General features: G+C 49.6%; 2 protein-coding genes across 2 annotated transcripts; both read right to left on the bottom strand.

Annotated features, from left to right (window-relative positions):
* Positions 1 to 55,466: 55,466 nt before the first annotated feature.
* On the bottom strand, positions 55,467 to 56,524 carry LOC147973553 (uncharacterized). Its single transcript, XM_087524719.1, has 2 exons — positions 56,218 to 56,524; positions 55,467 to 56,176 (listed from the first exon to the last, which is right to left on the bottom strand). Exons 1-2 carry the CDS (start codon positions 56,522 to 56,524, stop codon positions 55,467 to 55,469), a joined length of 1,017 nt encoding a protein of 338 aa, XP_087380845.1.
* A 39-nt stretch (positions 56,525 to 56,563) lies between these two features.
* LOC147973552 (uncharacterized) lies at positions 56,564 to 56,959 on the bottom strand. Its single transcript, XM_087524718.1, has one exon. It carries the CDS (start codon positions 56,957 to 56,959, stop codon positions 56,564 to 56,566), a length of 396 nt encoding a protein of 131 aa, XP_087380844.1.
* Between the last annotated feature and the right edge of the window lie 15,130 nt (positions 56,960 to 72,089).

The raw sequence follows: 72,089 nt of genomic DNA, 5'->3' as shown, positions 1-72,089 counted from the left end.
AATCCCCCTCTCCGGAGCCCCGAACGGACTCCAGATCAGCCCTCCCAAGAGGTTTTAGGGCTTGGCGGCGGCTCTGTATCGTAAAACGCGATGATTTCTTCTCTCCCATTTTTTCTCCCCGAAAACAGTTATATAGAGTTGGAGTTGGAGTCGGGAGGTCTCCAGGGGGGCCACGAGGTTAGGGGGCATGCCCTAGGGGGGGGCGCCCCCCACCCTCGTGGCAAGGGTCACTACTAGGAAAAACATTACCAGTAGCGTGGGTTTTTTGCATACCAGTAGCGTGGGTTCCCGCGCTACTGCTACGGCGCTACAACTATTTTTTAGCAGTAGCGCGTATTTTACCCCACGCTACTGATAACCAGACATACCAGTAGCATTGGTGCCCTACGCTACTACTAGTTCACACAAGCGCTACTACTAATGGAATAGTGGTAGCACATATGAAACAACCACGCTACTAGTAACTAATTAGGATTTAAAAAAATAAAAATCTACCTATTCTAGTTTAGACATACATTTCATAGTACTCACATACATGCATTTAATAATGCATACGTTTTATGTGTACAGTCAATCATACATATCTGATATAGATAATTAATACACATACACACACACAATATACACATGCGTATAGGTCGTCGCCGCCGCCGCCGCAACATGATGATGTCGTCATAGTCGCCTCCGCAGCCCCATGTCGATTTCTTCTGCATTGCTTTGATCATCATCTTCTTCTTCATTAGAGTCTGAGGCTTCTGACTTAGTGAAGTGGACATGTTCACCATCAGTCTTGTGATTAAAACTGATAACCAAATACAGTGAAGGGCACATATCCATGTTAATATTCAAACCACTATACTCACCAGTCACCACAACGTAATTGATGCAGCATTTGCAACATAAGAAGATAAAATGAATCGAATTACATAGGCAGATTGTAGCTTACAGGTCAGCCAGGGAAACCATTCCAGAACCATGATATTTATCTATACAGAAGGACCTTGATGAATGAAGACTTTTGGCAGCAAAATATTTCTCTAGGCTAAGATCATCTGGCTTGACACCCAATTCTCCAGAAGAAATGACTGGCTCGATACATTCTTTCCAATCCTCATGGAGGAATTCCCTGTCTTGCTTCACTGTCTGCTTAGAAATTTGCCATTTTTAGAGAAGCTTGGACAAGCTCAATATGAAACATGGTAGGATAAATTTGGCTGATACGATTTCACGGTATGATGTTCCAAAGCAGCCTTAGCATAATGTGACATGAAGTTTACCTAATTATGGTAATAGGAGAAATCAGACCAACTGATAGGTGGCATTGAGTGGAACATACCAAGTTCAACTCTTCGCTTTACCCTTGGAGGCAGCTCTCTCAGTATGCGAACTTCGTCTCGTAAGGACGTTATAAAGTGTTTGACGTCAAATATATCTTGGGACTCACTGCAATGCAGAATGGATCAACGTTAAAGGCAAAGCCTGCGAATAGTTCAAGAAAAAAACAGGCAAATGAAATTAACATCAAGGTGTCAAACTGTACCTTGGGTCATTCCAAAAAGAAGTCTTGTCCAACTCGGGCACCACCAAAGTGACATTCAAATATCCTGCTATTACAACCATGTCACATATCCGATAGAACAAAACATAAAGAACAGAAACCAATATAAAGAGTCAATGGTTGCTGAGGGAGTCCTGGATTAGGGGGTCTCCGGATAGTCGGACTATATCCATTGGCCGGACTGTTAGACTATGGAGATGCAAGATTGAAGACTTCGTCTCGTGTCTGGATGGGACTCTACTTGGCGTGGAAGGCAAGCTAGGCAATACGGATATGGATATCTCCTCCTTTGTAACCGACCTTGTGTAACCCTAACCCTCTCCGGTGTCTATATAAACCGAAGGGTTTTAGTCCGTAGGACAACAATCACAACATACAATCATACCACAGGCTAGCTTTTAGGGTTTAGCCTCTCTGATCTCGTGGTAGATCTACTCTTGTACTACCCATATCATCAATATTAATCAAGCAGGATGTAGGGTTTTACCTCCATCAAGAGGGCCCGAACCTGGGTAAAACATCGTGTCCCCTGCCTCCTATTACCATCCGGCCTAGACGCACAGTTCGGGACCCCCTACCTGAGATCCGCTGGTTTTGACACCGACATTGGTGCTTTCATTGAGAGTTCCGATGTGCCGTCACCATCATGAAGGATGTCTCATCCCGTCTTTAAAGACGGCACTGTTGCTGAGGGAGCTGTGGCTATCGGCTAAACTCTCTGGCTAGGTGCTTTTATTATGACCGCATGTTCGGCCCCTGCGCCGACGATGACTTCTCGGGTCATCGAAAGCAATCTTCACGTCAACTCGGAACTCGCCGAGCAGTTAGATCCAATGGATCTCTCTTCCCTGAATGAGCTCTTGGATCGCATCGCCGCCCTGGGAGTCGCTACAGACTACGATCAGATTGGGCCTAAACCCGATCTGAGAGAGATCAACTCTCCCCAGGTCACCCATCACGTTGCAGTGGTGGAGGAACAATGCGGCAACCCTTCATCTATCTTAAGGACTAACTATGTCTGGGTTCCCGATCCCTCCAAGCCGGATACCCGCGGAGGGGAGGACGTCACTCAAGGCCTGAACCTAGAATCAGGCAGCGGGCTAGATTTATCGGAGAACATCCAAGAATCCAATCTTCCGATTTCGGAAACTCCTTGGCCCCTGAGTCTCAGATTGGGTGAGGATTCGGATTCAATTCCACCCACCCACCCAAACATACGCGATCTATCCCAAATTAGGCAAGAGCCCGAATAAACAGTACACCATTACTGGGCCAGATTCCTCCTGGTCATGAATAGGATAAAGGACTGCCGCGAGGAAGACGCAATTTCATTCTTCTACAATAATTGCACGGACAAGGGAATCCTCAACGCCATAAGTCGCCGCGAAATTACACGCTTTGCCAACTTGGCGTCCATAGTACGGAAGTACTGTGCGATGGAAAGCGCCTGGAAAACCGAAATAAAATTTTGGGATAATCCGTCCCTGAACACAAACCCAGTCCGAAATAAAAGGGTGCATTATCACAATACACCTGGGTTAACTACCTAAAAGCAAAAGCCCTCTACGGGGCAAGGAACCGTACTAGAGGGATGGCTCAACGGACCCTGCAAAATTCATAGTACAGCGGATGCAATACCAACGCACAGCCTTAGAGCATGTTGGATACTCCGGCAGGTGGCCAAAAGTGGTGAGGATCTACTCCTCCCAAATACCACAGAGCACCATCCCGTGGACAACAATACGGTGTTAACAGTCTTTGAGACCTTCGCGTCAAATAATAGATGCAAGCGAACACTCCGCAACATGGCCGAAATCTGCCACATAGCAGAAATAAATCCTTGGAGTGACATGGCTATTATCTTCAATGCCAGTGACGAACCTAAATTCCGAGCAGCCCGAGCACCAGCCGCACTGGTCCTCAGTCCAATCGTGGATGGCTTTCGACTCACCAAGGTACTCATGGACGGCGGTAGCGGATTAAACCTCATCTATGAGGAAACTCTTCAAAAGATGGAAATAGACTGAAGCTGCATTGAGCAAAGTAGCACAACCTTTAGAGGAATCATCCCCAGTCGGGAGGCATGCTATGCTGGGAATATCATACTAGACGTGGTATTCGGCACGCCGTATAATTAGAGGTCCGAAGAAATTACATTCCAAGTGGCCCCGTTCAGCAGCGGATACCACGCTCTATTAGGGCGGGAGGCGTTTACAATCTTCCAAGCCATACCCCATTACGGGTACATGAATCTCAAAACGCCCGGGCCCCGGAATCATCACTCTTGCTAGTGATCCGGACATAGCACTCCGCGCCGAAAATAAGACAGCTGCACTGGCCCTTGAGGCACTATCCGAAGCCCTAGCGGCCAAGGAACTAACTGCACTGCGCTCCACGGTAAACAGGGACGACGTGATACTCGATAAAAGATCCAAGTCCACCTCCTTTATAAACCGGCGGACGAAATAGTCAAATTCCAAGTCCATCCAACGGACCATACAAAAACAGCTTCCATCGGGGCACAATTAAACCCTGATGTCGACGCCGCACTGCGAGAGTTCCGGTGCGAGAACTGGGACATTTTTGCCTGGCACCCTTCAAACATGCCAGGAATCCCACGCAGGCTGGCTGAGCACAGCCTAAATATCCTAAAAGGATTCAACCCAGTCAAGCAGGCTCTTCGACGTTTCTACGAACCTAAGAGACAAGCCATGGGAGAGGAACTAGCCAAGCTATTGGAGGCCGGATTCATTAGAGACATAAAACATCTGGACTGGCTAGCAAACCTGGTGATGGTACCAAAGAAGGACAAATCCTGGCGCTTGTGCATCGATTTTAAGGACCTTAATAAGGCCTGCCCAAAGGATCCCTTCCCCCTCCCCTGCATCGATCAAATCATCGATGCTACCGCAGGACACGATTCATTGTGTTTCCTCGACGCATACTCCGGCTACCATCAAACTAAAATGGCGGAGCCAGACCAAGCCGCAACGGCATTCATCACACCATACGGCCCATTCTGCTTCAACACAATGCCCTTCGGGCTTAAAAACGCCGGCGCAACATATCAGCGCATGATTCAGACATGTCTGGCAAACCAGATCAGCAAAACAGTGGAGGCATATGTGGATGACGTGGTCGTTAAAACCAAGCATGTCGAAACTCTAGTAGACGACTTGAGGCTCACATTTGACAACCTCCGAACATATGACATCAAGCTCAATCCGGAAAAATGCGTTTTCGGCGTACCAGCCGGAAAGCTCCTGGGATTCATTGTCTCCAGTAGAGGTATTGAAGCTAATCCGGCCAAAATCCGAGCGTTGTCACAGTTGGCTACCCCAACAGACCTCAAACAAATACAAAAATTGACTGGATGCGTGACGGCTCTAAGCCGCTTTATCTCCAGCTTGGGAGAAAAGGCATTACCCCTTTATCGCCTCCTCCGGTGCACCGAACACTTCGAGTGGACGGATGCCGCCACGGCCGGACTCAACGAAATAAAAGCCATATCGGCAACAAACCCAGTCTTGGCCGCGTAAAACATTGGCGAACAAATGCTATTATACATTGCGGCAACTCATCAAGTAGTAAGCGCAGTGCTTCTTCGTCGAGCGAGAAGTGGATGGACACAAATTCCCCCTTCAAAAGCCAGTTTACTATGTGTCCACTGTCCTTACTCCATGCAAATCACAGTACCCGCATTATCAAAAGATAGAGTACGCGGTATTTATGGCATCCCGGAAGCTGCGACACTACTTTCAAGAGTGTTCGATAATGGTAGCCTCGGAAGAACCACTTAACGATATTATAAACAACCGCGACGCAACGGGCCGGATTTCCAAATGGGCCATTGAGCTCCTCCCGTTCGACATAACTTACAAGACACGGCGAGCTATTAAGTCGCAAGTTTTGGCTAACTTCGTCGCTGAGTGGACGGAAGCCGAACTCCCTAAAGAGTACGGCACATATTCAAACTGGATCATGCACTTCAACGGCTCCAAAATGTTGGCTGGTCTAGGGGCTGGCGTCGTTTTGACGTCCCCAACAAGAGATACCGTTCAATACGTACTACAGATAATGTATAGGACTCCAACAACGTAGCCGAACATGAGGCCCTTCTACATGGTCTCCGGATGGCAGTATCCATGGGCATTCAACACCTAGAGGTGCGCGGGGATTCGAACCTCGTGATATCCCAAATAAATGGGGACTTTGATGCCAAGGATCCACAAATGGCAGCTTATCGCAATGTCGTCTTAAAAATGTCAGCTCGGTTCGAGGGGCTCGAATTTCACCATGTGGCTCGGGAAAACAATCAGGCGGCAGATATCCTTGCCCGCATCGGCGCAAAACGCGACGCGGTCCCTCCCAACATATTTCTGGAAAGGCTCTTCAAGCCATCCGTAGCATGGGAAGGGGACACCGGTAACAACAGTCCGGACCCGGCCAAAATACCCGATACCGAACTCTCTGACACAATCGGAGGCTCCGCCACCGAAATAACACATTCAGCCCACGAAAAAATGGCCATTATTGCCCCGTGGACAGAACCATTCCTGGCCTACCTAACTAGGCAGGAACTTCCGGAGGACCAAAATGAGGCACGCTGCATAGTGCGGTGATCCAAGGCCTACAGGGTCCATGAGGGAGAATTGTACAAAAAAAGCGCTACCGGAGTCCTTCAAAGGTGCATCTCCGAAGAGGAAGGGCGGAACCTTTTGGAAGAAATTCATGCCGGACTCGGCGGTCATGACGCCGCAGCCCGCGCTCTTGTAAGCAAGGCCTTCCGTACAAGATTCTATTGGCCAATGGCCCGGGCAGATGCACAGGACTTGGTCCAACATTGCGCCGGTTGCGAGCTCTTTGCAAATCAAAGCCACATGCCACCCACTGCCCTCCAAACAATCCCCATTACATGGCCCTTCGCGGTCTGGGGGCTTGACATGGTTGGACCCCTTAAAGGGGGAACCCACAAGAAAAAATACTTATTGGTCATGGTGGATAAATTCATCAAATGGATAGAGGCTAAACCGGTTAAAACAGCCGAATCCGGACCGGTGATAGATTCCATATCCGGGGTTGTACACTGTTACGGCGTCCCCCACAGCATCATCACTGATAATGGCACGAACTTCATGGCCAACGAGGTAAAACTCTGGTGCAGCAAAATGGGCAGCAAGCTCGATTATGCTTTAGTCTATCACCCACAAACCAACGGTCAAGTCGAACGAGCAAATGGTCTTATAATGAGCGGCATTAAACCCAGATTAGTGCGCTCCTTAACGGAGTCTGACACGCACTAGGTAGAGGAGCTCGAATCCGTACTCTGGGGGCTGCGGACCACGCCGAATCGTAGTACCGGTTATACACCGTTTTTATGGTGTACGGCGCAGAGGCAGTCCTGCCCTGTGCCATAATTCATGACTCACCTCGAGTGCGCCTGCACTAAGAAAGAGAAGCCGAGCTCGATCGGCAGGACATTCTGGACACCTTGGAGGAAGAGCGCGACGTAGCCAAAGCCTGTTCCGCATTTTACCAGCAATAGGCTCGCAGATACCAAAGCAAAGAAGTACGGGCCAAAACTTATAATGTTGGCGAACTAGTTCTACGACTGCCGGATAATAAAAAGAACAAGCTCGAGCCCAAATGGGAAGGCCCCTTCATTATCGACCAAGTTCTGACCGGTGGAGCGTACCGACTGCGGGATGCATCGACTAGTCGACTCGAGCCGAACCCATGGAACGTAGCCAGGCTTTGAAGATTCTACGCCTAGCACCGGACTCTATGTTAGTCCCCTCCCTTTGTCCATTTTCTGCATATGCATCATCTGTCTTATTTCCCTTTCTTTCTTTTATTTCTTTAGGCCTTCAAGGGTCACCTTGTGCCTGACTCATACATTACAGATGCGCTAGCCACACTCTTCATACCTGGGGGCTTCTTTCACAGAAGCTTAAATTATTTACCTGGGCCTCACGCCCAACACATGTGTTATACTTCCGCATGTACCTTTTTTCACCATTATATGCATCGATATGACTTAAGTTTTGGCCAAGCTGGGTTGCCTGGCTCTTGTATTTATGCCCTACGTTCTCGTTAATTCGGCTAGGGCATAAGGGGAGCACCTCTGCGATTGTTACCGCTGGGTCAGCCGGACATGTACCTCAGACTGGGTGAAGCCGAAAGCTAGCGTTCTTAAGGGAATATTCGGTCGGTGAACAAAAGATGACTTTTATTTATTATCCATATCTGCCCCCAGATGCTTTTTCTGTGCTTCTTGTCGCAGTACGGACATGCACTTTAGGGCATGCTTACCCAGGGAAAGGAACCCTTAACGGAACTATTCTCCCTGGAAGATGTTTCTTACTACCCATGTAATATAACATAACTAGTTGGGCACTTGTCTGATAAAGCACTAATGACCCCTCCGCCTGGTCTCCACGCATGCCCCGGTTCTTACATAACCGAGAGGGTATTTGGATACACTCCGGACCGTCGGGTCCCAAGGTCGAAGCGAAAAGGTCCGCCATGACAAACGATCTACAATCCGGCTAGAAGGCATTATACATGTCACTTTAAAATTGCATAGTCAATTTGACTGGTTGAATTCCTCTTTAATACCATCCAAAAGGTTGTCTAGTCTACAGTCCTGTTGGGAATACTTTGCGGCCAATTCTACTTGACCGTACACTAATCTCACAGGGATCTCCTTCCCATCGGGCCCCACAGGTCCGACTTTGGCCATGTGGTTTGGGTCAGCCTTCGTGTACCGTGTCTTCACCATTGCCCAGGCTTCCCTGGCGCCCTGACGGTAGGCCGATATCTTCCATAATCGGAAGCGCCGCCGCGCTCCCTTTAGCTTTTCTGCAAGCTCTCCAAGGCCTTCGGGTATGGAGACGGATGGCCACAAGGCCTGGGCGACGCCTTGCATCACCTGCCAAACTCGTTCGTGCAGCTGTGAGAGCTCGGGAAGAAGGTCACCCGTTGAACCGGGCATTTCCTCGGCAGGACGACCTGTTAGCATACCTACAGACATAACTCTATCAGCCAGCTTCCTCGCCGAACTCTTTTTCAAAGTTCGTTCAAGCACTTACTAAATATGCCACGTCGAAGCCGCTGATTTTCCTTAACAGAGTCTGACAGTTGGGCACGAACATCTTGTAGTTCCACGCCCAGCTTGGTGTTGGCATCTTGGAGATCATTTTTTCTCCTGCCTCACCCTCGTAAGCACGTTCTCACTAGCCTTCAGCTGGCGTTGGAGCTGTTGCTTATCCGGATTTACTCCAGCGTCATCTGCAATTTTATCGGTAGATCTGCATACACACCGCATTCTATATGATACTTATCATTTGAAGAATATGTTACCAGAGGGGGGTCTCTTTGGGCTCCCCTGCTGCGGCCAGTGCGGCATGAAGTTGGGCTTTGCACTCTTCCAGCTCCTGGGACAGTTGAGTATTCTTTTCTGTAAGAACCTGCATAACAAATGATCCTTAAATCAGTTATCCTAACTGTTTCAAGTCTCAGGGGCTACTGATATATATAATCACCAAATTTTCTCACCCGTCTGTCTTTTACATACTGCTCCGTGGCTCTGGCTAGACCATTTTGAGCGGCACGGAGGTGCGCGTCTCCCGAGTTGAAGGCATCCAATGCCTCTTGGGAGAAACAAGCGTCACGAAAAATAGTCCGGCGACGCCTGTGGTTCATGGCACTTTCCACCTCGGAATGGTTGGCGGACAATTTATCCGCATCCTCTATCGGAGGAGCACCTGGCGCACGCCTCGTATTCGTTCCCGCCTCCGAATCCGGCCTTGGAGCCTGGCTTGTGGAGGCGCGATTGGTAGCCTCTCCGCGTATAGTCCGACGAGCGCTCTTTTTCCTGAAAGGAAGGCATGGGCGTTAATATGCCTCTGAGAATAATGTCTTGCAATAAAGACGGTGTGCAGTACCGCTACGCCGGTGTCTCAATACGGACTGCAGGTCTTTTCAGCCTGCTTGGCCTCGCGGCCCCTTGTTGGCCAGTCGCCGCAGGCTCGGCCTTCTGCCTCGAGGACCTCCCCTGCAAAACACGGCTGTTATATGGCGATCAAAAACACGCAAGGACAGATCCCTTTTTGAAGTGCTGGGACTTCGGTCTCAGTCACCTGTGAGGCTGGAACTAGCCCAGGGTAATCGGCCGTAATGGCCACCAAAGCATTATCATTGCTCGATTGGTAAAACACCCCATCGATCAGCTCCACAGATATGTCCGGATCCTGTTGGGAGGCCGGGTCGAGGGACCGTCCACAGTCGTCGGGTTGTGGAGGGGGGTTGTTTATCTCCCTTACAGCCTGGCGCAGTTCTTGCGTAGAAATCGCTAGACTAAGTACTTAACTACGGAAATATGAAACGGATGGGCGAGAAAAAGTCTCCGCTTACCCAGCTTGGAGGATTGTACATAGAAAATCCGCCCTGCGGGTTGACACGAAGGAATTCCTCCTCTTCTCCCTTGTACAAAGTGGATAAGATCTTTATTAGATCAGCAACCGATCCCGGCCCTTTACGGCCGTAGCGGGTGGCGTCATCCTCCCCGTTGAAATCCCACATGGGGTGGCCTCTATACTAAAGCGGCTGCACCCCCCGCATGATACATATGTCCATGACCTCGATCATGGTCAATCCGGATCGAGCTAAAAAACTTATCCGGCTCATCAGGTAAAGAACGTCCCTGTCGTCTTCCTCCAGGGAGCTCCGTTGACGCCAGCTCTGCGCTTCTTCAAAGGGGCGTTGTTGAACTCAGGAAGGCCGATCCGAATAGGATCCGGGAGGGGGACGTATTCTATATAAAACAATTTTGAAGGCCAGTCTTCGGACGTCTTCTTTGGGGTTCCGGACAGGTATCCGGTCCCGGCAATATGCCACACTTCGGCTCCGCCCACTTGATATATTGACCCCTTCTGAGAGCGGGGCACAAGGCAGAACAACTTCTTCCACAGAGCGAAATGAGCCTCACGGCCCAAAAACAACTCACAAAGGGCTACGAATCCCGTGATATGCAGCATGGAGGCAGGCGTAAGGTTGTGCAACTAGAGGCCGTAGAACTCCAGGATCCCCCGGAGAAACAGATGAATTGGGAATCCGAGCCCTCTTACCAAATAAGGGACAAGGCATACCCGCTCTCCCTTGGAGGGATTGGGAAGGCTCTCCGCTTGCTCTCCGCCATTATAGGTGGCGAGCCCGGCTCGAACCAGGACCAAGTACGCTGGGGGAAGAAATCCCTTGGTCTGAAGCATCACTAATTTGCTGTGCGGGACGGAACATCTCTCCCAATCTCCGGGCTTGGAGCTAGGGGAGCGAGAGGAGGAGCTGCGTCGACCGGCCATGATGGAATGGATCTCTGTCGGGCGCGCTCCGATGAAGGCTCGCCAAGGGAGGATGGTGTGATTTGGATCTGAATCCTCGTCTTTTTAAATAGGCGGCTCATTCACACAGCTAGGGGGGGTAAATGTGAAAACACCCTGGCTCTTCACATTCGCTCGACACGTGGAAAGTGGCCATTATTGGGCGTGGAAGCCAAGGAGTGCAACATTCACAAGAAACCGGACATTATTTCGATAGGTACACAGGATTTGGAGAGGAACCCGCCTTGCAATGCCGAAGACAATACTGCGCGCTGGACTCATCGTCATTGAAGCCTGGTTCGGGGGCTACTGAGGGAGTCCTGGATTAGGGGGTCTCCAGATAGCCGGACTATATCCATTGGCCGGACTGTTAGAGTATGGAGATGCAAGATTGAAGACTTCGTCTCGTGTCCGGATGGGACTCTACTTGGCGTGGAAGGCAAGCTAGGCAATACGGATATGGATATCTCCTCCTTTGTAACCGACCTTGTGTAACCCTAACCCTCTTCGATGTCTATATAAACCGAAGGGTTTTAGTCCGTAGGACAACAATCACAACATACAAGCATACCATAGGCTAGCTTCTAGGGTTTAGCCTCTCTGATCTCGTGGTAGATCTACTCTTGTACTACCCATAACATCAATATTAATCAAGCGGGACGTAGGGTTTTACCTCCATCAAGAGGGCCCGAACCTGGGTAAAACATCGTGTCCCCTACCTCCTGTTACCATCCGGCCTAGACGCACAGTTCGAGACCCCCTACCCGAGATCCGCCGGTTTTGACACCGACAGTTGCCAAGCACATTAATTCCAAAAATTATGAACAGAGATTTCCAATATCTTACGCAGCTCGCATTTGGTTAAGACCACCATTGCATGAGACCATCAACTAACCATTGTTCCTGTAAATTCCTGCAAGATGGTGACAGCAATAAAACATTAGCACAACTATAGTAGATGCTTAAATATTGGAGGCAAGGTTTAACTAATAACAAACAAAGCAATAGTAATGCAGTGATGTACACAGAGTATTAGCAGTCCCTAAGTCATATAAATGTAAGTTTCCATGCTGGAAAAGGCTCATAATTATGAATGAGGATACAGTGTGCAGACACGTTGAAGCGTCACGATCTAACGGAACATACCAACAGTTAGCCTACAGAACATGAATGCTACGCACAAAAGTTCCAATACAGTTAGCTCACAAAACATTGCTTCGGTTACTCAAAAGCAGCTGGGCATTCCTTTTCTATCGATGTGAAAATGATGGGCATAATTATGAGAGGGACCAAAACATCGGTTGGAGTCATGAATGATTGCCACCAGTAAAAGCATATTCAAGTATTCAAGTTGAACCAACCTAAAAAGTGTGATCCTAACATGGAAAGAACCCAAAACATGAATCTTGCAAGCTGCGAGCGACCAGAATTGTGAAGACTCCTGACCTACCGATGCACCAATCGAAAGCAGATCCTACATTGCCCAATTTCTACAATCGACATCACCACATGTCTAGCTTACTAAACAAGAGAATTAATTTACCGATTTCGATGCAGCAAAGATGAAGAAACATTCCTACATTAACAGCATTACCACAGAATGAAATCTGCATCGCCCGAGCTAAATTACGCGAATTTGCAACCAACTCACTCAGGCACAGGAAAAATTGAGCGTAATCTACGCCAACCACCAATGTTTATCATCCCATTCCCAGGTTCATGAAATCTACGCTGGGGATTTTGGAAGGATCTACCAGACCAAAATGTTGGCGGCATGTCGCTACAGACGACGTTCTTCCGCATCCAGCTCTCGAAGGCGCAGAGGCGGCTGCGTGGACAAAGTGGGGAACGGCATGAGGGTGGTCCAGGTCGTAGGCTGGAATATGAGGAGTAACGCAAAGGATTTCTTACCTTGAGGTGGCGACATCCATGGCGGCGGCGATGCGGGTCAGAGGTAGGGGATGGGGCCTGAGAAGAAGTCACCGGAGAAGGAGGGAGGCTCCATGGGGCCTCTGCCTCGTGGGGAGAAGTAGCTCCATCTCCATGGCGGCGTCCTGCCCCACGGATGTGCGCCCCTCCTACCATCATAGCCGTTTGCGCCATGGCAACCTGCAGAAAAAGGAAGACAAGATGAGGTGAGGAGGAGAGGGTGGGCGAAGAAGGAGGGGAGAGACCAACCTGTGCCGGATCCGGCCACCTCTCACCTCACCGTGGCTAGTTGCAGCAGATCCCGGTGATGTTTTGGGCGCAGCAGACAGAGAGAGAGGAGGGGGGATTTTCTTCGGGAGGTGCGAGATAGACGGATGGGTGTGCCCGTGAGTGGTAGCGTGGCTTAGCAAACACCCCCTACTACTAAATGGACCCACTAGTTTACACGCAGAGGAAATAGCAGTAGCGTGTTTTGCACACCAGGCGCGACAACTATGTCTTTAGCAGTAGCGCTGGGTTGATCACCCACGCTGCTACTATGTATTAACCTGGGGGTGTGGTGTGGCACACTTGCTAGTAGCGCTGCTCAAAAAAACCCACGCTGCTGCTAAGTAATACCAGCAGCGCGTTTTGTACCAAGCTCTACTGGTATTTACCAGTAGCGTGGGGTCCTAAACAGGCGCTACTAGTAAAGTTCTACGTATAAGCATTTTCCTAGTAGTGGGTGTGGGCCCCCTGGTCTTCATCTTTGGCGAGGACTTTTTATTATTTATTGTAAGATATTCCGTGGAGTTTCAGGTCATTCCGAGAACTTTTGTTTTCTGCACATAAAACAACATCATGGCAATTCTGCTGAAAACAGCGTCCGTCCGGGTTAGTTCCATTCAAATCATACAAGTTAGATTCCAAAAACAAGGGCAAAAGTGTTTGGAAAAGTAGATACGACAGAGACGTATCATCCATCCTCATATTCCGCTACATGGACGACACCTACAAAAACATGCCTTGGTGGGGGCTGAACCGGGGTAGGGCTTGCACGCTGAGCCGTCTTGATGATGTCGGTGCAGGTGTCCGGCTCAGGGCCCGGTTTGCCGATCTTGTCGATGAAGACATGAATTCTGCCAAAGGGGAGCCGGTATCCGTATTCAGTTGAACCGGCCTCGGGACCCCATCCCGCGTCGTCGATGTAGAGCTTGCCGCGATGACTCTTCGTCATCCAGCCCACAGCGTACCCCTTGAGTCCTTCGAAGCTGCCCTTCAAGAACTCGAAACCGTCGTGCGATAGCCCCATGGTGGGCGCCAACTATCGTGGGTTTGTCACGGCAGATGTCCTCGTGAAAGGACTTAGTTGTGGATCCATCGCTACGGGTTAGCTTAAAGGGGTTAAATCGGACAAGGGACACGAGGGGTTTTTATACTAGTTCGGCCCCTTCGATGAAGGTAAAGGCCTACGTCTAGTTGTGTTGGTGTTGCTAGGGTCTCGATGACCAGGGAGCGAATCCGCTTTGCCTGGCTCTCGAGTTGTTGTCTGTTGTCCTTAAACTGCTGTCGGGTCGTCCCTTTATATACATAGGTTGACGCCCGCTAGTTTACAGAGTCCCGAGGCCGGATCATAAACGTGCCCGGCTCGGTCTCAATCTGTCACACCCTAGCTAGTCCATGCATTAGAGTGTGCATCATGTTTATTTTTCATCAGAAACTTGAAATGGGGAAGGCAGAACCCCCAGCACCCCTCTTGAAATCAACTAGGGTTTACTAAAAATAATTTCAATGAACCTGAAATGCCCTTCTAAAATTTTCACCCTCTTTGCCTTGGGTTAGAACCTCTGGCAAAATAGGTGCACAATTTTCTAGGTCAACAAAAGGTCACTGGATTAAATCATATGTATGTTGCCTTTGGACATTTAAATGCTAATAAATATTTTAAATGTTCAAATAATTCTGGAATTAAGTCAGGGCTGTTAGGAATAATCCCAATAGAGCCCACAATTATTTTCAGGATTTTAGAAAGTGCCTAGGTATTTTAAATAAAGCCCTAAAGCTACAGAAAAAAATAGAAAAGAAAACAAAAAAGCAAAAAAACTTACCTGGCGCCACCTACCAGGCCCACCTGCCGGCCCAGCCCAGCCACCCCGCCAGCGAGCAGCTTGGCTTGGCCAAGCAGGCAGGTGCTCGACGGCGAGCACCGCATGCGCGCCACGCAGCTACCGCCGCCTCGCCGCTTCCCTCGTCGACCTGTCGACGTGGGACGAACTCCCTTGCATCCCCCGACCCCGCAGACACCGCACTTTCCCCCTGGTCCCTCTCCATCGCTCTTCCTCCGCCATGGCGACGCTGCCGTGCTCGCGCCACCGTGAAACCGCGTCCACCGTCGTCCCCGTGTTGCACCACCGTGTCCATCCTCTCTGCCATCGTCGACTCCGTTGAGCAGCTGAGCCCCGAGCGCTCACACGCTTTGCAACGTCTTCTTCGACCTCATCTTCACCGAGCATCGCCGTAGATCCCTTTCGACGTCGCCGCCGCATCGACTCGTCCCCGACCGCGCCGTCTGCCTCTACGTGATCGCAGTGAGCTGCTGCACCTCCCCATCCTCCCCGTTCTTCTTCTCGTGCACCACAACGAGCACACGAAGCTCACCCGCACGCGCCACCGTGGAGCTCGTCGCCGACGTGTCTCCGGCCAAACACCGGCCACGCCACCTAGTCTAACTACTTCACTGCATCCCTAGGGGTACAACGCACCTCACCACACGCCTCGCCGTGCCCCGTAGCCTCGGGCTCACTTTCGCCCGACTCCGGCGACCGCAAGGCTCCTCGCCGGCGACGTTTCCGGCCACCCCGAGCCCAACCACCACCACCAAATGCCGCGTTTCGTTCCCAGCTACCCGTAGCTGCTCTCCGCGCATCAATTGGTGCCCTGTGGGCGATTTCCGCAGCGCACCACCGCGTCTGGCCTCGCCGGCGGCTAAACGCCGGCAGGTTTTGACCCGCTGACCGGCGAGGTTGACCTGCTAACGTGGGTTGACCTCCCCCCTCTCTCTCACCGACATGCGGGCCCCGCCCGACTAATTACTCTATTAGTGCTAACTAAATAGGTTAGTTAATTAGTATAGTCACTGACTAGTGGGCCCTGCCAGTCAATTAGGCTAACTAAACATAGTTAGTGCACACAGACACTGACCAGTGGACCCCACCAGTCAGGTTTGACCTGGACTGGCGCCTTTGACCTGCTGACGTCACCCTGACGCGTTGCTGGCGCAGTAATCAATTTTCTAGATTTATTCTTATTCAGGAAATTCCAGAAAATAGTTCAAACTTCAAAAATTCATAGAAATTCAACCATAGCTCCAAATGAGATAAATTATATATGAAAAATTATCAGAAAAATTCAATCTATCCATCTGTAATGGTTTCATGCATGACAAAACAAGTTTACCTTGCTGTTTAAGCAGAATAAGGAAATGCACTATAAATGCCATGTTTAATGAGCTAATATTTGAATCTTTGATTCAAATGGGTTCATCCCTTCCTATTTTAGCTTGCATTAGGCCAAGACACAATCATATTGCCATGTCATAGCATGCATCATATTGTTGCATATCGTCATGTGTTGATTGTGTTCCGATGTGTTCTTCATGGTAGGTTCTGCCTCCGAGGATATTCACGAGTATCCAACTGAAGGGCAGTATCCCGTTACCACTCCATCAGGCAAGCAACCATTGATCATTCCGATACAACCCATGTTCTCGCTCCTGCTCTTGTTTACTGCATTAAGACATCGCGATTCAAACTGCTGTGTGCTACAGTAGTTGAACCCTTATCCTCTGCATGACCTGTCATTGCCACAGTAACTAGATGAAACCCACTAGCATGTGTACGAGTTGATTGAGCCATGTATGTGATTCCTACCTTGCTATGCCTGCTATGCTTAGAGTTGAGTCAGGTCTGGTTCATCTGGGTGATGAGCTAGAGGGAAATGCTTATGTCGGTAATATGAGGGATGTATTGAACATGTTTTGGTAAAGGTATCGATGAGAGGCCATGTAGGAGTACATGGTGGGTTGTTTCATTGAGGCCGTCCATAAGAACTGAGATCTGTATGTGTGATTTAAGATGCAGTTACTACCGTACATTGGGCCCGAAACCAATGGACCCTCTCGGCTTCCTAATCACCCTAGTACTCTGTCCAGGAGTTGCAATTAGTTTCTGGTGTTTGTAGGTTATGTGTTGGCGGCCGTGCGTAGCGCTGACCCTAGGGGTGGGCTATGTTGCGGTAGATACACCATGGCATGGTGTACCGAGTCACCCGTTTGGTGTCTCGGGAACCCTGTTCACATCGTTCGGGGCCGTATGTGGAAACCTCGGCCGGACTCCCTGCGGATGGAACCTGGATAGGCGATAAACCTGGACTAGAGACTTAAGTGTTTAGGTAGGCCGTGGCCGACACCCTCGCTAGGCTTCCGCTTGAAGGTTGCTGAGTACATGTCGTGTAAACGGCGGTAAGTGGTGAAAGCGTGTATGAAGAAGTACACCCCTCCAGGGTATAAACTATTCGAATAGCCGCGTCCACGGTAAAGGACTACTTGGTTGCCTATACAGTTCATAGACAAGTTAATGGACACTACTAAAAGACTCAAGATAAGTGTGAGTATCGAGGATGGCCCTCTCGTAGGATGACGAGGGAGGATCCACGGTGGGGTATTGTGTTGGTGAGTAGTGGACTCGTGTGCGAAAACTATTTTACTGGTGGAGTTCCGTAGGATAGCTTAGCCAAGAGTCAAAGCTGGCTTGCTGCATCAACCCCACCGCCTTCTTGAGAATAAGCATGTATAGTAGGTTCTGATGTAAGACTTGCTGAGTACCTTTGTACTCATGTTTGCTTAATTACTGTTTCAGACGACACCGCCCACTCCGATGGGTTCTACGTAGACCTTGACGTCGACGAGTGACTAGCCACCCAGGTGGTGATCCTGGCCATGGAAGGCCCTATGTAGATAGACAGGCTTCGAGAAGCCGTCTTTCTTTCTAGAGTCTGTACTCAGACTAGTTGCTTCCGCATGTGCTTGTATGTTTGTATGACTTGAGTGTCGGGTCATGTGACCCCTATCTGTATGAACATGTTATGTATGGCTCTCTGGAGCCATTAAATAAAGTACTTGAGTTGTAGAGTTTTGTTGTGATGCCATGTTGTATGTACTCATATCGGGCATATTGTGTGTATGATTGAAATGCTTGGTATGAGTGGGATCCGACAATCTAGTTGTTTATCCTTGGCAGCCTTTCTTATGGGGAAATGTAGTCTAGTGTTCCTCGGGCCATAGTAGTCCGCTACAGCCCGGTTCACCGGAGTCCTGCTAGCCCAGCACTACTATTCAGGACACTTGACTGGCCGGCATGTGTTTCACTTCGTCCCTATGTCTGTCCCTTCGGGGAAATGTCACACGGTGACTTCCGGAGTCCTGCCTAGCCTGCTACAGCCCGGGGTTCCCCGGAGTCCTGTTAGCCCAGTGCTACAGCCCGGAATCACTCGTTGATGACCGACATGTTCGATGTGATTCATGTATGCCTGTCTCCATAGGTCTGTGCCGCTTTGGGTTCACGACTAGCCATGTAGGCCCGGGTTCTCTGTCATATGGATGCTAGCGACACTATCATATACGTGAGCCAAAAGGCGCAAACGGTCCCGGGCCATGGTAAGGCGACACCCGTGGGATACCGTGCGTGAGGCCGCAAAGTGATATGAGGTGTTACCGGCTAGATCGATGTGACTTGGAATCGGGGTCCTGACACAATCCTTCCTATCTTACAATGTAAGTTACATGAGAAAGTCAGTTTACATCTACAGGCCTTAATTCTCCTTTGGGCCTTTGGGCCTTCGTAAAGCGCCACCATCCTTACGTCTTCATGGGCTTCTGATCTTCTTGGAGTTAATCTGGCTACTCCTGGCCGGTTTACGTCCAATAGTAATATCCCCAACAGAAGGGGAGAGAAATTTCATGACATTACCCATACAATGGTGTTTGGATAATTGATAAAGAAAATTTAGCATTGTGCTTCAAATGTTCTTATTGAAGATTGGGGTACCACCAACATGCTTCGAGATAGCATTGACATGGTCTTCAAGCAAAGGTCGGACTTGGATACACAAAGCATTCATCGGGAACAACTTCTAAAGCAAGTCATTCCATTTCCTCATGGAAGAATGATTATCCTTGCTAAAAAGGAAACTAAAACATTAGGTCCTCCGACCAGGGGTGCTAGGTATGACATCACCTTACTGGGCTATACAAAGACCAATGTTACAGCTTTTGGAAAATGTCCCAACCATCATATCTGACCCAGATTCAATCCTTGTTGGTGTCAGGATACCTCAGACTCTGGATGCCTGACAAGAAAAGATCCAACACAAATTGATGAGATGGCATTGTAAGATTCTCATGAATTGAACTATGGAAGCGAGTTCCGAAACAAGAGTTCATCATCAAACCAAGGAGAAGATGAAAAGGTGGCTGATGGACTCAGCGACAATTCATCGAGATTTCCAAAAAGATGGATTTCCACAATTATGTGAATAAGGAGATAACATTTGTCATATCAAATGATATAATGGTGTATGCTCAAAGAATGCATACACAATTAAGCATTAATTGAAAGGTGCACCCGAAATATGGGTTTAGGTAGCAAGATCAATGTTAGAAGGGTGATTCAATATCCAATACACAAAGAATTGAACTATCATTCATTAACTTACAAGCAATAGGGTTGCTAAAAGTTTTGAATTTTTCACATCACGGTCCATTGTTGGTATTCCGGTTAGGAATAACACGGGGACTAATGAATGAAGGGAGATGGCGATAGGTATCAATTGTATCAAGAATTCTTAAGAGGTGGTGAAGTTCTCACAACATTCTTGATATATAAGATGGTATTACTTCAAGGTAGGACATAAGATAAGTTGGATAGCCAGGAACTCAAGGTATAACACAAAACACGAACAATTTTTTGTCGAACGGAAGGGAATAAAATGATCGATGATTAAACAAATCATCGAGGACAAGGATGGTATTTCTCATCAAGAATTTGATTGATATCCTGGAAGGAGTCAAAATGTTGACGATGATCATGACACATTTGTCGAGAGATTTCATGAAGATGTAATCGATCAGCGATGGCATCAAGTCAAAGGAATGATGAAGAGCAAGTTTATTGGAACCACGGGTACGACACAAACTCGGAACCAAGCTTGTTGTTCAAGGCGAAATGATATGACGAGGAAGACCGACATAAGCTTAGCTCACCGTCAAAACTTGTGCTCCGATAAGGAGGACCAGGTAGCACCATTAAAATCTAGCATGATAATGATATAGCCGATCGGGCTAGGAATGACTTGAAGGGTTATTAAACTCGCAAGCAACGAAACTTACTTAAGAGTTATTGAATCAGAGTGCGGACTCGATTCACTATTTAGTTTTCTCGGTTGACGACAACCCAGAACCAAGGGAAAATTGGATTCGGTGAGAAATAACAGTTGATGAAGAACCCATAAAAAGTTAAGCAGTTCCATGATAATCTTGAGACACTAGGGTGTAATAGTCGAGGGTAGATCAAAGTAAAGGTTGGACTGGTGTATTGATCCACAGAAGACAAGTGCTTAAACTTGCCTAAGAAATGGGATCAGAGAAGAACATATGGTCGGAAACACGATTGCAAAGGATCAATTCACCGATACTAAAGGATATTATATCAAGGAAATAGTTATTATTACAAGTATCTTCCATGATAGGATCTACATCGTGTCCATGGGCATGAACACAAGGTTCAAGGTCGACTCCCACTTCTCCAATGCATAACCTTTCATTCACTTCTCGTGTTCGATGAAGTTGTAGTGTTGAAATTTTATCTGGCAAAATACCAGAAGAGTATGACTCATGAAAACTTTTGGCTTCACACAGTTTAGAGAAGGCATAGGTTCAACCCATCGGTGCATCTTAGAAATGTATACCACAAGCTTCAAGAGTAAGTATCACCAGCTCAAAAGCAGAGCATGGTTGGTTAAATTAGAGAAGAGGATTTACCAATGGCATTATGTATCAGGGAAAGAGCTTCCAAAGTGATTGAATATGAAGGACGATGTCGGATAAAATCCAACAAGGAACTGGTGGTCCTCAAGGAAACTGGTGTGAGCATCGGTACTCAACCAGAGTAAGAAAGAATGCAAGGAGATTCGATCATAGAAACAACTAACTGATTCAAAGCTCAAATGCAAAATTATGATTTCCAAATCAATGGATCAGAGGCAAGCTCAATAGACTTAGAAGCACAACCAATCAAGGCATTGATTGGTCATGAACCATCTCATATTCGAATGATGTCTGAGTCAGAAGGATGAATTCTAGGATCTAATTGAGGATTGCAAGTATCCACACACATGTTGAATCAACAGGAGTAGAATGAGAATCACAAAGGATTTTAAGGAACATTGCTATACAAATGGAATTAACCAAAATGCAAGTATGCAAGAATTCCATGTGCAATAGGCTGTAGAGGATTTTTAGAAGATCAAATAGTATTCCGAAGAATTTTGTGAAACACATGAACAACCAGTAATGAATAGATACTCGGCAAGTGCGAGGAATTATCTGTAGGGGTATTCATGCGGCAAGGTATGTAAGGCAGTAGACACGAAGGGGTTCTCAGAATATAGGAAAATGTTTCAGGTATCTTGTAATAACAGGATCAACAGGAAGTGTAGGTCGTTATCCATAAGGATATAATGGTGGTAGGGAAACACATCGACGACGGGCACAAGTGTCTCGAGAATACATTGAAGAGTATCTTTGAAATCTTCTCGTAAAGCAGGCGGTCATCTGAATTGAAGAGCTCTCCGGGAGGAAGTAGTTACGAGAACCTAGAGTAAGAGTTAGTAAAATCAATTTAACCCGAATAGAAGAGAGATCAGAGTCCCAGAGTATAGACGAGGAATAAAAGATCCTAATACCACCCAATGGCGACGTGGGCCCTTGGGCCGCACAGCCAAGTTAGTAAAACAATTTTCATCGACTAAACTAAACTTCAGCCAAGGAGTGTGGAATGGGGATTCCTACAGGCAGTCGGCTCTGATACCAACTTGTGACGCCCCCGATTTGACCGTACACTAATCATACATGCAAACGTGTACGATCAAGAGCAGGGACTCACGGGAAGATATCACAACACAACTGTACAAATAAAATAAGTCATACAAGCATCATATTACAAGTCAGGGGCCTCGAGGGCTCGAATACAAGAGCTCGATCATAGACGAGTCACCGGAAGCAACAATATCTGAGTACAGGCATAAGTTAAACAAGTCTGCCTTAAGAAGGCTAGCACAAACTGGGATACATATCGAAAGAGGCGCAGGCCTCCTACCTGGGATCCTCCTAAACTAGTACCGGTCGCCGTAGCGGCCTGCACGTAGTAGTAGGCACCTCCAGTGTAGTAGGAGTCGACGTCAACGGTGGCGTCTGGCTCCTGGACTCCATCGTCTGGTCGCAACAATCGGGTATAGAAAGGGGAAAAAGGGGAAGCAAAGCAACCGTGAGTACTCATCCAAAGTACTCGCAAGCAAGGAGCTACTCTACATATGCATGCATTGGTATCAAAGGGAAAAGGGGTAGCATATGTGGACTGAACTGCAGAATGCCAAAATAAGAGGGGGATAGCTAGTCCTATCGAAGACTACGCTTCTGGCGACCTCCATCTTGCAGCATGTAGAAGAGAGTAGATGGTAAGTTCACCCAGTATCATCGCATAGCATAATCCTACCCGACGATCCTCCCCTCATCGCCCTATGAGAGAGCAATCACCGGTTGTATCTGGCACTTGGAAGGGTGTGTTTTATTAAGTATCCAGGTCTAGTTGTCATAAGGTCAAGGTACAACTCCGGGTCGTCCTTTTACCAAGGCACACGGCTATTCGAATAGATAAACTTCCCTGCAGGGGTGCACCACATTTCCCAAAATGCTCGATCCCCTTTGGTCAGACACACTTTCCTGGGTCATGCCCGGCCTCGGAAGATCAACACGTCGTAGCCCCACCTAGGCACAATAGAGAGGTCAGCACGCCAGTCTAAATCCTATGGTGCAGGGGTCTGGGCCCATCCCCCATTGCACACCTGCACGTTGCGTGGGCGGCCGGAAGCAGACCTAGCATCCCTAATACAAGAGCAGGTGTTCCAGTCCAATCCGGCATGCACCGCTCAGTCACTGACGTCACGAAGGCTTCGGCTGATACCATGACGTCGAGTGCCCATAAATGTTCCCGCGTAGTTGGTTAGTGCGTATAGGCCAGTGGCCAGACTCAGATCAAATACCAAGATCTCATTAAGCGTGTTATTTTTGAAATAACCGCGGACGCCGACTAGGGCCAGGCCCACCTCTCTCCTAGGTGGTCTCAACCTACCATGTCGCTCCGCCGCAAAGATCACTCAGAGGGCCATCGGGACAAACATCCTTTCGGACCCAATCCATGAATCACTCGCGGGTTGTCAGAGTAATGGGCCATGGGTAGGCCAAACCGAGCCCCAGAACCTTTCAAGACATCGGGGCAGGCTGCGCCCCTCAAGGCCCCACGATGGAGAGCCGCCTTCAAGAAGTCCACGACAAGACGGCCGACTGACCACTCGCGGCCGAGTCCCAGGGACAACCGCAGGGTAAGCCGACTCCTGACTGGCGACTTCCGGAGAAGATGGCTTTGGGGAGTCAGCCTGCGATTCCAACAAACCCCGTGACCTCGTCAAGGGGGGAGGGGACAGGGGAGTGGCTACAGTGAAGCCCACTCCCGCCCCTTACCAAGGGCGGGCAGGGCCACAACACGCCGTACCCCGGAAGATCTCCGTGCGGCGTGGCACTGTTGTCGTGCTGGCCCTGACATCAGCACCGCAGGACCGAATCCTGCACTCATGACGGCTTGTCTGTACGGCTCAGAGGCGACGGGTCCCACCAGACGGTGAGACCCCAAGAGACGGCAAGAGGACCACTAGTCGGACCCATCGGAAGTCGGCCTGGGGGAGTCGGCCGAGCCCTCCCCCAGGGCCCACGCACCATTAATCAAGATGTGATGGAGAGTGGCAATAGTGATCGCCCGCCAGGCGGCGGGGCTGTTGCCACGACCCCATGATCAAGCCCGCGTCATCAGAAGCACGGCTACAGTAATCAGCAGCCGGCAAGACCTGCCCGCGGCGGACGTGGCCTGTCGGCTCCGTACCAGGCCAGTCAGCGGGGCCCGCCCGCCGGCGGGCCCCAGCGGTCGGCAGAGAAGACGGAGGCCGGAGGCACTGACGGCTGGGCCCGCGTCCAGCCGGATTACCATTGTACCCCTGGGGGGTAGGCCTATATAAATCCCCCAGGGCACCCATGCAAAGGGTTGGAACCCATTAGCTCTATACCAGATCATATAGAAGGGAGAGAGCTAGCCTTGCCCTCTCCTACCTCCTAGAAACAGCTCAAGGAGCAACTGTGTAAACACCTTGCCATAGTGATCATGCGGAGACCCCGCAGAGCAGCAGTAGGTGTATTATCTCCTCGGAGAGCCCTGAAGCTGGGTAAGATTCGCCGGCGTGCATGTCTTCGCCTCATCCCGTTTCCAGGCACCGGCGACGTTCTACTCGCCCCCACCATGATAAGCCATCGGTTGGCATATGTCGCACCAAACCCCCAACATTTGGCGCCCACCGTGGGGCCTGGTGCACCGCCATCCGGAGACCTGTTCTGGACGGGAACCCTTTTTCTCCCTGGTGAGCGTAGCCAGCCAGGCACGCCAGACGGAGTTTGTGCCGACGCGCTAAGCGGCGTTGAGATCGCCTGCGCAGCCAGCTGCCTGGCCGAACTTGTCGGTGAGGTCCGCCTCTCCGACGAACCTGCATCCAACGCAGGCACGGGCGGCCCCGATAGCCACCTCGCGGGCCTCCTTGATCAACTCCATGTTTCCAGCGAGCCTGCCATAGACTTGGAGTCTGTGGGCTCCACCGACCCGATGCTGGTCGACTCCGACACCGCATCGCTCGACGCGTTCCCCACCAACGTGGTGGTCTACGATGAACCACTCCCTCGCGTGGAGAGCAATGGAAGAACCGTCACCAAGGTGCTCGTCATCAGTCATGACGAGCTCCCTGGCGAAGGAGCGCATGACTCACTCGACATGGCGCTGCAAGACCTAACTGCACCCATTCCAGAAGACGCTGACGCAGAGACATTGGAGGCGCGCCGCCTTCAGCTCGTTGAAGGCGCGAAGAAGCTGGCCAGCCTGAGACGCTTGTCAGAAGCCTACCAGCGGGAGATGGATAGCGTCGTCGGCGGCTCGCCGGCCCCGGCGGGGCCCAGCCGCCTTGGCACGGTCCAGCAGCGCGGCGTAGCCATCGCCAACCTGTTTGGGGCAAGCCGCCCTGTGTACGCTACACCAGCAGAGAACATCCGAGCTGCCCAGGCAGCGGCGGATGAGCTGGACAATTTCGAGGGAGAAGAGCGCCGCCTCATGATGGAGAGAGTCCAGCGGCTCCTCGACACTGCCGCCGCGCAGAATGAGGCCGGCTGCCGCACGGAGGCGCCGCAGCGGCCAAACGACGACCTTCACAGAGATCAAGGTGCGACGTCTCGGACGCCGACTGGTGGCGCCCGAGGAAGAAGGGACAGGGAGCCGGCTGTCAGCCACAGTCAGACTCGCATTACCATAGAGCGCGACCGAGACGGCCGCCCGAGAGCAGTGGAACGATGGGACGACTGTCCGCCTCCCCCTCCCCGCAAGGAGAGGCGAGTCTCCCCGCCGCCTGTTGACCATCCGACTCTCGGCGACCGCCTTGGCCGCCGAGAGGGAGTTGGAGAGAATGATGCCAACCACTGGATCGACCGACTTCACCGATCCTTAGCACTGGAAGAAGAAGACGAGCTGGGTCCGCCTTGTTTCGGGCCCCGCATTCGGGACGAGCCCTTTCCCAGAGGGTTCACGCTCCCAAGAGACACGCCCAAGTATACCGGCTCCGTGAAGCCAGAAGACTGGCTAGTCGACTACTCCACGGCTGTCAGCATAGCGAACGGCAACAAGCGCATCGCCGTAAAGTACGTTCCACTCATGCTCCAGGGCACGGCCCGGACATGGCTGAACAGCCTAAAGCCCCGCAGCATCAACAGCTGGGTCGACTTCACCAAAGCATTCGTCCGCAACTTCACTAGCACGTACAAGCGTCCTCCCAAGCCTCGTTAGCTCTCCTTGTGCGTGCAAGGCCCCGACGAGTCAACTCGCGATTACCTCACGCGTTGGACCGAGCTTCGGAACTCCTATGAGGGCGTGCATGAGGTGCAGGCCATCGAGTACTTCACAGCCGGGTGCAGAGAAGGCACCCTCCTCAAGCACAAGCTCCTCTGCGACGAGCCAGAAACCCTCGACGCTGCTGATCATAGCGGACAAGTACGCCACGGCCGACTCCTCCATGAAGGCGGAGATTCAAATTAGCACAACTAGCAAAGTGGCTCCTCAAGCTCCAAGAACTCCGGCGGTAGACGCCAACCGGCGACAACAGCAGGGCGACCACAAGCGCAAGGCCCCGCAGTCGGCTTCCAGCAGCCGACAAGTCACGACCGTTGAAGCCCAGCAGCCAGATGAGCAGCCTCCTCCCTAGCGACAGAAAGGCGGGAAGCCAAACTGGTTGCCGGCCTTCTCCTATGAGCAGACCTTGGATGGACCTTGCAAGTTCCATAGAGGCACGAAGCCGTCGAATCACACCACCCGGAAGTGGCACTGGCTCACCAGGATCGCCAAGGGAGACGGCCTCCTGCCTCCCCCGCCTGCTGGGCAGCCGCCTCCGCCGCCGCCCCAGCAGCCGGTTGTCAGGCCAGTTGGCGCGGTACAAGACGAATACCCTGAAGAGCACGGAGCCTACGTGGTGTTTACCAGTGTGGCTGATGATCGACGCAGCAGGCAGCTGCAGCGACAAGAGGTGAATGCAGTAGCGTCGGAGACGCCAGAATTCATGCACTGGTCCGAGAAGCCCATCAGCTGGAGCAGGGCTAACCACCCAGAAGTGATGCCGAGTCCGGGATCCTATGCCTTGGTCCTGTACGCCACCTTTGCTACGGACAGACGAGCCGCGCATTTCTCACGAGTTCTGATAGACGGAGGCAGCAGCATCAATATCCTATACAAGGACACCATGGAGAAGGTAGGAATAAAGCAAAGACAGCTTCAGAACAGCCGAACTGTGTTCCACGGCATTGTTCCTGGGCTTTCCTGCTCGCCAATCGGCAAGATCCTGATGGACGTCCTCTTTGGAGACAAAGATCACTTCCGCAGAGAGTTTGTTTGGTTTGAGGTGGTGGACCTTGAGAGCCCATACCATGCGCTACTTGGCCGACCCGCCTTGGCCAAGTTCATGGCGGTCCCCCACTACGCCTACCTCAAGATGAAGATGCCCAGTTCCAGAGGGATTCTGACTGTGGCTGGCGACTACCGGAATTCGTCTGCTTGCGCGGCTAAGAGCAGTCGGCTGGCCGAGTCCCTGGTAATCGCGGCCGAGAAGCGGCTCCTTGAGCGAGTTGTGGCGATGGCCGGCAAGCAGCCTGAGGTATCGCCCAACCCAAAAGAATCGGAGGCTGAGGGTTCGTTCAAGCCGGCCAAAGAGACAAAGAAGATACCCTTGGATCTGGAGCATCCAGAGAGGTACGCCATCGTAGGTGCAAACCTCGACAGCAAATAGGAAGGCGAGCTCGTCGATTTCCTCCGTGAGAATCGGGACATCTTCGCATGGTCCCCCAAAGACATGCCAGGTGTACGGACGGAATTCGCCGAGCACAAGTTACATGTCCGATCTGATGCAAAGCTAGTCAGGCAGCCCCTGCGCCGCCTATCAGAAGAGAAGAGAAGAGTTGTCGAAGAAGAGATAGCCCGACTCCTAGCAGTCGGCTTCATTATGGAAGTGTTCTTTCCAGAATGGCTAGCAAATCCGGTCCTGGTACTAAAGAAGAACAAGCAGTGGCGAATGTGTATTGACTACATGAGCCTCAACAAGGCCTGCCCCAAGGACCCATTTGCTCTACCAAGAATTGATCAGGTGATAGACTGCACAGCCGGATGCGAGCTGTTGAGTTTTTTGGATGCATACTCAGGATATCACCAGATCAAGCTGAACCCGACTGACAGACTGAAGACCGCCTTCATCACGCCGTTTGGAGCCTTCTGCTATCTCACCATGACGTTCGGCTTAAGGAATGCCGGCGCCACCTTTCAGCGTTGCATGCAGAAGTGCCTCCTCAAGCAGCTCGGCAGGAACGCCCATGTCTACGTGGACGACGTGGTGGTGAAGACGGAAAAGCGTGGAACACTGCTGGAAGACCTCAAGGAGACTTTTGAGAACCTGCGCCGATTCCAGATCAAGCTCAATCTCGAGAACTGTGTCTTCGGAGTACCAGCCGGCCAGCTCCTTGGCTTCCTGGTATCTGAACGCGTCATAGAATGCAACCCAGTAAAAATCAAGGCCATTGAGAGAATGGAGGTACCTAGCCGACTGCTGGATGTACAAAAGTTCACTGGCTGCTTGGCGTCCATCAGTCGATTCATCAGTCGGCTGGGCGAGAAAGCTCTCCCATTATACCAACTCATGAAGAAGACCACTTTTTCAAGTGGAACCATAAGGCGGACGAAGCTTTTCTCCAGTTGAAGAAGATGCTGACTACTCCACCCGTCCTGGCGGCTCCGACTCCAAAGGAACATATGCTCCTGTACATCGCCGCCACCAGCCGGGTGGTCAGCATGGTCATTGTAGTGGAACGCAAGGAGGAAGGCAAGGCGCTACCTATCCAGAGACCGGTATATTACCTGAGCGAGGTACTGTCGACCTCCAAGCAGAACTACCCCCACTACCAGAAGATGTGCTATGGCGTACACTTTGCTGCCAAGAAATTGAAGCCTTACTTTCAAGAGCATCCAATCACGGTGGTCTGCACGGCCCCACTTGCCGAGATCATTGGTAGCCGAGATGCTTCTGGCCGAGTGGCCAAGTGGGCCATAGAGCTGGCTCCTTACACCATCCACTACCAGCCCCGCACCGCTATCAAGTCACAAGCACTGGCCGACTTCCTCGTCGACTGGACCGAGACCCAGTACCTACCTCCAGCGCCTGACTCCACCCATTGGCGGATGCATTTCGACGGCTCCAAGATGCGCACCAGCTTGGGAGCCGACATCGTCCTCACCTCTCCTAAAGGCGACAAGCTCAAATACGCACTACAAATCCATTTTGCCGCCTCCAACAACGTCGCCGAGTACAAGGCGCTCATTCACGGGCTTCGGCTTGCCAAAGAACTTGGCATCCGCCGGATCTTGTGTTATGGCGACTCGCACTTAGTGATCCAGCAATCATCTGGCGACTGGGACGCGAAAGATGCAAACATGGCGAGTTACCGTTTCCTCGTACAGCAACTCAGCGGGTATTTCGAAGGCTGCGAGTTCCTCCATGTGCCAAGAAACGACAACGACCAAGCAGATGCCTTGGCACGAATCGGCTCTACCCGCCAAGCAATACCATCTGGCGTCGCCCTTCAATGCCTCCTCAAGCCGTCTGTCAAGCCTTCACCAGAATCAAACTCCATTTTTGTGCCGGCTCCTCCTGAAGACATCGGATCCGACTCCAGAGCTCCGGCAGTCGGTACGGGAACTTTGGCGGATGACTCCAAAGCCGCCACAGTCAAACCCGGCCCGGGGACCGCGGCGGCGGACTCGAAGACTCCAGAACTCGGCCCAAGGGACGCGCCAGTCGGCCTGGGGACATCATTAACCCAGAAAGCAGTTGTTGACTCCAACCCGCCGCCTCCCAGCCCAACCGCCCTCGTCCAAGTCACAGTTCTGGCAGTAGAAGAAATAGCAGCACCCTCATGGGCCCAGCCCATCCTCAAGTTCCTGGTGAACAAAGAGCTGCCGACTGATGAGACCTCAGCTCAGCAAGTACAACACCGGGCGGCAGCCTACACCATAGTCAATAGAGAGCTGGTCAGGCGCAGCGTCACTGGTGTCTACCAGCGCTGCATAGAGTCAGAGCAAGGCCAGGCGATTCTCAAAGACATCCATCAAGGCGAGTGCGGCCACCATGTGGCTTCAAGAGCACTCGTCGCCAAAGCCTTTCGACACGGTTTCTTCTGGCCAACTGCCTTGGAAGAGGCCAAGGAGTTGGTCCAAAAATGCAAAGGGTACCAGAAGTTCAGCTTCAAGCCGCACCAGCCAGCTTCCGCACTCAAGACCATCCCCTTTGCCTGGCCTTTCGCAGTTTGGGGTCTAGACATGGTGGGACCATTCAAGAAAGCACGAGGTGGATTAACTCACTTGTCACAGTGGACAAGTTCACCAAGTGGATAGAAGCGAAGCCAATCAAGAAGCTAAACGGTCCAACTGCCGTGACTTTCATCGCCGATATCACAATTCGGTACGGCATACCACACAGCATCATCACCGACAACGGCACAAATTTCGCCAAAGGCGCCTTGGCCCATTTCTGCGCAACACAGGGCATCCGACTGGACCTAGCATCCGTCGCCCATCCACAGTCAAACGGCCAGGTGGAGCGAGCAAACGGCCTCATCCTGTCCGGCATCAAGCCCCGGCTGATCGAGCCTCTGGAGCGCTCGGCTGGCTGCTGGCTCGATGAGCTACCAGCCGTCCTCTGGAGTCTGCGCACGACTCCAAACAAGTCAACCGGCTTCACGCCTTTCTTCCTCGTCTATGGTGCCGAAGTCGTCATCCCAACGGACATAGAGTTCGATTCCCCACGAGTCACCATGTACACCGAGGAGGAAGCAGAAGAAGCATGACAAGACGGCATCGACCTGCTGGAAGAGGGCCGGCTATTGGCACTCAGCCGGTCCAGCATCTACCAGTAGAGCCTGCGCCGATACCACAACAGGAAGGTCAGGCCAAGATCTTTCCAAGAAGGTGACCTTGTAGTCCGGCTGATCCAGCGAACAGCCGGCCAGCACAAGATATCGGCGCCTTGGGAAGGCCCTTTCATCATCAGCAAAGTACTGGGCAACGACTCCTACTACCTGATTGACGCTCAGAAGCCCCACGCACCCAAGAGGGACGACTCCAGCAAGGAGACAGAGCAGCCATGGAATGCAAATCTCCTCCGAAGATTTTTCAGTTGATGCAGTATGTACCACGCTACCTTTTGTATTAAAGTACCAAGACTTCGGGCCCCCCGGGATGAGCTCGGGGACTTCCCTCTTTTGTCTGTATGATAAAAATTATGCCTACAAGTATGTTACTCTTTGTCATGCCGCTTGGCACCGGGCTTGACAAGTCGGCCCGGGGACTTGCCGCCTTGCACTATGAAATGTTTCCTGCAGCCGGACAAGTAGTGTGTAACACCTAAACCGTCTTCTGTCAGAAGCCGCAGGTCGCAGAGCGACTGTACGGTGGGCAGAGCTAAGGTAGAATGGGCGTTCGCGTGAAAAATGGTTAAGGACTCAAAGTATAAAACATAGCTCAAGATGGCTTCCAGCCTTTTTTCGCAAACCGACTCTCGAATAGTCGGATTGCCGCCTTCTATTCAACTTGCTCAAAAACTCTTAAAAATGGCTAAGTACTTGTTTTCCCAAAGTAGCCAAGCACTTGATCCAGCGACAGTCCGCAGAGCGGCTGTCGATTGGCAAGGCAGGCAACTAAGAGAAAGAGGCAAAGGAAAAAAAGCCAAAAGAGCAATGAGCAAGAAAAGATAGAACTCGGATAAATATATTTACATAACATAGGCCCTTGGCCGAATTTTCGAGCAGAGGTTCAAAATACACCCCGCGGGTGGAATTGTGCGAATTAACAAGTTCTTCAAAGACTATTGAAGCAGATAAAATAAAGATAAAACGGCAGCTTAGGAAGCAACAGACGGATTCGGAGGGTCGGAGGAGGCGGCAGCATCAGGCGTCGGGGCGGCCGGCTGGCTAGTCTCGGCTTGATCGCCTCCGGCGGCTGTCGGGTCGGTCACACGCGGCTCATTGCTGGAGGCGCGGTTGAACTGAGGCTGGCCGTCTGCTCCGTCTTCTGGTGCCTCCGTCTCGCCTCCGTCCTCCGCCTCGCCTTCCTCCTAGACGCTGGAGCCAATCACCTCCGCCGAGTCCTCGTCGTAGTCTGGGTTCATCCCAAACCACTCTGGCGGTACCTCCTCGCCGTCTTCAGACCGCTCGGGGACGAAGATGCTGGTGTCGGTGTACTCGGTGATCACCGTGGCATGCTTGACGAGGGCGTCTTCCGCAGCTGCCAGCTCCGGCTGGGCCTCTGACCGAAGCGTGGCCAGCCGGTCTAGATCTAGCCCCGGATACCATGCCTTGACGAACTCCAAGGCCCGGTGTGCTCCAGCTCGGGCCGAAGAGCCCTTCCAGGCCTCAAGACGACCAGCCGCGACCTCTAGCCAATCGGCCGTTAGGCTGGGGGTGCGCGGAGCCTGCATGTCCGGCCACAGGGCGGCAATCGCCTGGGCACCAACACACTGAAGCCGGCGCAGCATCCGGTGAGTCGGCCGAAGGCGAGCCTCGATCCTCAGGATGTGCTCGTCAAGAGTTCAGGGGGCGTCGGCGGCAATCTTTGCGCCCTCTGCCCTCCGACCTTCTCGGTCAGCCTCGATGGCTTGGATGGCGGCCTGTGAATGCCCAAGAAAGAAGTCTGCAAAGATAGGAAGAAACAAAGAAGCAAATCAAAAACCAGGAGTCGGCACGACTTAAATCGGCACCTCGAAGAAAGAAAGTAAAGAAACTCACCATCAACGATGTCTTCAATCTCATGGAAGTCGGAGGCCAGCATTGCCTCCTTGTCAGACCAGGAGGAGCGCTCGCTCGCGAACTCGGCCAGGAGGGTGGTTTCCGTCTCCTCCGCCTTCCTCTGCGTCTTCACAAGCAGCTCCTTCTGCTCTGCCAATTGAGAGGCCAGCAGATCGCATTCTGTGGCGAGCTTGCTGCACTCCTCCTCTTTGGCGCGCTAAGCGGAGTTGGCGTCGCTCAGCTGCTGTTGAAGAGCAGCGTTGGCTCCTGAAAAGAAGGAAGAAAGAAGGCATTAAGTCATCAACAAAGAAGATCGCCGGGGAGATCCGGCCCGACTGCTCAGCAGTCGGCCCGAATCTCGGGGAGTACAGCCCGTGGGTGTGCCAGCGCGCCCCCGCAAAGAACGAAAAGGACTTACTCCGGCTCTCCGACAAATCGGCGGTCCGCTTGCCCAGCTCTTCAATGTTACGGTTGAAGGTAGTGACACGGAGGTTGTGGTAATCCTGCGTCAAGCATTTCAGACAAAAAATTAATACCCAGAATTCATCAATTGGAGTTCCGGGCCGCCTGCTCAGCAGCCAGCCTGAAACTCGGGGACTACACCCAGTGGGTGCGCTGGCGCGCCCCCACAGAGAGGAACAAGAAAACAAAGACCAAAGGAAAAAACATACCCGAACGGCTGCCCGCGACGCCAGGAACGCCTTGGTGCAACTTTGGAGACTGTCTCCCTCAGCGCGAAGCTTCGCCTGGACGTCTAGGAGCGCCTGGTTCAGCGGCCCGGTACCGCCTCCTCGCACCCACCCAATGGGCGTGGCGCTTGTCGCTTCGGCGTCTGGGATCGCTGAGCTGGCAGTGCCGGCTTCCAGGGGGCGGGGTGCTGAAGTCGCCATCTCCAGATGGCGGCGCGTTGGCGAGCCGACTTGGAGGAGCAGCCTCGCCACGGCCTCGTCTTCGGTCGGCGGCGCCGGAGGATCCACTGGCTGCTCGCCTTGCGCGCTCGCAGACGGCGGCGGAGGCGGCGGCGGAACAATCACGTCCGGCGTAGAGGGGTCGCCGCCTTCCCTCTCCACGACGGGGTTCTCACCGCCGGCTTCCCCAGTCTGCCTCGTGAACTCTGGAGGCGGCGGCGCAGAGTTCAACGGGGTGACGAACACCGCCGATTGGCGGCGTGCGGCTTCGTTAGCCTGCCGCTTCGTCGCGGCGGCAGCTTCGGCCTCCGCCAGTTTTTTCTTGGCAGAGGCCTCCGCCTTCTCCAGGCGAACGGCCTCTTCCTCATTGCGCTTCTCCTGCGCATTCCGCTCTGTCGCCTCCCGGAGGTCAGCAGCGGGGTCAATCCGCCGAGTGGTGGCGGACGTCTCCGCTCACCCCATGACGGAGGCGGCAGTGACCCTCTCAAGAGTGAGGGGAGCCCTGAAGCAAGGGGAGCAAGCAAAGACTCAGACAAAGCCACAAAGAAAGAATAAAGCATTGAGACAGAATACTCACGCGGAGACCAATGGTGGCTTCTTCACTTCCTTACGGAAGCGGATGGCCTTCGCGGCCGCCTCGTCCCGCCGGGTCACCGCAGCCGAACCCTTGGGTTTCTTCGGCCGACTGCCGAACAAGGTCGGCATGGCCCTGTGCTTCTTCCCGCCGCCTGGAGCACCCGGCGCGGCAGAAGAGCCCGCGCCAGGCTGGCTGGCTCCGGGCCGATGGCGGGGGGCGACTTCCCTCTCGGCGTCGTCGTCAGGCCAGTCGGCGAAAGTGGCCGAAGGCCTGAAGTCACCTGTTGTTCCTCCTCCTCCCTCGGCGTCGTCCTCCAGAGCAACCGCCCCCAGATCGGGGTCGTCAACGTCGCTCTCCGCCCGGTCGGTGAGAAACTCACGGGCCGGCCCCGAGGTGCCGGCTGGCGGGTGGAGGAGGGGATTCTGACCAAAGCCGACTGGTCAAAACAAACTCGGCGAGAGAGAAGACAACCCGAAGAGAGAAAGGACAGGCAACTCACCACGGGCGGAGGGTTGGTGCGGGAGTACGGCTCCTTGCCGAAACGCCAATCCTCCAGGAGCTTGCTATCTGAGAGGTAGTTCACCATGAAGGCCACCTCTTCGTGAGGCATGTCCTTGGTGCACATCCGACTCGGGTCGCGGTGCCCGCTCATCTGGCATATCATGTGGGGGCGGCCTTGGAGTGGGAGAACTCAGCGCGCCACGAAGGCGGCCAGCAGGTCTGGACCAGTCAAACCCTCCGACTGCGTCAGCACTCGGAGTCGTGCGATGGCGCCGGCTCCCGCAGGCATCAGCGACTTGGCCCGGTACGACCAGTTGGGCAGTCGCCCAGCCGGCGGGCCGGCTTCGAAAGCCGGCAGGTTGACCCAGTCCCCCCTCGCGGAAACGCTCCTGACGTAAAAGTAGGATCTCTGCCACATCTTCACCGACTTTATCAGTGAGATGAAGGGGAAGGGATTGTTGGCCCCCGACCTCCGCACGGCGATGAAAGCGCCGCACTGAGCCGGCACGCCCGCGGCCTGGGTGCCGATCTTGGAGAAGAAGAACTCCCCCCAGAGCTCGAGGGTGGGGAGGATTCCGAGGAAGCCTTCGCACAAGGCCACGAAGGCGGACAGCAGCACCACTGTGTTGGGGGTGAGGTGGTGCGGCTGGAGGTCGTAGAACTCTAGGAAAGATCGGAAGAAACTGCTCGCCGGCAGCCCCAACCTGCGCAAGCAGTGCGAGCGGAAGATGACCCACTCGCCCTCCTGCGGCGCGGGGGAAATATCCCCCTTCGGCGCAAGGCGCACCCGCACGTGATCCTCACCGGGAAGCCGACGAGTCCAGCGAAGGAACTCGATGTGGTCATCGTGAACTTCGGAACCGTCCCAAGTGCCGGAGCGCACCGGGGGAGGCGCGGCGGCGGAGGAAGAACTCATCACGAGTTGATCGCCGCGACGTTCACCGGAGCTTGGGAGCGCGGCGGAGCGAAGAAGAAGAAGAAGAAGGAGGAGAGCGAGGAGCAGTGAGAAGGAAGAAAGCGAGGAGTGGTGGGAAGGAGGGGCGCGCGTGCCCCTCTTCCCCCTACTTATAGCCCCGTGGGCTGCGAAGCCGAGGGGGCGGACGTGGGGATTTACTGCGCGCAGTGACTCCACGGGAATCCCAACCGTCCGCCGGGGCCGCAGCGGATCCACTCGGGCGTCGTGGCACGGTAGTGGCGGGCCCCGCCTATGGGCCTGTCCCGTCGCATGCGTAGGCTGGCAGGACAGCCCAGCCACGTGTCATCGCATGACAGGCCTAGAACGGGCGGCGGCCTGGAGGCTTAGCCAGCACGCTACTTGGATCCCGCGGCGACGTTCGAAAGATTGTGCGAGTCGGAATCAAGTGAGTCCGAATTGAGCAAATCCGACTCCTTCTAGTCGGCCCGGCAGAAGTCAATCAAAGACCATGTGTTGAGCACCCGGAAAGAGAAACTGCTGAGGCTTCTCGATCGATCGTCCGCGGCGCCTCACCAGCTTCGGGGACTACTGTCGGAGTAATGGGCCACAGGTAGGCCAACCCGAGCCCCAGAACCTTTCAAGACATTGGGGCAGGCTGCGCCCCTCAAGACCCCAAGACGGAGAGCCGCCTTCAAGAAGTCCACGACAAGACGGCCGATTGACCACTCGCGGCCGAGTCCCAGGGACGACCGCAGGGTAAGATGACTCCTGACTGGCGACTTCCGGAGAAGCCGGCTTTGGGGAGTCGGCCTGTGATTCCAACAAACCCCGTGACCTCGTCAAGGGGGGACGGGGCAGGGGAGTGGCTACAGTGAAGCCCACTCCCACCCCTTACCAAGGGCGGGCATGGCCACAGCACGCCGTACCCCGGAAGATCCCTGTGCGGCGTGGCACTATTGCCGTGCCGGCCCTGACATCAGCATCGCAGGACCGAATCCTGCACCCACGACGGCTTGTCTGTATGGCTCAGAGGCGGTGGGTCCCACCAGACGGTGAGACCCCAAGAGACGGCAAGAGGACCACTAGTCGGACCCGTCGGAAGTCGGCCTGGGGGAGCCGGCCGAGCCCTCCCCCGGGGCCCACGCACCATTAATCAAGATGTGATGGAGAGTGGCAATAGTGATCGCCCACCAAGCGGCGGGGCTGTTGTCACGACCCCATGATCAAGCCCGCGTCATCAGAAGCATGGCTATAGTAATCAGCAGCCGGCAAGACCCGCCCGCGGCGGACGCGGCCTGTCGGCTCCGTACCAGGCCAGTCAGCGGGGCCCACCCGCCGGCGGGCCCCAGCGGTCGGCAGAGAAGACGGAGGCCGGAGGCGCTGACGGCTGGGCCCGCGTCTAGCCGGATTACCATTGTACCCCTGGGGGGTAGGCCTATATAAACCCCCCAGGGCACCCATGCAAAGGGTTGGAACCCATTAGCTCTTGACCAGATCATATAGAAGGGAGAGAGCTAGCCTTGCCCTCTCCTACCTCCTAGAAATAGCTCAAGGAGCAACCGTGTGAACACCATGCCATAGTGATCATGCGGAGACCCCACATAGCAGCAGTAGGGGTATTATCTCCTCGGAGAGCCCTGAAGCTGGGTAAGATTCACCGGCGTGCATGTCTTCGCCTCATCCCGTTTCCAGGCACCGGCGATGTTCTACTCGCCCCCACCATGATAAGCCATCCGTTGGCATATGTCGCACCAAACCCCCGACACGGGTACTCTACGAGCCGACCCGACTTTGGTCACCACATATATCATGTATTATGTATATAGGTATATACCCGTGATCACCTCCCAAGTGATCACGGCTGGATAGTATAGCATGGCAGACGAACAAGAATGTAGGGCTACTGATGGAATACTAGCATCCTATACTAAGCATTTAGGATTGCAGGTAAAGGTAACAACAGTAGTAGCAAAGACAGGCTATGCATCAGGATAGGATTAACGGAAAGCAGTAACATGCTACACTACTCTAATGCAAGCAATAGAGAGAAGAATAGGCAATATCTGGTGATCAAGGGGGGCTTTCCTAGTTGCTCTGGCAAGAAGGAGGGGTCATCTTCAATGTAGTCAAACACACGGACATCGACTGTAGTCTCGGAGTTTACCGGAAAGAAGTAACGGAGGGGGAACACAATAAATAACAGAGCAATCAAATGTAGCACAAAGAAAGACGCGACAATACGTTGTGCTAGGGGTGACCTAACATAGGGATAGGTGCACTACTAGGAAAAGGCCTACTAGTGGCGCACCTGTTTTGCCTACTAATGGCGCACCACAGGTGCGCCACTAGCATCACGCCATTAGTATTTTTTACTAATGGCGCACCACGGGTGCGCCATTAGTATCTGGTATACTAATGGCGCACCACGCAGTGCGCCATTAGTATGTCCCATGGTGCGCCATTAGTATGCCTCCCAGGGGCCATATATACCCATGTGCTCTGGCTTACTAATGGTGCACTAGTTGATGATGCGCCACTAGTGCGCTTTGGCTTACTAATGGCGCAATAGTTGGTGGTGCACCACTAGTATGAATATTAGGGATTTTTTTTCTTTTCTGATATTTGCACAGGTTACATAATATATTACTGGAGAGAATATACACAGCACCACAAAGCAAAAGCAGATTCATCGAATACAATGGAAGATTAGTCTCCGAATACAATTCATCATATTAGTCTCCGAATTCAAAAGACCGAACAAAGATAGAATATTACAAGTCTCGAGACCGCGAGTAGCGAGTTTGTCTTCACATTACAAGTCGATATCGATCATCTAAACTACCATCACATAGAAGAGAGCTGCGGTCATCACGATGAGCATCATCGTGATGAAACTGGTCTTCATCCGGTTCCTCCTCCGCTCCCTCCTCTTTCCTGCTAGATAGCGCGCTTATCTAGATTCCGCCTCCGCCTTAGTGGTGTACCCTTTGTAACTGTTACCGCTGAAACGGTGAACCTATCTCCGACACTCCTCCCAGTCGTCGTAGACTCCGGGAACCTTACCCTTGTACACGACATACGATGGCATCTCTATGCACTAACCAAACAAAATGTTAGTAGCAATTCACAGACAATACATAAGCAATATATAAGTATGCAACAAAAGGATCGGAAGAGAAAAGCAAGACATTAATAGCACGATTCATGGTCCTACTAATAAATAGCATCGATTACATCTAAGTTGAACAACTGTCCAAACCAAAGAGACATACAAGTTCGTTAAAGTTTAATTACAACATGAGCTAATCGATATTTCAGAACTACACATAGCATCACTACTTTCGACTCGACTCAGGGACCGGAGCGTGGATGAAGCCACCGTCTCTCGTGATGGTCATGAAATCGCGGGTGTTGTCAGCCTGCATTTGTAGCGTTGTGTCTATCTCAATGTTGGACGGTTGATGTCTGAGGTAGAACTGCCCCGTGGTACGAAGGACATCTTGATGGATGATTTCTGCAAACTTCGACTGGATGCAAAAGAATTCTTGTCTGATGTTCGCGTCCTGGATTGCCGACAATCTTGCGGCGCAATCTTTGAGATTATTTGGTAGCAGAAGGTGATTATGGTCCCGTACGATCGCCCGCATGTGATGGAGGGCGTAGTAGGCATCCTTATGACCGCCAGGCGGCTGCTTGACGCAGGGGAATGTCGTATTGTGGGCGAACACGTGCTTGCCATACCTACGAACTGGCCTGGTAAAGGTGCCTCCAGATCTGGCCTAGCCGGGGAGAACATCATCAAGAACTTTCTTGATATTTGTGTAGTCTTTCTTCGACTGACGATCCGAGTCGAAATACGTGGCCATGGAATATTTCGGGCTTAAGAGGATGAGTGTGCAATGTGTGTCACTGCACAAAACACGGAATGTTAGAAAAAAAAAAGAACGATCGGAATCTAAGAAATCATATGTTATGGGGCGGTGAGGGGGTGACTTACTCGGGAAAGTAAGGCACGAGGAAGTTATCCTTATCTGGGTTTGCTAGAATGACGCCTTCGAGGTAAGCAGAACTCGTGACTTGCCGGTCCCCAGCGCTGCCCAAGATCTTGGCACGCACGTAGAAGGGGTCGACTATCACGATGTCCGGGGTCTTATCTCTAATGATCCTATAGGATCGAAAGTATGTCTAGAGGGGGGTGATTAGACTACTTGACCAAATAAAAGCTTAACCTTTTCCCAATTTTAGTTCTTAGCATATTTTAGCTATTTTAGGACAAGTCAAGCAATCATCACAAAATTCAAGCAAGCATGCAAAGAATATATTGGCAGCGGAAAGTAAAGCATGCAACTTGCAAGAATGTAAAGGGAAGGGTTTGGAGAATTCAAACGCAATTGGAGACACGGATGTTTTTCCCGTGGTTCGGATAGGTGGTGCTATCCTACATCCACGTTGATGGAGACTTCAACCCACAAAGGGTAACGGTTGCGAGAGTCCACGGAGGGCTCCACCCACAGAGGGTAACGGTTGCGCGAGTCCACACAGGGCTCCACCCACGAAGGGTCCACGAAGAAGCAACCACCCACAAAGGGTCCACGAAGAAGCAACCTTGTCTATCCCACCATGGACATCGCCCACACAGGACTTGCCTCACTAGCGGTAGATCTTCACGAAGTAGGCGATCTCCTTGCCCTTACAAACTCCTTGGTTCAACTCCACAATCTTGTCGGAGGCTCCCAAGTGACACCTAGCCAATCTAGGAGACACCACTCTCCAAGAAGTAACAAATGGTGTGTAGGTAATGAAGTCCTTGCTCTTGTGCTTCAAATGATAGTCTCCCCAACACTCAACTCTCTCTCATAGGATTTGGATTTTGTGGAAAGAAGATTTGAGTGGAAAGCAACTTGGAGAGGCTAGAGATCAAGATTCATATGGTAGGAATGGAATATCTTGGTCTCAACACATGAGTAGGTGGTTCTCTCTCAGAACATATGAGTTGGAATGGTGTATGTGTTCTGATGGCTCTCTCTTCGAATGAAGAGGAGGTGGAGGGGTATATATAGCCTCCACACAAAATCCAACCGTTACACACAGTTTTCCAATATCGGTGGGACCGAATCAACAAACTCGGTCGGACCGAAAATGTAAACCTAGTGACCGTTAGAGATTTTCGGTAGGACTGACATGCAACTCGGTAGGACCGATATGGTTAGGGTTTGGGCATAACGTAATCTCGGTGAGACCGATTACACAAACTCGGTGAGACCGAATTTGGTAATTAGCTAACCAGAGAGTTGGTCAGGCAAACTCGGTGGGACCGATTTGCTCTTTCGGTGAGACCGAAAAGTTACAAAGGGGAAACGCTGAATTTACATTGCAATCTCGGTGGGACCGATTCGCTCTTTCGGTGAGACCGAAAAGTTACGAAAGGGAAACAGAGAGTTTGCAATCCCATCTCGGTGAGACCGAGATCCCTATCGGTAGAACCGAATTGCTAGGGTTTGGCAGTGGCTTATGACAAGTGAAACTCGGTGGCGCCGGATAGGAAGAATCAGTAGGACCGAGTTTGGCTTAGGGTTTAGGTCATATGTGGATATGGGAAAGTAGTTGAGGGTTTTGGAGCATATCACTAAGCACATGAAGCAAGAGGCTCATTAAGCAACACCTCATCCCTCCTTGATAGTATTGGCTTTTCCTAAAGACTCAATGTGATCTTGGATCACTAAAATATAAAATGAAGAGTCTTGAGCTTTTGAGCTTGAGCCAATCCTTTGTCCTTAGCATTTTGAGGGTTCCACTTTCACATCCATGCCATGCCAATCATTGAGCTTTCCTGAAATAATCATCTTGGAATAGCATTAGCTCAATGAGCTATATGTTGTTATGAATTACCAAAACCACCTAGGGATAGTTGCACTTTCAATCTCCCCCTTTTTGGTAATTGATGACAACATATAGATCAAAGCTTCGACAAATGATAATAAGCATGAAATATATCGTCGCTTTGAGAAGTATGTGATAAGTAAGAGCTCCCCCTAAGTTTGTGCATATTTAAAATTTGCTTTGGACTGCAAATGCACAAGGAGTTAGAGTCATGGGTTACTCTTCCATGTCACATACATCTTGGTGGAGAACTTAAAATGATAAGAATGAAATACATGCACTCATCACCTAGAATAGTGAATGATCACATAAGATAGATAAGATAATAGCATTAAGCAAGCATTAAGTGTAGCTTATGATCAAACACATGATCATCAATGTCTCACAAGCAATGACATAGTATCTCAAGCACTCAAAAGCAAACAAGTTCGAAAAAACACCAAATAAAGCAAGAGAGAAAAAAACAACACTCTCTCTCTCTCTCGAAGCCTATGATCTATACATCTTCTCCCCCTTTGGCAACAAGTTACCAAAAAGTTCCTAGAAAATGCATAGTGCTAGATCGACGCTCAGGCTTGATCTTCTGGTGGTGGTGGAGTCCGGATCACTCCAAGGACGAAGGCTTCTGTAGATGCTGAAGTAGACGCTGGAGTTGGAGCTGAAGTAGATGCTAGAGCTGGTGGAACTGAAGCTGTAGCTGGTGCAGAAGTGGTGGCTCTTGTGTCAGCAACTGGCACGGCAGACGACCTCGGACCTCGTGGCACTCTGGCAAAGGCATGAGTGGTAGTCCTGCCTCTCCTCTCCTGCATGTCATCCTGGAGCTGCTCCACTGCAGTCTGAATCTCTGTCACCTTGACATCCAAGTCATAGAACTTTTGTTCCATGAATCTCTCTAGGCTTGCCTGGTTCTGAGTTAGGGTGGTTAGTCCTTTCTCAATCCGCAGGGTGGATGCAATCAGGTAACCAAGCTGCTCTTGTTTAGTTTTCAAGAAATACTCAGATGCCTCCTCTTTGGTTGGCATCTTGGCAGTTTTCTCCTTCCTTGCCTTCTCCTTCTTTGCTTGTGCTTGGGAAGACGAGGGCTCATTCTCAGTCATGACAACTTGATTGTCCTCAAAATCTGGACGGATGGGCAGGTGTTCCTTGTCCAATAAATATATGCCCGTGCCCATCTTAGAGTTGATGAGCTCCTGAATTTGAGGTGCATATCCACAGCTCCTCTTCTGATCTGCTGCAGTCCTCTTGATAGTCTCTACTATGAGGCTCATGACCTTGAACTTCTGTGGCACATCAAATACGTGAAGCAAGTTGATTGCATGGCCTCTGATCATCTTGTGATCTCCAAACTTGGGCAATAGAGTGTGCCTCAATATCCAATTGATGGTTGGCAGCCCTGACAGAAGATAATGCACTAAGCCAAATTTGAAAGTGTCAAGAGCTTCATTTGGAATTTCCTTGTACATGTTGGACATTGAGTTATGATCCATCTTTTTCTTGGCATAAATGTCCAAGTCATCTGCTTGCTCCTCTGGGGCATTGATCAGTTGAGCCCATTCAGCAACTGTAGATTGGTACCTCGTACCCTCAGACATCCAAGTTATCCTCCCATCTGGATAAAAGTGTGCCGTGGAGTAGAATTGCATGATAAGCTCCTCGTTCCACTTTGTGAGCTTCTGCCCAACAAAGTCAGCAACTCCACAAGCACTAAAGCTGTCATACACTCCAGGGTAGTGTTCCTCATTTTCTTTCATGTAGGTCCAGTCGACCCATCTCATGTCACAAACAATGGGCTTCTTATCTAGCAGCACTGTCTCATACAAGTCCTGTTGTTCCTTGGTGTGAAATCTGTAATCCACAGTAGTCCTTCTCCTTGAAGCATACAGGTCTGCTTCTCTCCACTTCCTCAGCCCTGAATCTCTCCTGAGCTTCATGTCCTCAGCCACAGGATGAGCATCGTTGTGGTCTGGGATCTTGGGCTTGAGCTTTCTAAGAACTTGCTCTTCATCCTCTTCTTCAGCAACAGTCTCAGGCACTAGGGCCTTGTTCTTCTCAGCTGCAGGAATGCTCCTTGTATTCCTCTTTGGTTTTGTCTTGGAGGCAGCTTTGGGCTTAGATGTAGTAGCCCCTGATCTTATGGCATCACCCATCAGCTTGGGTGCCTTAGGTGCTGGTGCAGCTACCTCTTCTTCCTCTTCCTCTTCCATGATGGAAGCCTTTCCAAGCACTCTGGCTACGGTCTTCTTAACCCTTTCCTTCCTCTTCTTGCCTTCAGCAACAACTGGCTCTTTGGGTGCAGGCTTCTCAGTTGAGGCTCTAGCCTTTGACATAGGCTGCCTGCCTGCTGCCTTTTGATCTTTAGACCTGGCTTTGTGCCTTGAGCTGGCTCAACTCTCTTTGATGTGGCCTCTTCCTCTGCCACATAATCTTCATCTTCGGAGTCTGAAGTTCTCTTCTTCCTCTGTCTGGCGGCAGCTTTTGGCAGATTGCTTGGGGTACTTCTGCTGCCATCATCTGAAGAGCTGGAGGGACTAGTGCCCTCACTCATCTGCACTTGCTGCTCTGACAAGTTCTGGCTGTCACTCTGATCAGACATGCTGCAAGCTCTGACTGCTGACCCTGTGAATAGTTTATAGATGAGGTAGAATAGATGAGCATCACAAAATGCAGAGATTTTTGCAAAAGAATGATCCAAAAATTTAGTTTTAGTTTCCCACTGAAATCATCTCGGATCTACCGATTTTTAAACTCGGTGATACCGAAGCAGTTTTGGAACCTAAACTAGTGAACTCGGTTGGACCGAGTCACAGTTCGGTGGCACCGAGACTGCTAGGATTTCACAGAGTTCCAAAATCGGTCACACCAATAAGTAATTCTCGGTCAGACCGAGTCTCACTTGTGCAATGGCATAAGCCAAATTGGTGGGACCGAGTTTTTCAACTCGGTGGGTCCGAGATGGTTTCGGCGGAAACCTAACCCTAAAATTTTCGAATCAAAGCTAATCTACGGGCGTATTGACTGGATAGGAGTGTTTCAATCGTGGCAAGAATCATGATGATCACAATGTGCTGAGAATTGGATTGGAGAATAGCACAAAGATCGAGTCCATACCCTAGCTCGGCGGAGACTCGCTACGGCAGCAACGGCGGGGCAGAATTCCCGTTGACGGCGACGGAGACCAGCGACTGGAGGCGGCTGGCGGCGAGAAGACAATCCGGAGACCACGTTGGCAGAGCAGGCTATCGCGCGGGCGAAGGGGTTTGGAGAAATTTCCAAATTTTGCCCGTGACTATATATAGCCCGACCCTGTCGGTGTGACCGAGTGGAACAACTCGGTGGCACCGAGATTCATAACTGCATGCAGTTACTGAAACTCGGTGTGACCGAAATGTTCAAATTGGTTGCACCGAGATCGAAAACCTAGATCAACTTAATGATCTCGGTAGGACCGAAAGTGGGGTATCGGTCAGACCAAGAATCATAAAGAGGTTTTGGAAGTTTAAGTCTATGACGAATCGGGGACTCCGAGCGCTCCTCACACAGAGTGGTTCGAATCTGACTTGGTCAAATTTTGTGATGCAGCATGAATAGAGTTTGAGACGAGAAAAGCATAGATAGCTAGAGGAGGTTCTTAGGCATTCTTGTCCATCCACTTGGCAAAGTAAATAAACCCAAACGATCAAAACAACAAGTGGATGTCCTCGAATGAGTAAAATATGCAACCAGCATGCTCACACAATAAGATGGCAAATGAAATATGTGGCAAGGCATGCACAACCAATTTTAGCATCTATCAAGCAATTTGCGATGACAAGGTCATCTATATATGAGTATATTGACTTAGAAGTCAAGTGAGAACACTTGATCATAGGTCATACTCATCGTTTAAGCTCAAGTGGGGTTACCACTTTTACATAAAGCATTGTTGTGTTCACATCTTTAGAGTTGCTTTAGCTCAAGTCTTAGAGTAAAGCTCCCCCTAGATGTGATATCCCCCCTTGGAGGGATGAACTAACCTTGGGTTTCGTCGATGATGACTTCATGTAGATGTTGAAGATGTGGATGCTCAATGTTGATGTAGATCACTTGGAGCTATCCATTTGAGTGAATTGCACTTTCAATACCTACATGGGTTAGTCCCACAAGGAACAAACAAGGATATCCATAGACATAGAGTGATGCACACACAAGATGATGTCCATGAAAACTTTTAGGTTACCTTGTCCCTTGTCTTACCAACAAGAGGGTTTGTGACTCCTTGAACTAGTGCAGGATGTGGAAGTTGATTGCACTTGTTCTTGCCAAAATGATAAGAGTGAAGTATGTTGGCGGAGTCACCCTCAAGGACTCTCTAGTTCTTCTTCTTTTGGATCCACATCATCTTGATGGGAATCCTTGGAGTTGTAGTCGTACTTGATGAAGTGGAACTTGAAGTAGTCTTGGGAATCCACTTGACTAAGGTCTTAGGAGCTTCTTCAAATGCGTCAATTTCCTCTTGAAGCTTGTCCTTGCCTTTTTGCTTGTAGTCTTGTGGTGGAAGATCATCTTGAGCTTGTGTCCCCTTGAAAGAAGTATCATACTTCTCTTGTTGAGGAACAAACTTTGTCTTGGGGTATTGATCTTCTTCCCACTCAACTCCATTGGCATTGAACTTTCGTTCAAAACCAACGCCTTGATTCTTCCAGTGCATTCCTTGCTTGCGCACAATTTCCTCGAATTGCTTGCTCCCGGCAAGGCTTTTGTACACTCCTTTCTCTATAATTCCCTTCAATAAGCTATTTTCTTGCTCAAGTGTAACTTGGCTAAGAGAGTCATTAGTGGAACCAAGAGAACTACTAGAAGCAACAATATTGGATTTAGCATGATCATTGTTACTGCTAGAGGAAGAATCTTTCTTGTTCTTGTTACTAGACTTGACTTGAGGCATGTAAGTGGATAAGAGTAAACGCTTGGCAATGTAAGAAGAACTTTTCTTGCGGAGATCATCATTGATTGCTTTTAAGAACTCATGCTCTTGCTCAAGATTGAGATTTTCAAAGCGTAATTTCTCATGAGCTCTTAAAAGTTCGCGATGATCTGTGAAGATAGTTTCATGAGCTAACTTAAGAGTGTTTAGTTCTTTAGTTAGAGCCTCAATCTTTTCCTTATCATTGTCATTCGTTTTATCTTGATTAGCATGATTAATTGACATTTCATCATAGTATTCATCACTAGAGTTGTCAATAAGCAAATCATCACCTAACAAGTCATCTTCATCACTATTGAAATCAACATACTCGGGGTGTGTTACCTTAGGACCTTTGGCCATGAAGCATCTTCCAATTCCTTCATTTGGTGAGTCAAATATGCCGTAGGAGTTGGTTGACACAAGTGCTAGACCGGCAACACCTTCATCTTGAGTATCTTCAGAGTCGGAGTGATAACTTCTCTCGGAGTGGCTGTCCGAGTCGGAGCCGGATACCCATTCACCAACATGAGCTTGATGTCTTCGTCTTGTGTAGCTCCTTGATGATTTTTCCTTCCTTTCCGAATCCTTGCTTCTCCGTGAGTATCTTCGTTCATAACGATCATCTCTACTCCTTCTCTCTCTTGGTGATGATTCTTTGCTTCTTCTTTTTGGAGAATCTTCTCTTCTCTTGCAGGGAGCCGTACACTCATTGGAATAGTGTCCGGGTCTTCCACAACTGTAGCAGTTTCGCTCTCGACTAGAAGATCTTTTGTCATTGTAGGACCTTGACTTGAAGCTTCTATCTTTGCTTCTACTCTTGTAGAACTTGTTGAAGTTCTTCACCATTAAGCTCAATTCTTCGTTGAAGTCTTGTTTCTCACTTGATGATGTAGGGGCTTCACATGAGGCTTTATAGGCACCACTTGATTTGTTGTTAAGTTCCTCTTTATCCTTAAGTGACATCTCATGAGCAACAATTCTTCCAATCACCTCCGTTGGCTTGAGATCTTTGTAATTGGGCATCATTTGGTTCAATGTGCACACGGTATCATATTTTCCATCCAAGGCTCTTAGAATCTTCTTGATGATGAATCTATCGGTCATCTCTTCACTTCCTAAGCCGGCAATCTCATTTGTGATGAGAGCAAGCCTAGAGTACATTTCAGCGACACCTTCACCATCCTTCATCTTAAACTTGTTAAGTTAACTTTGAAGCACATCCAACTTGGATTCCTTGACGGAGTCGGTACCTTCGTGTATATCAATCAAAGTGTCCCAAATTTCCTTCGCATTCTCAAGACGGCTGATTTTGTTGAATTCTTCGAGGCACAATCCGTTGAAGAGAATATCACAAGCTTGAGCATTGTATTGCAACATCTTCAACTCATCCGCGGTAGCTTCACGGTTTGGTTCTCTCCCATCAAAGAAGTCACCTTGCAAACCAACACACACAATAGCCCAAATGGCGGGGTTATGTCCAAGAATATGCATTTTCATTTTATGCTTCCAACTAGCAAAATTAGTACCATCAAAGTAGGGACCTCTATGGTGATAATTTCCCTCGCTAGACGCCATACTCTCCTAGGTTGTGAAACCAAGGCTATGACCACCAAAAGCTACGGAGATCAAAGCAAATGGAGACCAAAGCTCTGATACCACTTCTAGGATCGAAAGTAGGTCTAGAGGGGGGTGATTAGACTACTTGACCAAATAAAAGCTTAACCTTTTCCCAATTTTAGTTCTTGGTAGATTTTAGCTATTTTAGGACAAGTCAAGAAATCATCACACAATTCAAGCAAGCATGCAAAGAGTATATTGGCAGCGGAAAGTAAAGCATGCAACTTGCAAGAATGTAAAGGGAAGGGTTTGGAGAATTCAAACGCAATTGGAGACACGGATGTTTTTCCCGTGGTTCGGATAGGTGGTGCTATCCTACATCCACGTTGATGGAGACTTCAACCCACAAAGGGTAACGGTTGCGAGAGTCCACGGAGGGCTCCACCCACAAAGGGTAACGGTTGCGCGAGTCCACACAGGGCTCCACCCACGAAGGGTCCACGAAGAAGCAACCACCCACAAAGGGTCCACAAAGAAGCAACCTTGTCTATCCCACCATGGCCATCGCCCACACAGGACTTGCCTCACTAGCGGTAGATCTTCACAAAGTAGGCGATCTCCTTGCCCTTACAAACTCCTTGGTTCAACTCCACAATCTTGTCGGAGGCTCCCAAGTGACACCTAGCCAATCTAGGAGACACCACTCTCCAAGAAGTAACAAATGGTGTGTAGGTAATGAACTCCTTGCTCTTGTGCTTCAAATGATAGTCTCCCCAACACTCAACTCTCTCTCATAGGATTTGAATTTTGTGGAAAGAAGATTTGAGTGGAAAGCAACTTGGAGAGGCTAGAGATCAAGATTCATATGGTAGGAATGGAATATCTTGGTCTCAACACATGAGTAGGTGGTTCTCTCTCAGAACATATGAGTTGGAATGGTGTATGTGTTCTGATGGCTCTCTCTTCGAATGAAGAGGAGGTGGAGGGGTATATATAGCCTCCACACAAAATCCAACCGTTACACACAGTTTTCCAATCTCGGTGGGACCGAATCAACAAACTCGGTCGGACCGAAAATGTAAACCTAGTGACCGTTAGAGATTTTCGGTAGGACTGACATGCAACTCGGTAGGACCGATATGGTTAGGGTTTGGGCATAACGTAATCTCGGTGAGACCGATTACACAAACTCGGTGAGACCGAATTTGGTAATTAGCTAACCAGAGAGTTGGTCAGGCAAACTCGGTGGGACCGATTTGCTCTTTCGGTGAGACCGAAAAGTTACAAAGGGGAAACACTGAATTTACATTGCAATCTCGGTGGGACAGATTCGCTCTTTCGGTGAGACCGAAAAGTTACAGAAGGGAAATAGAGAGTTTGCAATCCCATCTCGGTGAGACCGAGATCCCTATCGGTAGAACCGAATTGCTAGGGTTTGGCAGTGGCTTATGACAAGTGAAACTCGGTGGCGCCGGATAGGAAGAATCGGTAGGACCGAGTTTGGCTTAGGGTTTAGGTCATATGTGGATATGGGAAAGTAGTTGAGGGTTTTGGAGCATATCACTAAGCACATGAAGCAAGAGGCTCATTAAGCAACACCTCATCCCTCCTTGATAGTATTGGCTTTTCCTAAAGACTCAATGTGATCTTGGATCACTAAAATATAAAATGAAGAGTCTTGAGCTTTTGAGCTTGAGCCAATCCTTTGTCCTTAACATTTTGAGGGTTCCACTTTCACATCCATGCCATGCCAATCATTGAGCTTCCCTGAAATAATCATCTTGGAATAGCATTAGCTCAATGAGCTATATGTTGTTATGAATTACCAAAACCACCTAGGGATAGTTGCACTTTCAGATCCGCATCTCCATACTCAGCGAAAATAGCCGAACGAAGGTGTAGTGCAGCGATGAAGGTTAAACATAGCGAAGATGTCATCAAACCGCAGGACGATCGTACCCCCGATGGCGTTATCCACAAAGCCCTTGCCCTCTAGCACCTTGGCCACGAAAACCGGGTATGCCACATCCTTCTCGGAGAGACGCTGCTTCTCCAAAGAAAGAACACTGTCATGGAGACTCCGCATAGCATCGGTTGCAACATTGAGCAGATTAGTCGGTAGCATTGGCATACCCGCCACATGCACCCTCCTCGAGATATCCTTAGGTGAAGGTGGACCGTTCTGAGCACGGATCGTACTCGGTGTCGGCTGGCTGACACCCTTGTTACTCTTTCTTTTCCGTCCCTTCTTCTTCTGCTGTAATGGGATCGAGTTCTGCTCACAGACCGCCTTCTTGAGTGTGTTGGGGCTGATAATATTTGGCACCTCGGCTATCTGAGGCTCGATGAAGGCGGCAGCTGGAGGCGTCTCCTGAGAACTGAACGCCAGACGACGCTGTTGCAATTTGGTTTCTCCATGGTACCAGCATCATCGCGGTTGTCTTTTTCAGGGTTGGGTTCTTGAGAAGGAGGCCCGAAGAATTTATCACCGTACCCATGTTTGGCAAAGTACTTATTGACGTTGGTAAATGTACCGTCTTTGTTTTTCGTCCGGATCCTGTGCCATATGCATGTTCGGATCCTGTGCCATAGGGATGTCCTGCATGTCCGGTAGCGTTGCGGCGCTCTTGCCATGGCTTGGCGCCGGCACGACTGGCGGTGTTGTCTGTCGGGTGGTGTCCCTCGCCCCCAAACGAATCTGGCTCTTCGGCCAAAGCAGGGGCCAGCTTACGCAGGCGCTGAGGGTCATCACATCATCTTCGTCGGCCCCAGCAGGTCGAATCGGAGGTAACAACTCGTCGCAGCCTGGCAGCACCCAAACCAGTTCAACCCTATACACGGTGGGTGGCATCGGATTACCATGGAACACGGGGTTGCCCGGTTGAACGATTCTGCCCTTGGCGACATCGATCAACTTGCCACCCACGAAGTGCAGGAGAGTGCATGGAACGTCGGCGGTGCCCTGCGAAAACATGTAGGGCGTCAGGGATGCCTAGTCAAAGGCAAGGAGATGAAGTCATCGGCCGAGAGGCTTAATTAGTTACCGTGATGGCGTTGAGCTCGGCTAATGTAGAGGAACCGCCAACGGCGGGCATGCAACTGACGGAGGGGCCGCTTGCTGCCGAGGTGCCGGCCGGCGTACACCCGGGTGCATTAAGCTCCAATGCCCGTGCCGGCGTCAGAGACACCAATACCGCCTCCGCCGGAGACACCAATGGTGCCGCCTACGCATTGTGCGAGTTGCTGGCCATGAAGCTGGGAACCACGGGTGGCCCCTGTTGGCCGCCCGCAATCCACGTCGTGAGCCCCTGAATCAAGGTAGGCACAATGGCGGTGAGCGTCGATCCCAGTTGTTGTTGCACTTGCTCTTGGACAATCTCCGGAATCCGCGCCACTTGTGCCTTGAGTTCTTGAACCTCGCGCGACTGGCTTTCCGAGCTGGTCTTTCTCTCCTCTCGCCCACCAGCGTTATAGTATGACGACCATTTTGTGGACAAGCCTTTGTCGGCCACACGACCAGCTGACGACGGCTTACTGAGCTTATCCTTGTTTTTCATTACGTTCAACACCCTATTTAGAGTGATGTCCCAAGGGGTGCTTTGAGACGAGCCCGCGCTACTGCATTTAGTCTCCTGCGGAAGGAATGTGAACCATTTAGAAATTTGGCTTCATTAATTAGAATGCAACCATATGGAGCTAATTCACTACAGGAAACAGGTAATTTGCCGTCTGTGGATTACAGACGGCAAAGACGTAAATCCATACGGCAAAGAGTTTGCCGTCAGGAAGTAGATGGTAAAGTCAGACGGCAAAGATAAATCGGCAAAGAATACTTTGCCGTCTGCTATTTTTATGTATGACGGCAAAGACTTTGCCGTAAGCCAATTGTATTTGCCGTCAGCGAGGCCAGCCAGACGGCAAAAATTGCGACCTAACAGACCCGCAGCCCCGAAGGACGGCGGCAGTGTTTTGCCGTCAGCTAGACTACTTATTTGCCATCAGGCAGAAACAACACAGATGGCAAAGCATTTTTTATTATTAAAAAAACTAGACCAACAGTCTTGTCCACCGCACGTCCAGAGCATCTTCTGCAGAGCTCACCGGGGAAAAGATGCTTGCCGCCCGCACGCATAGAGTAGAGGCCACACGCGCCCAATAGCTAAGCTGCTCACCATGCGGAACTCGGCGGAGTAGAGCTGTTGGTTGCGCCCAACCTCACCGGAGAAAAGCGCCGCTGCCGAAGGGAGGCCCCACGACGGAGGGAGAGGAGGAGCCCGCGCTAGACGGAGGCCACGCCGGAGTGAGGAGGCTCAGGAAGAAGGACGCCACGTTGCTTGCTGGAGTGAGGAGGCACCGGAGGGAGAAGGCCGCGCCGCGCACCGGCACACGCTGTGCCGCCCGCGCTACTCGCTGGTGTGAGGAGGCGTCAGAGGGAGGAGGCCGCGCCGCCCACGCTTCTCGCCGGAGTGAGGAAGCCGCGTTGCTCGCCGCCCGTGCCGCGCTGCTCATCGGAGTGAGGAGGCGCCGGAAGGAGGAGGCGCCGGAGGGAGAAGGTCGTGTCGCGCAGCCCGCGCTGCTCGCCGGAGTGAGGAGGCCGCGCTGCGCACCGGCATGCGCCGTGCCGCCCGCGCTGCTCGCTGGTGTGACGAGGCGCCAGAGGAAGGAGGTCGCGCCGCCCACGCTGCTCGCCGGAGTGAGTGTAGAAGGACAAGATATGGGATATGCAATCTCGATGTATTGATCGGTGCACCAGGCACGTATATATAAGTACATAGGTGGGCCACAACCTCAACTATACAGAGGAAACAGGAGGTGGGCCCTAAACACAAATTTAAACATACACAATATACTCAACACCCCCCCCCCCCCGGCAGTCGAAGCGGCGCCAGTGACGCAAAGACTGGAACGAAACTCCTCGAAGGTAGAAGTCGGCAGTCCCTTCGTCATCACATCGGCGAACTGTTGCGCAGTCGGCAAATGGAGAACCCGAATGCATCCAAGAGCCACCTGCTCATGCACAACATGAATGTCCAACTCAATGTGTTTAGTCCGGCGATGATGAACGGGGTTGGCGGAGAGGTACACCGCAGAAACGTTGTCACAGTAGACAACCGTAGCCTGGGAGACGTTGTGATGCAGCTCCTGAAGTAACTGTCGTAGCCAGGTGCACTCAGCAACAGCGTTGGCCACGGCTCGGTACTCAGCCTCCGCGCTAGAGCGCGAAACCATGGGTTGTCGCTTGGACGACCACGAGACGAGTGAAGGATCGAGGTAGACACAGTAGCCAGAGGTGGACCGACGAGTATCTGGGCAGCCAGCCCAGTCTGCATCGGAGTAGGCCATCATCTCCAGAGAAGTGGACGCCGTGAGTGTCAGCCCAAGGGGCGTGCATGTGGACACACACCTGCTGAACAACATACTGAAGATCCGGTCTGGTGAGAGTCAAGTACTGAAGAGCACCAACGATAGACCGGTAGAAAGGAGCATCCGAAGCTGGCGAACCCTCAAGAGCAGAAACCTTGGCCTTCATGTCAACGGGAGTAGCAACAGGGTGACAGTTGAGCATGCCAGCACGCTCAAGAAGCTCGTGTGCATACTTCTGTTGATGAAGAAAGAAACCGTCCGGGCGCCGAACGGCCTCAATGCCAAGGAAATAATGTAGAGCACCCAAGTCCTTGATGGAAAACTCGTCACGCAGACGGAGAGTAATCTGCTAAAGAAGAGCTGCGAAGGAGGCCGTCAGGATGATGTCATCGACATAAAGGAGCAAATATGCAGTCGTGTCACCGTGGTGATAGACAAACAATGAGGCGTCCGAGCGAGTGACGCTGAAGCCCAGTGTCTGAAGAAACCCAGCGATCTGCTGGTACCAGGCGCGGGGTGCCTGCTTGAGCCCGTAGAGAGAGCGGGATAGCAGACACACATGGCCAGGAAGGGAGGCGTCGACGAAACCGGTGGGTTGCCCACAATACACCTGCTCCTCAAGATGGTCGTGGAGAAAGGCGTTGGAGACATCCATCTGGTGAACAGGCCAGCCTCGGGACACTGAGAGCTGGAGGACGGTGCGGATCATGCCCAGTTTGACAACTGGGGCAAACGTCTCAGTGAAGTCCACTCCAGCGCGCTGGCGGAAACCACGAACCACCCAGCGAGCCTTGTAGTGCTCAAGAGTACCATCCGAGCGGGTCTTATGGTGAAAGACCCACTTGCCGGTGATGACGTTGGCGCGAGGAGGCCGGGGAACTAGTGTCCAGGTATGGTTCCGCTGAAGAGCATCGAACTCTTCCTGCATCGCCGCAAGCCAGTGAGGATCATGGAGGGCTGCGCGAGCGGACGCGGGAAGAGGAGACGGCTCCGCGGTGGAGGTGGTGAGGGCATACTCATCGCTCGAGTACCGGAGGCTCGGACGATGAACACCGGTACGAGCCCGTGTAACAGGGCCAGGGGCGCCGTCGGAGCCACCGGCGAGGCGGCCGGCGAGGGGGCCGGCAAGGCAGCCGGCGTCGAGGCGGCCGAAGGGGCGGCCGAGCCAGCATCGCCCGATCCTGCGGCGCCCGAGTCGGGGGCGGCGGGTGAAGGGGGGCGCCAGTCACGCCGTCAGGTTCGGCCGAGGAGGCCGAGTGTGCGGGCGCCGGCGTGAGGGCGCAAGGACCACCAAAGCCCGGAGGCGGTCCACGGGCCAAACGGGGCCGTCCACCTGACGAAGTCACCGAAGAGCCGCAGGCGACGGAGCGGGGTGCAAGCTTATGAGGCGCAGTAGCAGCGATGCTAGGGTAGCACAGGCAGCGGAAGATGCGAAGCCCATCATAAGAGGGTGGTGCACCGAAGAGAAGGTGATGAGGTGTAAAGTTCCCGCGAGTACGACATGGACGGATGTTGATGAGGAGGGAAGTGGTGGCGAGAGCGTTAGGCCAAAAGCACGGAGGCACATTGGCATGAAAGAGTAGAGTCCGAACGCAGTCATTGAGAGTGCGAAGGTAACGCTCAGCGCGACCATTCTGTTGCGAGGTGTATGGGCAAGTCAGACGAAAAGTCGTGCCATGTGTGGTGAGGAGAGTACGAACAGCGAGGTTGTCGAACTCCTTCCCGTTGTCTGTCTGCAACGCGAGAATGGGACGACCAAACTGCGTGAGAACATAGGAGTAGAATGCGGCGAGAGTGGATATGACATCCGACTTGCGGCGCAACGGGATGGTCCACACATAATGCGAGAAATCATCAAGTATGACAAGATAATAAAGAAAGCCCGTATTACTGGCAACAGCAGAGGTCCAAACATCACTATGAATTAACTCAAACGGGTACGATGCAACATAAGAAGAAGCCCTAAACGGGAGACGAGCATGTTTGCTGAGGCGACATGCATGACACGAGTGATCCTCGTTCTTATTACACGTGAAAGAAAAACCCCGAAGTATGTGGCGAAGGGTGGCAGGATTAGGATGACCCAAGCGAGCATGCCAAAGATCCACTCCGGTGGCGAGAGCGACAGGGGCGGCGGAAGTGGTGGAGGTGGCGGAGTGAACTGGGTAGAGCTCGTCAGGGCTATCACATCAGTGGAGCACCATCCGCGTGCGAGCGTCCTTAACAGAAAAACCACATTCGTCAAATTCAATGGTGACAAGATTTTCACGTGTAAGAGAGAGAACAGAAACAAGATTTTTAATAAGATCAGGAGAAACTAAGACATTAGACATGGATATTGGAGTGGAGTTAGACGGAAAATATGCATGACCTATATGGGTGATAGGAAGATAGGAGCCGTCACCGACGGTGATGCGGTTGGAAGTATGGACAGGATAGGAGGTGTGGAGGTTACCGAGATAAGCCACCATGTGAGCGGTGGCTCCGGTGTCCATGTACCAGTCGCCGCCGCCGGTGTAGCTGGACGGGGAAAGAGCGGTGTGAAGAGCCGCCAGAAGGGCCGGGTCCCACGGCGCCGGCGGGAGAGGTGGTGGCGTGGCCATCAGGGGCAGCAGCGGTGGCCCACCTGGCTGCGGCTGCTGACCGTAGGGCGCCGCGTAGGATGCCGCATAGGGCTGCAGCGCGGCGTAGAACGCCTGGTGGGACTGTGGTCGGGCGCCGAGAAGGCCCGGGGCAGGGGCCCGAGGAACCGGCATGGAGTAGACATGCACGACGCCGGTCCATGGGTTCTGGCCGGCGTACCACGGGGACGGCTGATAAGCCTGCTGCGGTGGGCGGGGTGCTCCTCCCTGAGCACCTGCGCCCCCCTGCTTGCGCCCCCTGGGCGGGGTGCTCCTCCCTGGGGCGGCGGGAAGGGAGCGGCCGGGGTGGGCGGGAAACCTGGCGGGAAGGCAGGCGCCGCCGGCTGTGGCGGCATCGGGCGCGGCGGTGGCGGGGCGGGACCCCAGCGGGTGCCGGCGACAAGGACGGTGTGGGTCACGCGAGTCCGCTCCATCCGCATCCGACGCTCCTCCAACTTGAGGTACGCGACCACCTTAGCGAAGGTAGGCTCCGTGATGAGTGTAAGGTTGGAGGCGGCGTTCCCAAAATCCTCGTTGAGGCCCGCGGTGAGGGTGCTGATGAGGAGCTCGTCGCCTATCGTCTCCCCGAGATCACGGAGCTCATCGGCAAGCTTCTTGAGGCGCATGCAAAAATCATCGATGGATGAGTCAAGTTGCTGGCACCCCTAAAACTCACCATGGAGTAGGACCTTGCGCTGCAGCCGGTTGTCGGTGAAGAGGCTGTTGAGCTTGGTCCAGACCGCGTAGGCGTCGTCGTCGTCATCCACCATGGTGTGAAAGAGATCGCTGGAGATGGTGAGGTAGAACCAGCGAATGATGGTGGCGTCGAGGATCATCCACTCCTCGTCGTTGATCATGAGCGCCGAGTCCACAGTGTCGTCCACGTGGCCGTGCAGGAGGTACTCACCGAACACAAGCGAAAAATACCGCTTCCAAGTGGAGTAGGACGCGGTGTTTTGATCAAGCTTGACCGGAACACGCTCATGGATGGTAAGGTCGCGGACGAGGGTGACATCGGGACCGGCGAACGGGTTTGAGACGGTGGACGAGGAGGAGCTCATGGCTAGGGTTAGGGTTTGGGACGCGGCGCGGGTGGGTGGTGGCTGGGTGGTGCGGGTTGCGATGCGGGTTGGGAAGTGTGGCGGCGCGGGTGGCAGGGGGCTGGGGTGGTGCGGGTGCGGCGCGGGTGCGAGGTGAGGGTTCGGGAGAGAGAGGGCGTGAGCGGAAGCGGAAGCGAGCGGCGGCGGCGGCCTCGGGAAGAGACGGTGGCGGCAGAGGGCTGGGTGGTGGGGAGAGGCGGCGGCGACCAGCGGCGGCGACGGCGACCGTGGGGATGGTGGCGGCAGCGGCGGCTGGTGGCGGCGGCGAGGAGTAGCGGCGGCGGTGCGTAGGGGCGCGGCGGCGGCAGCGGCTTTAGGGTTTTAGGATCGTGTTGCGATAGATACCATGTAGAAGGACAAGATATGGGCTGTGCAATCTCGATGTATTGATCGGTGCACCAGGCACGTATATATAAGTACAGAGGTGGGCCACAACCTCAACTATACAGAGGAAACAGGAGGTGGGCCCTACACACAAATATACACGTACACAATATACTCAACAGTGAGGAACCCGCGCTGCTCGTCGGAGTGAGGAGGCGCCGGAGGGAGGAGGCCGCGCTGCCTGGAGTGAGGAGGCGCTGGAGGGAGGGGGCCGCGCTGCTCGGCGGCCCGTGCCATGCCGCCGCGCCACTTTCTCGCTCCTTCTCGCCGCTGCACTCTGCCCCGTGAGAGAGAGAGAAAGAGGGTATGTGGGAGACAAACAAATCACGTGGGAAAGCGATTGTGGGATAAGGGAGAGATAAAGATCGGTGGGTGGGGCTACCCATCGTGGGAGTGCACGTTGGGTGGACCAGATCACGCCACCTCATCGATCCGTGGGATCGATCCGCGTGGTGTGTTTCTTCTTTGCCGCCTGCGTTTTTAATTACAGATGGCAAAGTGAGACGGCAAAGATATTTGCCAGCTGTATTTCTTTTTGCAAGCGGCAAAGTGAGCTATTTGCCGTCTCTAATAAAAAAACCAGACGGCAAAGATCTTTGTTGTATGTATTTTTTTCTAGACGGCAAAGTGAGGGCTTTGCCGTCTGTGTTTTTTTTCGCTGACGGCAAAGTATATTTTGCTGTTAGTTTTTCTTTGCCATCTGCTGATGACGGCAAACCCTTTCTTTGTCGTCTTCCCTGATAAAATGCTGACGGCAAAGAAAATACTGACGGCAAATCTCCTGTTTCCCATAGTGATTACGCGGGGGTGTATTCCATACCAGAACAAGATCGAGCGCCCTGGTCTTTGGATCCGTGGTAAGCTCCTTTGTTACCGGGTCCTCCTTGTACCGGGCCCTGACATAGTTCCTGGTCTGCTTGTCACGGTACTTCTCGAAGCGGGGCGGTAGGCCTTTCTCAGCACGCTCCGCGTCCTCCTTGTCCCATATAGGCTCCGCCACTCTGTAACCGTCGGGACCGAGTTTGTGTTCCCGTAAGTTCAAATCCCGCATTTCTTTCCCCCACTGACTTGATTCAGAGGTTGCGCTGCTCTCGCACTTGATCTTAAACTCCTTGTAATCATCTTCGCTGATCGAAGGATTTTTCGCCTTGATCTTCTCATAACTATCACCTTTGTCAATCATTCTCTTCACCGCGCTTCTCCAAGTAGACAGGGTTGTGCTCATCGTCGTGAGGGCGGCACTATTCACTTTATTCCCTGAGAGGCATGTGTTTGCAAAGTCAGCGGGGAACTTGTATCGTTCGTGCAGCTTTGTGAAGAGGAGGTTGCGCAAATTCCCTTAGTCCTTATGCCTTAGGTTCTCGGTGTTGATCGAGACGGTGCTCCGGAGAATGCACCAAAGCTGAAGCGAGTACCTCTTGACTAATTCTTTGGGCGTCGTTGGATGCCCGTCGGAGTTCACTTGAGTAAATTCCTCCTTGACAGTGTGGAGCATGTTCGGGCGCCGGTCCTTCCGTTGCCTCTTCGGTTGGCTGCCATATGTGCGCTCGCTGCCATCATCAGTGGTGGCATCCTCGGCGGCACCATCAGTGGTGTCATCCCCGACGCCACTAGGGGTTGTGTAGTCAGGATCGGTGTCTTCCACGGCGTCCTCATAGCGGTGAGGTTCTTCCTCCATCTCCTGGGACAGCTCCCAGAATTTCTTGCCCGAACCGCCGGCCTCATCGTTGTGGGCCATGTTTCGCTCTAAATAGGAAAAAATTGTGGTCAAAAAGTTGGTTATTGTCAATGAACAAGATCTCATCATTTAGGGTTTGTGAGGAATTATCATGGTCTCATCATTTAGGGTTTGTCGACACCGAGGCATCCTAAAAGCTAAGGTTTTATCATTTAGGATTTGTCGACGCCGAGGCACCCTAAAAGCCTAAGCTTTCATCATTTAGGTTCTTATCGACACCGAGGCACCCTAAAAGCCAAGGTTTTATCATTTAGGGTTTGTCGACGCTGAGGCACCCTAAATGCTAAGTTAAGTTTTTATCATTTAGGGTTTATCGATGCCGAGGCATCCTAGGTTGACTGATATATATGGGTATCTTCTAATAATATACCCTATCAAGAAAAGGGAAGGAGAATTCTAAGTTGGGCCTAATCACTTGGCTCTATTGCCACCTATGGCAGTTGCTTTTTCGTCTGTCCACACATGAATTCATCATATGTGTTTAATGCAGCAAGAATAAAGGGGCAGTTGATCCTACTTAATTTAAGTACTAAGATACCCTGGCCCATGTATTAGTCGCAAGTACTCCATATGTCCTATTTTTAGTAAAGTCATGCTAAAATTCACGGAAAATTTCAGCATGACCTTTGCTGAAAATAGGACATATGGAGTACCCGAATTTGCCAGAACGGAAGTTAATCGACATTCCGGCAAACTCGAGGGCCTCTCGGGGTACAGCAGCACCATCACAAGTTGACAAAATTCCCAAGTAGTACAGGAGCAGCATCACAAGTAGTACCAATGAACATATAGTCCAGCAAGTTGAAAAAGCTGAAGTTCTCATCATGAAGTAAACAGGAGTATCCAGAATAGTTATTTGCTTGATCTCAAGTTTGACATATACGATAGTGATAGATGTAAGGAGCAGAACAATGCCAAAGCCACAACCTCAAATCAGGAACAAATAAAAACACAAACTACAAATTGATGCGATCTAAATATACTTTTCCCTTACAACAAAATAGCACTGTGGTTTACAATGTAATTACTCTGAAAATAACATTGTGATTACTCTAAAACTACACTGTAAATAAAATGGAATTACATTCATGAAGCTGCTGTAAACTTAGATGCAATACTGCACAAAACATAGAAAAACAGAAGAAATGGTTTTAAAATGGATGCAAATACTACCCAAGAAAGACAAACCACAAAGAATAGGGTTCCAAAATGCTTGCAGATCCAACATTTGCACTGCAAATACACTGAAAAAATAATGTAATTAACCTGAAATTGCACTGCAATTGCAGTGATTATAAAACTATCAATCTCAGAGTTACAGTAAAAGTTGCAATGTTATTACCCATGGAATTATACTATAACAACACTGTAGTGTCACTGCTCTATAATTTCAGAGGAACTACAGTTATGAAGCTGTCGTAACTTAGATGCAGTTACTACCTAAAAACGCACACCATATAGGAAAAAAGCCAGCAGAATCAAAAATCACACGTCAAGGGCTCCAGCCTCCAGGCCATCAGCAAGTAAATCGACAGGGCAATTGAGTTTTGAGTCCAGCGCTACATCCACGCACCGAACACTAGAGCTGCAACATAATTGCCAGCAAAATCCACCGCTAAGACCACACATACACCTACATCAAACACCAGGGAATCGAATGAAACTACCAGATCTAGAAGAATCCCCACTACATCAAACACCACAAGATTAATTTGTAGTATGTCAATGTGCTGCTTTATGGGGCACTTAATATGTAACTAGATTTTCTAAATTTTGAAATTTTAGTTCTGATTATGCATATCACCGTTTTTCATCTAAAATGTGTAGTACTTTCATATTTATGGGCACCACAGAATTTCAAAATTTTACTATGGGGCATTATATTTCTATAGAAGTACTACACATGTTGTTTTTGTTAAACATGCAATATGTTACAGAGAAAGAGGAGGCGCATTGGTCACTTGGCATGGGCCAGCTGTGATTCATGTAATCTTCTTCAGTTGTACTGGTACTTACATTAGTTCTGCCCTCCCATCGATCGACTAGTGATGTGCATATGGTTTCTTTTCTTAAGGCCAGCCATGGGATAAATTCATGCCCACACTCTTGTTCGCCCGGGTTCAGAGTTTCAAACATAGTGCATATATAGAGTTTCAGGCATACATACATTCACTGGTAAAGTGAGTCGCTGGCCTAGCTACACGTAGCTCTACGATGCCTATGCAAATACCCAACACATTCAGATTGCCCCGGGGAGCGACGCCACCACGATCCTAGAGCATCTTCAAGGGCTATGCAACAAATGTTGTTTAGATCCAATTTTGCAGCAAGGGGAGAGGGGAAGCTCACCGGGTGGCTCAAGGAGGCCGGCGAGAGCTTAGTAGCAGCAGAGGGTGGTGGTGCCCGAGGGGGAAGACGAGGGCGATGCAGCGGAGATGAGCTCGAGGCCAGGGTCAGGGAGGACGAAGCGGAGCTCGTGGACATGCCACCGAGGTGCAGGGACGGCGATGGCCGTGGCTAACACGGCGGGGGGGAAGACGAGGGGTTGCAGCGGAGACGAGCTCGAGGCCGGGGTCGGGGAGGACGAAGCGGAGCTCGTGGACTTGCCGCCGAGGTGCGGGGACGGCGATGGCCGCGGCTAACACGGCGGCGAGGCTCGGGATCTGGCGGAGAAGGCGAGTGGGGGAGAGGGCGAGAGGGCGAGCACGGTGGCACGGCTATGGCGTCGGGCCGGGGACGACGACCGGGCGGCGGAAGGAGGGGGCGCGCGTGAGGGTGTGGCGAGGGGGGAAGTGGATCTGGCGAGGGAGGGATGAAGGGATCGGGCGAATTAGCTAGGGGGGAAGATTACTAATGGTGCACCCCCTGGCGGTGCGCCATTAGTATGTTTATTTTTGATAGCAATGGCACACCCCCGAGTGGTGCGCCATAAGTAATCTTTTTTTTAGATAGCAATGGCGCACCACCCAGCGATGCGCCATAAGTAACTTTTTTTTGCATAGCAATGGCGCACCAGCCAGCGGTGCGCCATAAGTAATTTATTATTATTATTTTTTTGTTGCATCTAATATTTTTTTAGAAAATGAATATGAATATGAAACAGTAATAAATTTTTATAAAAACAGTAATAATTTTTTTAAAATATCATCAAATTTGTTATTTGAAAATATTTATGAATATGAAAAAATATCATCAAATTTGTTATTTGAAAATATCATCAAATTTGTTTTTTTAGTTGCATTCATTTATGACGGTGGAGCGGGGGAGGGTGCGGGGGGTCGTTGGCGGCGGTGGAGCGGGGGAGGGTGCGGGGGGGTCGGCGGCGGCGGTGGAACGGGGGAGGGTGCGGGGGGTCCTCGGTGGCGGTGGAGCGGGGGAGGGTGCGGTGGGTCGTCGGCGGCGATGGAGCGGGGGAGGGTGCGGTGGGTCGTCGGCGGCGGGGGAGGGTGCGGGGGGTCGTTGGCGGCGGTGGAGCGGGGGAGGGTGCGGGGGGTGCTCGGCGACAAGGGGGATCTGGCGAGGGCGATAGCGATCGAGATGGAGGGGGGTCGAGATCGAGTGTCCTCATAAATATTTAATATTTTTTTCATATTGAATATGAAAAAATATCATCAAATTTGAAAAAATATTCATGAATTCAAAAAGTGCCCTTGAAATTTAAACATATTCATGAGTTCAAAAAGTGCCCATGAAATACAATCGAGAAATGAAGGCTACAATTTAAATACAATCGATCTTAGCAAGCTATCTGTTCACAATCTTCTTGCCCTTATTTTTCATAAATGGCGTTCTTCTCTTGAACGTAGTCCTTTAGGTAGGGTGGTCCTGCTTCTTCTTGTGGTGTATGCTGCTATGTAACATCCCAAAATTCTAAATTTTGGAATGTTATAATAAATAGATAGATTTGATTGATTGTTTGATTGATTGTGTGAAATTGAGTGAAATTCGGAACCTTTTTGAAAGTTAAATGAGAGGGAATAAAAAGACGTTCCCAAACTTTCATTTTTCATTCATGATCTCCGTGAATTCAAATTCTTTTCACCACGAAACCCTGGAGAGAAGATGACATGACTTCTTCCATTTATTTAAATAACAAGGGGTGTTGAAAATATTTGAATTTCATTTGGAAAATATTTCCAATTCTGAAACTTTATGCAACTCAATCATTTTCATGAGAGGAGATAAAATGACTTCTTCAAATTATATGAAATATAAGTTGGGAGTTTCAAAGGATCAAATTCAAAGTCTTTTGGAATTATTTTTTCAATTTGGAGTTATTTGGATTTTATTCAAATCATTTTTCTTCAAAAATAAAATACATGGAAAATAGGGTAACATGATTCCCTACAACAGAAAATTGGAGAGCAATAAATTTGATTTCATTTTGGTATTTTTAAAATGATTTTATTGGATCTTATTAGAGCAGGAGCACTGTTGCAATTATTATAATTTGTGTGTATTTTATTTAATGCTAGAAAAATGTTCATGTCGTAGAAAATCTTTTTCTGAAAATTTTGATATATAATATGCCTATATAAAATTTTTTATTTTATTTTGTTATTCGGTTTTTCTTTTGTTTCTATAAAACAAAAAAAACTATACATGTGGCCCATATTTATCGCCTACATGCGCAGTATAGAAGCTTCTGGCATCATTGTTTTTTTCTCTTAAATAGGCCAGGCCCAGCCAGCCTTTTCGCTTTTTGTCTCTTAGGCCGAATTTTGTAAATAAAAAAAGGAAAAAAAATCTGCACCGCAGCGTGCGCGTGTCCGGCCAAAGGCCTTTAGGCCCATCCGTCTCTTTTTTTCTCTATTTCGTATATTTTCGTCTATGTTTAGTTCCACATTGCCTCGCCTTTGACCCCTAAGCCTCTTTTCCACCAATAAATATAGATCCATAGAGCCTCCAAAAATCATCCGATTCGGGTTAAATCAATATTTTGATTTGACTAGATTCATTTAAGAAAATTATTTCTTCTCTCCGGCGCGACTTCTAGAAATTTTCTCTTCTCTCCAAAGTCATCTTTTCTCTGCCTTATAAAGGTATCTTTCTTTGTTTTTTTTCTTCTTATACCTTCGTAGTTTATTATTTTTAGACTAATATGATAAAATAATTAGATTATCAATTAGTCTATGTATTTATACGTTAGACCTTAACCGTAGCTATTTTTTCTCTTTCGTAAAACAGCTTGGCCCTGATTTTTCAAATAGCCATAACTTTTCACTCGTTTATCCAAATTAGATAAAACCAGCGCCTATAGCTTCGTCTTGTTTTCACCTATCCAGTGAACCTGTCACATCAACTTTTTGAAATTTTCAAATTTCAAATTTTGTTCAGATTCATATTCAAACTTCTTTTGATCATATCTTTTTATCCGTAACTCCGTTTGAGTTGATTCTTTTTGCAAATTAAAGCTCTTGACCTAAACTTTCTGATAAGGCCAAATTCAATAATTTTGGTACTGTTAGAAATTGTTTTATGTTGCAAGAGTTATTTGCATGGTTTTGATGTTTTCCGAATTGTCTTCTTCGATCTTTCTGATCTTTTGAGTGATTGCTTATGTGTGGTTACTATTGCTTGATTACGATAGATTGACCGGAGTGTGACGAGTAGAGCTATCAAGATTTTTGAGTGCGAATCATCTTCATCAACATTGCACGCAAGTTCACACTTTGATCATATCTCTTTCATACCCAGTTTTTATTGCATTAGATCAAACCTCAAACATTGCATGATTAAGATCTAATTAAATTGTGAGATGGGAAGTAGTTGAGGTAGTACCTATTACCTGTTTATTATCAAACCCTTGGGAGTTACTATTACGTTATGCTTACATTGCCATGCTATGCTCGTAGACATGGATTGGGTTTTGAGAGTATTCATGACAGATGTGAGATTGTTAATTAATGGTTTACTTAAGGTGGCAACTTAAACACACATCTGGGTGGATTGAGACACCTGGGTATTCCAGGATTGCCTGTCTAGGCACCTGGGTAGACCAGGATTGCCTGTTTTTTTATGGACCGCCACCCGGACTCAAAGGGATCATGAGATTATTCATACTAGAAACTTCCGTGTGCAGCCACAAGCTATTATGGGCTCTAGCATAGTTGAGTAAGTCGTGCGAACTCTTACAGGGTAGACTAGCAGATGTAGGGGAAAGTAGGTGTAACGGTCTATCCATCGTAAGGTGCTAGCACTTCTGAAAGACTATGTCTCGGTCATCCGTCTACTCAAACACCATGTAGTGCGAGAAACCAAACGGAGGCGATCGAGTCTTGTGGGAAAAAGTGCGCAAACCTCTGCAGAGTGTATAAACTAATCATGATTAGCCGTGTCCCCGGTTATGGACATCTTGAGTCTCTAGTACCTGGATTATCATGTGAATCTCATCACATTACTTTAAATGAATATTGTTGGGTTTTAATGATGATATTTAATTGGGATTGAGAATGCTGTCAACCATTCTCAATGTTTAACAACCACCATGATAGTTAAATAAAATTTATTCCTTTGTAGTAGGGAAAAATTGGCTTTACACAAAACCCTATAACCATAGAGCTTTTCCACCAGCCAAATATGCATGTAGTGATAGCCTTTATTCATCATTCTCTATGGTGTGAATTTTCTAGTACATTCAATGTACTGACCCTTTGTGGCTGCAAGGTCTCATGTTGCAGGATTATCTTACGACGAGTAAGTGATATGTTTGGGTTACGATTTCTACACTCAACTTTGCCGTTGGTGTTGATGGGCATCCACAACCTTGTTACTTCCGCTATTTTGGATTGAGGTAATAGTATTTACGTTACTTTACACATGTGATTTACCTCTGTTATAAATCCTCGAGTACTGTGTGTGTCAGCATACCGATCCAGGGATGACAATTAAGCACAGAGACTTGATCCATTCGGGTCAGGTCACTAGAAGATGGTATCAGAGCACATGTTGACTGTAGGACATGACCCTAGAAACTGGCAAGCCCATAGCAAAGATTTTTCTCTACAACATTCCTTTTCAAAAAGACCTTTTTACCTCTCTTCTCTTCTGAGCTTATTCAAAAATTCCCTTTAGTGAGACCATACCCCTTTCCCCTTTTGACCGCACGAAGATTCGACTGATGAGACCACTCCAAGAAGTACAAGATATCGGACAATTAAGACCACTTCGGAATGAAGAGTATTTTCCGTGTATCTGAATAATGGAAACTACAACGGTTGAAGGCCGAAGACAAGTAGAATTTGAAGGCTCTTAAGAATTCCCAAATTTGTATGACCTAGGAAGGCTACCCTTATGGAACTTGGCAGACTATGGAAGTTGTCAATACCTGAGATCAAGGTGTATCGAAGAAAGACCGGAACATGGAGCATGAGAATTCAAAGTTTTGTCAACAAAACCCTAAGGCAGGAGATATCAACTATGGAATGATAGCTCATGGGAATGACAAGAGCAGAAACATAGCTATCCATGAAGTTATCTCCCGCTTATGCTATTGTCACCGTGCTGAGTTAAGCATGTATAAGCATGGAAGGATTGGATGATAGAAGGCTGATGGAGCACCCATCAGCAATATGAAGTTTTAACCTTAGTCGGTGTATCACCAGGATCTGGAGTAGTACATCAAGAAGTTTAAGGTGGAGCTCCATGAAGCCGTATTAGACAAGGAAGCATTTCGTGAAGAACTCAGGAACCAGAAGCTGAAGGTAGCCAAGCTGGAGGAGCAAAACCTCGAGATACCGGAGATTCATCAGGAACTGAAGGACAGTAGGACATGGTTCATGCCAAGGATGATGAAACCTAAAAGTTTGGGACGCAACTCCAGAATATTAAAGGACGTCACGAGAGACTTCGCGTCAACAGAGTTGATCTGGCAGAAGAACTGGAAAAGGACAAGCATGATTGGAAGAAGCCATTGGAGGCATGAAACAAGACTTGATAGGTTTGATGACTTTGAAGATTTATTGACCTTTAGAAGACCAAACCCCTGTTATACACTTACGTTAGATGCGACGTTTGTGAGCTGTCATTTGTTTGATGTTTTTCCCGACAGCCACAAATAAAATCTGCCTTTTCCAAACTTTTGTTTGTATTGTGTGCATCCCTCTCTATCTCTCTTATCTCACCCCAAACCCATGGACCCAATAGAGGATGAATGAAGATGAGCTTGTATTTTCTGGACCGATGAGTCAGTTGGAGACAGACCGATGGATTCAGAACATGGAGGATCACATGGAGAATAACCCTATAGTCGGAAGGGATATGAACCAGCATGCTCTTCAGTGCTTTGAAAGAGGTGCTGCTACTTGGTGGAGGATGTACCAAACCATCAATGGATGGCAAGGAGTAACCACTTGGAAAGAATTTAAGTTGACTCTGCCAAAGTCTCGGCTTGTGTCCCAGAAGTTGAAGCCTTATGGAAAGGATATGAAGAAACCTTGTGCATGCAAGATTTGTGGAGAAATAGGACACACCCATAAAGAACACAAGGATGAATGCACTAATTGTGAAGGAAGTCACCCAGTTGAAGAATGCCCAACTAGGCAGATTACTTGTTTCTTGCGTGAAGGGAGTACCCACTATCCTGCTCAGTGTCACATTTACCCCATGGTACAATGAACCATCCAGCAGAAGAAAGAAGTAATGAAAGGAGCCCTCATGGAAATTTTAGAAGAAGTTGTGATGAAGGAAGAGATGGAGGACACGCCTGAAAAGACCCGAGTAAACCCTGCGCTAAGTCTTGCTATTCATGTGGCGAAGAAGGACACATCTCCCAAAATTGTTTGAATGGGGATCTAGTATAATTCCCGACAGAGGAAGTAGAATATGACCCACAAGAAATAGAATCCATGATTGGAACAGAAAAGTCCAGGAAGAGAAGTAGATTGGATACCAGGAAGGACCTGAGTCATATCACCTGTTACAGGTGCAAGGAGTCAGGGCACTACCTCAGCAGTTGCCCCAAAAGGAAACCTCGAGACTTGTCAGAAGTAATATGTTTTCGTTGTAATAGAGCAGGGCACTTTGCCAGAGGATGCCCCAAGGAGGAGACTTGTGCTAGATAGTGAGTTTGCAACAAAAGAAATGGAGTAGTAGAAGTGAGAGCATTTTCTTTTATATTGAGGTGTTGAGTTGAGACATGTAATGGAAAAGCAAGAGATTGTAATCAATTGAGAGTGAATAAAGTTAGCATCGTTGGTACTGATATGGATTTTATGAGTTTTTACTCTATGAAGAAGGATTTTGACCATTTTTGAGGATAAGAGAAATATGGTCTATGGAAGATTTGTGCATTTTAAGGGTGGTAGTACCCTATAAGAACCCATGACCCCTGGAAAAGATAAGGATACTCCACTGAGTGGATTTCGGACAAAATGAATACGAGTTTTGTCTCGATATGTGTGATGCCCCAAGAGTATGTGGGATGAAGTTGGAGACCGTCAGTTGTTGGACCAAATGTGATCAAGGAGTCAGAAGAGAATGTTAAGTTGATTTGAGATAGACTGAAGGTAGCTCAGTCCAGGCAGAAGAGTTATGCAGACTCAAAAAAACTCAAGGAGGTAGTTTATGAAATTGGAGACAGAGCATGTCTTCGTGGGTCCCTCTGCGAGGAGTTAAACGAAACAGAGTTAAGGGAAAGTTAGCCCCGAGATTTGTAGGACCATACCGAGTTTTGGAGCGTATGGGAGAACTGGCCAACAAGTTGGAGTCACCTGAAGGACCATCAGGAGTTCATGATGTGTTTCACGTTTCCCAGTTGAAGAAGTGCCATGCAGAGATGGCCAGTATTCCCCTGTAAGGACGCTTGACCCTAGAAAGGATAATGATGTTCCACGAAGTGGAATATGGACTCCACAAGTATAAGTTTTTATCTCGGTATGTGGGATATCCCACGAGGATGAAGAGATGAACTACTATTGGATATAAAGGAGGTATGATGTTGGATGTATGGAGCAATTGCAATCACATGATAAGTCTGAGTAATCATGTCCTAGTTTGGTGCCAATAGAAGAAAGGAAGACAATACAATTGGATGGATTTAAGAATACTAGGAATTTGGAAGTTGGAATAATGATCAGTTGCCCGATGATATGTTCAAGGACTACAAGTGATGAGATGGGCCATAACCCACAGGCCCCAGGACCTGCCAAGAAGCAAGCACATTTTGCTGAAGGAAAAACCCCGAAGGAAGATACGACGTTTATCGATAGACGATCTTACAGGAGTTTACGCAAACCTGAGAGTGGTGAAGGAACGATAGATGATTGTCTGGCTTGCAGAATCTATGGATATATCCGAACTTCGTTCGTCGACCAGAGAAATTCTGCAATGCTTGTGAGGATGACCGAGTGTTAGTATGCGAGATTCGCTAAACTGTATACATGGTAATGATTTGGGTGTGGGATGGATTGATCACCATACCGACTTACTCTTATTATTCGCCTTGATATATGGGATGGTAAATCTGAGTGACTTGCTTATAGTAGAGAGACGACGATCAAACCTTGTCTAAACCTTAGAATGGTATAGGTATTTTTTTCCCTTGTATAAGGCAGCTTTTGCCAACCGTAGGTTATACGGTGAGGATCAACCCATACCCATTTCCTGCAGGAGAAACCATAAATTGTTGACCACCATGAGATATCGATAGTTGTTTAGTTTTGGCGCCAGACCCGTCAGCTAAGAAGACCCAGTCACAGAAGAACCTTACCAAGATGAAAGATAGAAGATTTGAGGAAAAAGGTTATGCCACTACCGAAAGAGCCCAGATAAGGAATTATCCTGAAAATCTGAGAATACCGACACTGTTAACAATATGGATGAAGTATATGAGTTTGATGGAACCGTAACCATGCTTCTAAGGGTGGTAGCACCCCAGACCCCGGAGACGATTGATGAAATTTTGAAGAGACCCCGAACCTAACCTATTTCTTTCTAGCCTCTCCGAATCTCAAGGACGAGATTCCTTTTAAGGGTGGTAGGTTTGTAACATCCCAAAATTCTAAATTTTGGATGTTATAATAAATAGATAGATTTGATTGATTGTTTGATTGATTGTGTGAAATTGAGTGAAATTCGAAACCTTTTTGATAGTTAAAGGAGAGGGAATAAAAGGACTTTCCCAAACTTTCATTTTTCATTCGTGATCTCCGTGAATTCAAATTCTTTTCACCACAAAACCCTGGAGAGAAGATGACATGACTTGTTCCATTTATTTAAATGACAAGGGGTGTTGAAAATATTTGAATTTCATTTGGAAAATATTTCCAATTCTGAAACTTTATGCAACTCAATGATTTTCACGAGAGGAGATAAAATGACTTCTTCAAATTATATGAAATATGAGTTGGGAGTTTCAAAGGATCAAATTCAAAGTCTTTTGGAATTATTTTTTCAATTTGGAGTTATTTGGATTTTATTCAAATCATTTTTCTCCAAAAATAAAATACATGGAAAATAGGGTAAAATAATTCCCTACAACAGAAAATTGGAGAGAAATAAATTTGATTTCATTTTGGTATTTTTAAAATTATTTTGTTGGATCTTATTAGAGGAGGAGCACTGTTGGAACTCTTAGAATTTGTGTGTATTTTATTTAATGCTAGAAAAATGTTCATGTCGTAGAAAATCTTTGTCTGAAAATTTTGATATATAATATGCCTATATAAAATTTTTTATTTTATTTTGTTATTCGATTTTCCTTCTGTTTCTATAAAACAAAAAAACTGTACGTGCAGCCCATATTTATCGCCTACATGCGCAGTATAGAAGCTTCTGGCCCCATTGTTTTTTTTCTTTTAAATAGGCCAGGCCCAGCCAGCCTTTTCATTTTTTTCCTTTTTTTTCTCTTAGGCTGAATTTTGTAAATAAAAAAACGGAAAAAAAATCTGCACCGCAGCGCGCGTGCGGCCGGCCGAAGGCCTTTAGGCCCATCCGCCTCTTTTCTTCTCTATTTCGTATATTTTCGTCTACGTTTTGTCCCACATTGCCTAGCCTTTTACTCCTAAGCCTCTTTTTCACCAATAAATATAGACCCATAGAGCCTCCAAAAATCATCCGATTCGGATTAAATCAATATTTTGGTTTGACTAGATTCATTTAAGAAAAATATATTTCTCCTCTCCGGCGCGACTTCCAGAAATTTTCTCTTCTCTCCAAAATCATCTTTTCTCTGCCTTATAAAGGTATCTTTTTTTTTCTTCTTATACCTCCGTAGTTTATTATTTTTAGACTAATATAATAAAATAATTAGATTATCAATTAGTCTACGTATTTATATGTTAGACCTTAACCGTAGCTATTTTTATTTCATAAAACAGCTTGGCCTTGATTTTTCAAATAGCCATAACTTTTCACTCGTTTATCCAAATTAGATGAAACCGGCGCCTATAGCTTCATCATGTTTTCACCTATCCAGTGAATCTGTCACATCAACTTTTTGAAATTTTCAAATTTCGAATTTTGTTCAGATTCATATTCAAACTTCTTTTGATCATATCTTTTTATCCGTAACTCCGTTTGAGTTGATTCTTTTTGCAAATTAAAGCTCTTGACCTAAACTTTCTGATAAGGCCAAATTCAATAATTTTGGTACTGTTAGAAATTGTTTTATGTTGCAAGAGTTATTTGCTTGGTTTTGATGTTTTCCGAATTGTCTTCTTGATCTTTCTAATCTTTTGAGTGATTGCTTATGTGTGGTTACTATTGCTTGATTACGATAGATTGACCGGAGTGTGACGAGTAGAGAGCTATCAAGATTTTTGAGTGCGAATCATCTTCATCAACATTGCACGCAAGTTCATACTTTGATCATATCTCTTTCATATCCAGTTTTTATTGCATTAGATCAAACCTCAAACATTGCATGATTAGGATCTAATTAAATTGTGGGATGGGAAGTAGTTGAGGTAGTACCTATTACCTGTTTATTATCAAACCCTTGGGAGTTACTATTACGTTATGCTTACATTG

Source organism: Triticum urartu, chromosome 5A (genome assembly GCF_056163025.1).
Source record: "Triticum urartu cultivar PI428250 chromosome 5A, HENAU_Tu73, whole genome shotgun sequence".
Taxonomy (NCBI): domain Eukaryota; kingdom Viridiplantae; phylum Streptophyta; class Magnoliopsida; order Poales; family Poaceae; genus Triticum; species Triticum urartu.
Note: the sequence above shows the minus strand (reverse complement) of the source record. Positions and strands in the feature narration are given on the sequence as shown.

Excerpts from the sequence above, each read along its gene's own strand:
- LOC147973553 (XM_087524719.1), bottom strand. The coding sequence starts at position 56,524 with ATGCGCCTCAAGAAGCTTGCCGATGAGCTCCGTGATCTCGGGGAGACG. Across the intron at positions 56,177-56,217 it reads GGCGCCTGCCTTCCCGCCAG|GGAGGAGCACCCCGCCCAGG; the intron begins GTTTCCCGCCCA and ends CCGCCGCCCCAG.
- LOC147973552 (XM_087524718.1), bottom strand. The coding sequence starts at position 56,959 with ATGAGCTCCTCCTCGTCCACCGTCTCAAACCCGTTCGCCGGTCCCGAT.